Raw genomic sequence first — 72,089 nt, forward strand, 5'->3', positions numbered from 1 at the left:
GGTTATCCCAGTCCCCATCTGACCAGCAAGTATTGTCTTTTTATGACTCTGAATTGTGCTTTACATTTTTCTTCCCTTCTATCCTGGACTTTCTATTGTGGTCCCTTTCAGAGAGGTGGGCAGTGCTAGCCTGGAGCCGAGGAGACTGCCGCTTCTGTGTCCATTGGTCCAATTGCATTGTTTCCAGAGGTTTTCAGGATTTCTCTCCTCCAGACCAGAAGAGAGCGATCCTGCACCTTTAATGGCCATTGAGGAACTTTGAAAAGAGCGCTTGCTATTCGCCCAAGGAAGTTGGAGAGCAGTGTCTTTGTCAACCCTGTTATGCTCATTGACCACATTGTTCACAGTGACTGTTGTCCTGGCCCCCAGCCCCAGGGACTTTTTTCCTTAAGGTGTTTGGTTACAGTTAAGAAAGTTTTAGAACTTTACTGCTTGGATGCTCTGGATAGAGTCACAATAAAGCTGACTACCCAGGTACCACTAGCCCTTGCCAAACGAGTGCGCTCACGGGCACACACACACACACACACACACACACGTCATTTTGTAGGTATTCACCTGTTCTCCCTCCCTCTGACCTTTGTTCTTGCATATTTCTCCCCCTGTCCTCGCTTACCTTGGTCACACGGTGTTTACTATACCCATATTATCTTCAACTTTTGTCTTAAACTTTACCTGAATTAATGTTTACTAGGTGGAGTTGGCCAGATGACAGTGCATTAGGTTGCTTGCTTGTTTTATCTAGTTAGTGATCTCCCCACTCCCCAATTCTGTGTGCCTTTAAACAATTTGTGTTTCAAGAGGATTTTTCAAATATCTATTTTATGACGGTTTTATCATTACTATCTGTTGTAAGGTTACTGGGATCTCTCCATTCTATTTCATTCTAATCCCAATTTTACAAATTAAAGGAAAAGAGTCATTTTTCAAAAACATTTTAAAAATAATAAAATAAACAAAAAAAATTACCCTAGAGGGGTAATTAAGTTGTAAATAATCACCCAGCTATTAAATAGCAGATGCAACTTCAAGCTGAGAACCTGTGATTCCAAATCAATTCTTTTACCTGATAGTTCAGAAATATGGGTGATGGTTTTTTGTTTTTGTTTTTTTAGAATTTTGTGTAGGATTAGACCTAGAAAAAAATAAAACCAGAAGTCTGCACAAATTCTGATTATTCCCTATGTGTTTAGGGACTATATTTTACAAAGTACCAAGGCTATAAAATTTTCAAATATTTTGACTCATTTTCCTTCAACATAACATATTATATATCCTGAGTGTTTTTATAGTCAGAAGCTATCTACGTTTTCTGTCAATCATATCAATTAGAGACTCTAAGATAAAAGAAATGATTATTAATCATATCAAGAAGGAAGAATCGATCACAAGACTCAACATATAACCCCTTCCCTGGGGGACGGACAACAGAAAAGTGGGTGAAGTGAGACGTCAGACAGTGTAAGACATGACAAAATAATTATAATTTATAAATTATGAAGGGTTCATGAGGGAAGGGGGCAGGGAGGGAGGGGGAAAACGAGGAGCTGATGCCAAGGGCTCAAGTAGAAAGCAAATGTTTTGGGAATGATGGCAACAAATGTACAAATGTGCTTGACATACAATGGATGGATGTATGGATTGTGATAAGAGTTGTACAAGCCCCCAATATGATTTTAAAATGATTTTAAAAAAGAAAGAAATCATATCAAGAAGTTACAGCGTATAGCATCCATTCCAAGAAATTCTAATCAAGTTGCTATGCTACAACCACAGTTCCTAAAAGGAAATTGCCCACACGCAAAAGCACCTCCAACATTGGTCCACAATGAAAATTGCCCCAAATGTTTTGCATTGTTTAGGGGCAAGAGGAGCAAGTGGACATGTCTAAGTTCCTGTGTGATTCACCAGTTCTCTGACCAGAAAAAAGTACTTTCCAGTGTCAACTGATTGACTTTTCTTTTCGGCTTGTCAGGTTAAATTTATGTTAATTTGCAACTTTTCACTTCTTTTTTTTAAAGTCATTTTATTAGGGACTCATACAACTCATCACAATCCATACATACATCAATTGTGTAAAGCACATTTGTACATTCATTGCCCTCATAATTCTCAAAACATTTGCTCTCCACCTAAGCCCCTGGTATCAGCTCCTCATTTTTCCCCTTCCTTCCCGCTTCCCCCTCCCTCATGAACCCTTGATAATTTATAAATTATTATTTTGTCATATCTTACACTGTCCGACATCTCCCTTCACCCACATTTCTGTTGTCTGTCCTCCAGGGAGGAGGTCACATGTAGATGCTTGTAAGCAACATTTCACGTCTACCTTTTGGAAATTATTAATTATCAACCTTTTATATCTTCTGATAGATACATTTAAAACTATTCATTTCCTTAAAACATAGTTTTACCTATCACACCAAGTTTGATATTATATTTTCATTATTTATGTTAAAATATTTTCTTTTAAATTCTCTGATCCAGGTTTTTAAATATATATTTTTTTATTTTAAAATATTTTATCTCCTATGTGTATTGGATTTTAAAATTCAACACTTTTCACATATAAAATTCAGTTAGATCAGTTACCTTGATCATTTTGTTCAACCACGGTCAATACCCTTTGCCAAGTTTTCCATCCCCATAAATAAAAACTCAATGCTCTGAAGCAAACGATCCCCCATTTTCCTCCCTCCTATCCTTGGTAACCACCATTAACTCTATATGTAGTTACTTATTCTATTTACTTCATGTTAGTGAAATCATGTACCATTTTTCTCTCTTTCTTTTCATTTCTTATTTTTTAAGGTTTGAACAGAAAGAGTGAATTTATCAAAGGGAGATACTTTGGAAGAGAAGTCCAAAAGGCCCTAAGCTAGTCTAAAAAGCCAATTTGTCCTTTTTGTGACTTATTTCACTCAGTCTAATGTTTTCAAGATCCATTCATGTTTCAGAGTGTATCCGGATTTAATTTCTCTTTCGGGCAGAGTGATATTGCATTGTATGTAATGAGCATTTCCTCTCTAGACAGGTAATTTGAGTGGTTTCCACCTTTTGGCAATTGTGAATCATTCTGCAATGAAATGGCATGCAGTGCCGTGAATGTTTGTGTCTAGAAGTTGTGAGCTCAGAGCTCTTTATGTTTTCTAGGTACAAATCCACTGTTGGATACGGGATTTGCAAATATTTTCTTCCAGCCTATAATTTGTCTTTCATCCTTTTAATAGTTTTTTTTTGCAGAGAAATAGTTCAAATTTCGATGAGGTCTACTTTCTCTATTTTGCTTCTTGTGGATTGTACTGTTGATGCTACGTCTTATTTTGGAAATGCAAGCCACCCCTACTATTAGTCTATTAATATGGCCTTTGTTGCAATGAATAAATGAATGTTGACAATTCCATAATTTTATATTGTTAACAAAGTCCATATTTATTCAGATTTTCTTTCGTTTCTACCTGGTGACTTTTTGCTCCAAGAGCCCATCTCTGATCAAATCCACATTGTCTTTCATTCCCGTGTCTCCTTAGGCTGTGAGAGTTTCTCAATTTCTTTTTATAGTGATGGATTAACTGTTTTGAGTAGTTCTGGCCAGATATATATTATAGAATGCCTCTTTACTGGAATGTGTCTGCTGTTTTCCTAATGGTTAGACTGAGGTCATGGGTTTGGAGGCGAGAGATCATAGAGATAAAATGCCATTTCCTCACGAAGTTAAAGGCTAGCTATTGTCAACATGATTTATGACGGTTATTGACCTCCTGTGTTTGTCTGTGTTCTTCCAAAGAAACCGGTTTCTCCCCTGGAAAGCCACTTTTTGTCTCTGAAGCTCCACTTAATAAGTGTTTGTGCCCTGCAGCAACAGAGCCAAATTGACTTACTCCAAATTAGAGAAGAAAGAGAAGTTTATTAGAAGGTGACACCTGCAGGGACTGGGCCTCCCCAGGTGTTTTCAGTTAACTCAGGTTTGGGGCTAACCACAAGTGCAATTGTCCAGCATTTCCCAGCAGACCGAAGAACAGGGCTCTTCAAGTCTTAGGAGGTTTCCCTTGACTGACCAGATAGTAAGAGCTAGTTTTTTGCCAACTAACATACCACATCAGCTGAGGCAAATAAGAGGGCTTTTTCAGAGCGAGTGCTGTGGACATTCCATCCAACATGTTTGTCTCTGAGTAATACGGAAAGTTGTAAAAATTCCAGAGAGACTGAGGTGTGGCCAGGGAAAGGCTGGCACAAGCATGGATTAGGCTGTAAGTCAGGTGAAAGAACTCACTCTGTGCAGCCCTCCCTTACGAAGTAGGGGGCTGCGTTTCTCGTCTGCACTGGGTTGAGTGGAATCACAAAAACACAGCTATTCCAAGGGGACTCTGCGGCATTGATGGGACCAGCAGGAGGACTTGCACCATCAAGGGGCACAGGGAGATTCCGAGAAGAGAGAGGTGGACCAAGCCCAGCTGGTCTGATCTAGCTGTTTAAGGAAACCTACAGACCAACGTTCCTGCCAACATTGTCTCGACAGATAGCAATGTGGCTGGTCTCCTGAGCAGGCGGTCTGCCCAGGGTAGTGCGGGATGTGCCTTTATCCCTGGTTCACCCAAAAGTCCATGCAGGGAAGCCAAGGGGGGCGGGCACACGTGTAATTGATGATGTATGGAATTGTGTTGGTACAGGTGACAGGCTTCTACTGACATCACCATGAAGTCAGGTGTTTGGTGTTTTCTCCTGGCACAGTTCAATGCCTGGTTAGGTACTATGCTTCCCTCCCAGAGTCCTTTGCAAATGGTCCCTGTATGGCCTTTCCAGACCCCAGGTAATGGCCAGCACGCCACACGTGTCTCAGGTTAGCATTTGCTCCATTGCGTTGGCTGTGGCTGGTGTTTGAGGAAGTGGATTGGCAGGCCTTTCTTCTCAGGTGCCTTTGGATAAACTTCAACTTCCAACCTTCTGGTTCACAACCAAGCCTGTTAACTGTTTCCACCCCTCAGGGACTCCACAGTGTCCTCCACCTCCCCCATTTAAAAATGTCCATCCAGAAGCTCAAAAGGTGAGCATATTTTCAAATGTGGTCTTTGGTTGTGTAATTAGTTAAGCTATACCTCAAACTATAATTGGGCGGCTCTTCATCCAATGACCCTACTCCAGTAAGGAGAGAACGTGAAAACACACGGAGAAACCATGTCGAGACGAGGCGCTAGGAGGGATGCATGTAAAGGCCAGGGAAAGCCAAGGATAGTCAGTAATTACCAGCCACCATGAGGCAAGGAAGCATTTTCCCCTGGAGTCTTCGAACGGAGAGTGTCCTGCTGGCACCTTGATTTCAGACTTCTAGCCTCCAAGTCTGTAAGAGAATAAGCTTTGGTTGCCATAAGCTGCCTCTGGTGGTAACTTGTTTTGATAAACCTAGAAACCTAATACAACCTTCTGTAGGTAGAGTATCTACAAAATGTTTCCAGGGGGTGGAATTTTTCTGCATAGGAGACATCTCTCCCATTTATTAATTTACTCAATCATTTATTTACATTAGTATGTGTTTGATCCACGTGTTTTTTAACTCAAGATTTACATATAAACAAAATTCAACAAGTAATTTTTAAAACTTATTTTGAAATAATACATTAACAGGAAATTGCCAAGAAATGTACAAGATGTCCAACATGCCCTTTTTCTCAGCTCTCCCCCCGCCCCCATAGTAACACCTTATACAATTATGAAATGAAAGCTGGGAAAATAGCATGGGGACAATCCATACCATTCATTCAGGTTTCACCAATTACGCATGCAGTCATGTATGTGGATGAGCATGCATGTGTGGTGCCATATTTATGACATGTTTAGCCTTGTGTGGCCATCACCACACACAGCATTACTTCAATAGCCCCTTGGCTACCCCATTTTCACCTTACCTCTGTCCTACATCATCTCTAACCCCTGACAACCACTAATCTGTTTTCCATCTCGATACAGAAGTTGTTTCACAATGGGATCCTCTTCTGTCAAAAGTTTGTTTGGTTGTGGTGGTTGAGAATATACATAGCAAAATAGACACCAGTTCACAGCATGTTCCAATTAGGGACAATGATGACATTCTTAGTGTCCTGTAACCATTGGTGCTTCTTTTTTCTGGGTTATCCCTCCTCTGTTAACATAAACTCACTGCTCTCTAGGCTTAGTCTTTTGTGTTGCTCTTGTGAATTTGACCCCTTACAGATAGTCCTTAAAAGAGTCTAATGCTGAAGCCAGATATTCTTTATTAGTAAACTGTTGTTTACTTTTTTAGCAGATTTGAGGGGATTGTGTTGGCTTAAGGTTTAAAGATTATTTCAGGGCAATCATCCAGTTTCCATGTTCCAGGATAAAATGGATTTGTACTTTAAAGCCCATGATCCATTTTGAATTAATTTTTACATAAAGTATGAGGTAGTTCCTTTTTTTTACTCTGCAAATGTCCAATTGCTCCAGCACCATTTTAAAAATAAACAAACTGAGGGGAGATGAACAACAGAAATATGGGGGAAGGGAGACCGCGGATGGTATAAGATAGGAAAATAATAATAATTTATTAAGAGGTCATGAGGGTGGGAGGGGAGAGGAAGGGAAAAAAGAGGATCTGATACCAAGGGTTCAAGTAAAAATAAAACATTTTCAAAATGATGATGGCAACATATGTAGAAATGTGCTTGATACAATTGATGTCTGGATTTTTATAAGCGCTGTAAGAGCCCCAATAAAATGATCTATTAAAAAATTAAATAACAAACCAACAAACTATTCTTCCTTTCCCCCACTTGTATGCTGGTTTGTTGTGGTGGCTTGTGTAGTGCTATGATCCTGGAAGCAGCAGTGAGCACTGATGTCCAAGTATTTGTTTATGTTCTGCTTTCATTAAAAAAATTGATTATATTATAATTCGATCATAAAAATGTGAAGATCTGCCAAACTTTTCGACATTGATAGTATCATTTTATAATTCCACATCCTTGAATAGTTTTCCAAATTCTCCATATCTTCTCCAGTGCCTGCTGCTTTCAATTTTAAATCATAGCATAATGGGGGTGAAATGCTATTTCATTGTGGTTATACTTTGCACTTCCCTGATGACTCAAGAAGACTATACATATTGGAATTACTATGTGCAAAGAACATTGAGTATCAGGAACTCTCAGAGGACTGCAAATAAAAATCTTTCTTGGCTCAAGGAGAGCCAGAATGCTTCTTGGAAGGATGGTAAGATATCATCTCTTGCACTTTAGACATGTTATCAGGAGGAATCGCTCCCTGAACAAACGCATGCTTGGTAGGGTAGAAGGTCATTGGGGGAAAAAACACAATAAGACCCTCCATGAGATGGATTGACCTGATGAAAAGCAAAGATTGTGAGAGTGGACTCAGACCAGTAATGTTTCCTTCCTTGCACGTGAAGTCTATTATTTGTTATGCAATAGGTTTGATTATTTAAATCCTTTGTTGTATCTTGATTGAAACACTTTCTTATCGTTAAGTCTCACACATTCTTTATGGATTCTCAATATTAAACATTTATCTGATAAATGGTTTCCAAAATTTTTCACCCAATCTATCGGTTAGGTTCTTCACTGTCTTGATGAGATACTTTGGCTGACATTGAACTTTGATAATGTGCCATTAATCTATCATGTTTGTCGTTGTTCTTGCTTTCAGTGTCCTATTTAAGAATTCATTTTGAGAAAGAGGTCATAAAGCTTTCCCTCTGTCTTTTCTTCTGTGCTTACATTTAGGTTTTGTTGTTGTTGTTGTTGTTGTTTTAATATTTAGGTCTTTGCTCCATTTTGAATTGGTTTTTGTGTGTAGCCTGAGGTTCAAGTCCAGGTTCATACTCTCATTTGTGGAAACCCAGTGGTCTCAGCAACATTTACTCGCAGGATATTCTTTCCTCCACTGGGTGAATTTTGCACCTTCATAAAAATAAAAATCAATGAACCAAAGATTGATTCTCAATTCTATTCCATCAGCCTATATGTCTAAAATTATGGCAGTGCCAGACTGTTGTGTTCATTATAACTTTATAATATGTTTTGAGATAGGATGTGGGTGTCCTGTATAGTTCTTCCTTTCAAAGACTTATTAAAAGAACAAACTGTCATCAGGTTGATGCCAACTCATAGCGAATCTATAGGGCAGGGTGGACCTGCCCCATAACTGTAACTGTTTAAGGCTGGTGGTTTTGAACAGTCAACCTTTCGGATTGGAGCCCAACATGTAATCACTACATCACCAGGGCTCTGGGGAACTACTTTTAGTTCCAAATAAGTCTAAAGATTGGCTTTTTTATCTGCCAGTATTTCATGAAGAAATGGTCTTGTGATGGCTTTGCTCGGTTCTGGAATCAGAGTGAAGCTAGTGTCACAGAAAAAGTTAGAAAGGACTCCTTCCTTTTCTTTGGAAAAAAAAAGATTAATTTTATCACTGATTAAAGATAAACTTATTCCCTAGTGATCCCTTACAGTACTCTTTTCTTACAGTCTATTTTGTCTGATATTCTCCCATCCTATTTTGAATCCAAGATAACTAGGTTAAAACTACTCCTGTGAAGATTACTAGTGATCCCTCTATTCCTAAAGTGAATGGCAATTCTCAGGCTTAAACTGGATTTCCCATAATCAAAAAAGCTCAGTCACACAATAAGATAAAATTTCAATGAGCAGAGAAAAAGACTCAAACAACTCACTGTTTGCCTCCCTTGAACAAACATCACACGACTATTCAATATTGTATTCTTCTTTGTTCTTCTAAACATGGAATTCCTTCTGCTTTCAAATGTGTATTTGTCATTGATACAACTCTCTAATGACCTTTTTGAAGTTTGCTAACCGTGATGAGGTCTATCTTTTCCTTACTTGCTAAGTATCAAATATCTAATCTTCCTTAGTGGGTATCATGAGATCTTGCTTTCTGTACTTGCCATCAGGGAAATCTTGAGGTGGTTATTAATGTATTTAAAAGAAACTTACATTTGTAATGAAAAAAACTAGGCATTGCTCCATAGGTCCTGGCGGTGAGGATTTTGCTTACCTCCTACGGTATAGTACTCATAAATAAGGTCTAACTGCAAATTTGTTTTTATGTCTTCTCCCACCAAAGTTAGCGTGTTATTGGAATGACCTGGCATAACACACAGTTGCTGAGACCAAGAGGGTACGGCTTCAGGATGTCAAAGGCAAAGCCCTGACTGTCTTACTTCCTTCAGATGCCAAGAGGTGTTGAGTCTAAACTCCAAACTTGTGCTGTTTTCAGGAAATTTCTGTTTTCAGATAAGAACCATAAAGCAAGCCTGTTTACATGGCAGTTTGATAGATTGTTTTATAGGACCGTTCTAACTATGGAAATGCCCACCAAATAATTGGGTGGTAATTGGATAGTTTGCTAATGATGCAAATAAGGTGTATGGAACTCTAATAAATTGATTGGTCTCAGCAGGCCTAAAATAAGTCATTTCAAAAGCATAAAAGGGGGACCTGTCAACAGAAAGAGATGGGAGGCGAGCACATCCTTCGGATCACGTGCTGCTGCATTCGACACCTGCGCCCTAGACGAAGGAGCCAGAGAGCAGTCACATTGGCTAAGGCAAGAAACGGCAGGAAGCAGTGACCGAAAAATGGAGGCAACAGTGGCGGCCAAACCAGGAGGCTGGAAGGAGGTGGTGAAGCCGGCTTCCTGGCCCACAGAGCAAAAGAGAGCGGAGCACCTTTGGACAGGAGGCTTCCTGGAGCAGTGGAGTGCCACCAGACATCTACTGGCTTAGCCAAAGAGCTTTGTAACACCTGCTCCAGCAGAACCGAGACCAGCCCAAGAGGTGCAAGCGGCTGAGGACCAGAGAGCGGTACCTCGACTCTTTCCTGAGGCTGAAATATGACTGGTTGTTGTCAGGTTCCGTGGAGCCTGGTCCAATTCACAGCAACCATATATACAATAGAAAGAAACGCCATCCGGTCCTATGCCGTCCTTCAATTGTTATGATGCTTTAGCCCATTGTAGGCACTGTGTCAGTTCCATCTCATTGAAGCCTGTGCAGGTAGCCAACCCCCACACCTAATCACGGGCTCAGTGAGCGCAATTGTGCGGTTGAGATATATAAAGATTATAATAAAATCATAGAGAATGGGAGCAACAGGAGCAAGAGTAAAATAAAGAAGTCAGACACATTTCATGGTAGCATGCCCACCTCAGCTCCTCTTGGTGGTACAGGACCAGGAGAGAGAGCAATTTATTGTTAGCCAAGGCTTATATATCTTTTGGGGCCATGCAAGTACCCTAATTACAGGTAAAGACATACGTCATAGGCAAGGGTTGTACTATAGGTAATACAGTGATGGGAGGGGGACAATCTAGGGGTACACATGCTATACGAGGAGGAGGAGGGATTAAGGGTATACATGTGACAAGATGGGCGGATCCTACCTTCATGATGGTGGCCTAATCTTGATGGCCCTCGAGCTGGAGACTTTAATTAGTCTAAGCTTCAGGGGAAGCAATCCACCTTCCCTAACAGCAGGGAGTGAGACCTACCTATTGTGGGAGAAACAATGATGTCTGCTTGCTCTGGTTGGCTGGTGTCTGCAGGGAGATAACTTGACAATCATTTACCATGAGTTGCAAGCAGTGTCCTAGGTCTAACATTATATTTTGGGGGAGTCGAGCTGGGGAACAGTCTTTTCATATCCCACAGAAGCCCTCTCTTTACTTGGCTGTCCTTCTACCCTACCAAGCACAACATCCTTTCCCAGGGTCTAGGCTCTTCTGATACCCTGCCCACAGTACGTGAGAAGATCCGCCATCCTTGTCTCTAAGGACATTCTGCTTGTACTTGTCCAGGGGTTGGGTGGAGAGCAAACGTTTTGAGAATGATGAGGGCAATGAATGTACAAATGTGCTTTACACAATGGATGGATGTACGGCTTGTGATAAGAGTTGTAGGAGCCCCTAAAAAACGATTTTAAAAAAAATGTAGTTTAAAGTATATAAGGAAACTAAAATTACTAAGACATGGACTGGCTGTATAAGCAAATTACAAAAATTGGAAGGAAAAGCATCCATACCTTTCATTAGGAATTTTTTCCTGAAAGTCATTTTATTAATCTGTAATATATTTGGTCAATATTTAAACTGTTATTTTTTAAGCTTGCGAGAAAGAAAGGACTTTCTACTCTCAAGAAGAGTTCATTTCAGGCACGCACAGGGGCAATTCTACCCTGTCCTATAGGGTCCCTGTGAGAAGTCATCAACTCGATGGCAGTGAGTTATCTGCTTCAGCACTTTTTAGATGTTAAACAGACGCTGGCCAAACCACTGAAACTTAGGTGATTCTCATTCCTGGTAGTTTTAACCCATTCTACAGCTCCACAGAAGAAAGGCTTGGGGATCTCCTCTGTAAAGCTGAACCCCAAAACCAAAGAAACAAAACAAAAACTGTTAGGCAGAAAGTGCAGGGAAGGGAATGTCCATTAACACATGCCCAGAGAGCCAAGCACGAGAACAAAGGGCGGTGCACTGCACATGCTCAGAGGCCCAGGGTTTCCCGCCGGTGGGCATGGGTGGCCGTTAAACCTGGATTGACCCACCTGGGCCAGGTGAATTCAATTCAGCCAATGGGGTCGATCTGGGGTCGTCCACCACGCCTCCCCGTGGAATCCTTGAAAAGGCAGGAGCCGAGAGAGAACTTGGGAGAAAGATCTAACATAGAGTCGCAGGGAAAGAGATCTTTGCGTGACGCTGAGCAGTCCCTGTCAGGCTACATGGTCCGGAGGAGTCCTATGGGTGCTGCGTAAAACATGAAGCTTCTTCTAACTCTCATTAAACTCACTTGGATCACGAGCCAGGCTTTGGCATGAATTCTTTCTCGCACGGAGCCAAGGACAGAGGTGCAACTCTATCTCCAGAGAGATCTAAAAAACCATACTCATAACAACCCTAAGGACAGAGTAGAACTGCCCCCTTGGGATTCTGAGACTGTAAATCTTTATGCAACCTTGTCATTCTCCTTTGATCTGCAAGGATTACAGGCAAGAAAACTCTATGGCGTAATTCTACTTGGTAATACATTCGACACTATGATAATATAACCAACTCCGTAATTCAAATGCATCAGTTCTTCTCCGGTTTTCCTTATTCATTGTCCAGTTTCTACATGCATATGAAACTAACAAAAACGCCGAGGCTTGTGTAAGGCACACTTCAATCCTCGGAGTGACATCCTTGCTCTTCAACAGCATTTTAAAGAGGCCTTGGGCAGCACAGTTGCCAGGGCGGTTCGCCATGTGACCTGCTGACTGCTGCTTCCATGAATGCTGACTGCAGACCCAAGTGAAATGAAATCACTGACAACTTCAAGCTTTCCCCCACTTATCAAGAAGTGTTATTTATTGGTCCAGTTGTAAGGGTTTTCATTTTCTTTACACTGAGTGGAAACCCACACCAAAGGTTGTAATCTTTTTTCTTCATTAACTATTTATTGTTATTATTTTCAATCATTTTATTGGAGCCTCTTACAGCTCTTATAACATCCCATACATCAATCGTATCAAGCAGATTTGTACATATGTTGCCACCATCATTTTCTAAACATTTACTTTTTATTTGAGCCCCTGGAAGTTACAATCTTTGATCTTCATCACCTCCTGACTTTCAACAAGCAAGGTTGTGTCATCTGCATACTGCTGGTTGCTAACAAGCCTTCCTCCAACCTGGATCGGAAATTCTTCTTCATATAGTTCAGCTTCTGAGATTATTTGCTCAGCATACAGATTTCAGGCGAGGGACAAAATAAGCATGGTAAAACTGTGTAACCCTGACACATGCCTTTTCTGATTTTAAACGATGCCGTCTTCCCTTGCTCTGCTTGAAGGACTGACTCTTGGCCCATGTGCAAATAAAGAGGAGGCAGGTCAACAGGGAGCACTGTAACAGGGAGCTCCATAACACTTGTGAAGTCGACACACTGTGGGACAGTCAACCATTTGAGATCAATGACATGGCACAGGGCGAGGAAAGAAGGAAGACAAAGAGACAACCCAGGAAGAAAGTGTGAAACAAACAAACAAAAAGAAAGTGTGCAAATGATGTTACATTGTGGAGAATGCAACCAATACCACGAAACAAACATGCGCATGCATTGTTGAGTAGAAAATTGATTGGCTCTATAAATCCTTCACCCAATTTGTAATTTAAAATTTTTAAATGTAAGCTTACTGATACAAACAATCGCCAATAATTATCAATGCATCTTGATCATATGTTTGCTCAATTGCCAACTGAAGACATGGGTAGAATTCTTCAATTTCTCCATCACTAGTGTTTGTGTTTGGTGCATAGAGCCGAATGATAGTTGTATTGGTTAGATTTCTTTGATATAAACTTATCACAGACTGCCTGTACTTCAAGATTGATTTTGAAGTGTTCTTTTTGACAATGAAGGCAACCCCACTCCTCTTGACTGTGTCATCCCCGGCATGGTACACCATATGATTTTTCTGATTCACCATGGCCAATCCCAGCCCATTTCAGCCAATAGTCCCTAGGATATGAATCTTTAGGCATTCGATTTCATTTGTGAGGACTTTCAATTTTCCTGGACTCATACTTGGTACATTCAATTTTCTGATCATTAACAGATTTTTGCAGTGATTTATTTTTACATGCCTTGCGTCCCACCCACAGGGTGTGGGGGGAGGCCAGATGCTCACAGGTATCCTCCCTGAGGGCCTGTGAGTTGCCAGACTGCAGTGGGCCCCACTCCCTGCTGTTAAAGACAATGGACGCCTGCAGTCATCTATTTGGTTCCAGTAGGTGGGGTTTACACCCTACTGATAAGGGTTCCTATGGAGATCTAGGGAATAGGTCAAAGTTAAGCCCGCCATCTTAAACCTAGGATCTGCCCATCTTGTCACATATATAACCCCAATCCCTCCCCTTCCTATTGCATGTATATCCCTAGACCACCCCCCTCTCATTACTGTATTGCCTATAGGACAGCTCCTTCCAGTGACGTATGTCCTCACCTGTGATTAGGGGGCTTGCACATCCTCAGAGAATATAAAAGGCCTGGGCTAGCATTAGAGCTCTCTCTCTCTCCACGTGGACCATCAGGCGGGGCTGAGATGAGCATGCTACCATGAAATGTGTCTGACACCATTTATTTCAATACTGCACTTCTATCTCTCATGCTCTCTATAACTTTACTATGATCTTTACTTGTTATCACTGTACAATTGTGCCTACCGGACCTGTAATGATGTGTTAGGGGCTGGCTTCCCCTGACAACAGAGAAAGATGCTCAAGGCGCCACGCCCACTGGCTTCACCCTACTCACACCACCATGGTTGACTGCACCGCGAGAGATCAGCTGCTCCTCAGTCACATTTCTGGTGACCACCAACCCACGGGACCCATCCTCTGGCACCATCTTTGACAACGTCTTGCTTCCACTCATTAGGCTTCAGTATCTGGCGATGTTTCGGAGCCACAGGTAAGTTTTCAGCAGCTACCTGCTCGGAAGTGGGCAGTCGGGTCTTTCTTCATCGTCTGTTCTGCGTCTGGAAGCTCCACTGCAACCTGTTCACTCTGAGCGGCCCTGCTGCCATTTGAAAGACCTGTGACATCGCTGCCAGCATCACGGCCACACACAAGGCACCACAGCACGACAAACTGACAGCTCCAGAAAACATTAACATGACCAAGGCCAAAGTGGGTGAAGAGGATTCGTCATCTTCTGAGTCTGTGGGAAACCACAGAGCAGCTCTTGAAAGGTCTCCTCAACGAACAGGAAAACTTTACTACAGGAACCTGACTTACGGCAGTTCTTGGAAAATTCTGAGCTGCCTTGACAGGTAACACACAGGCTCTGAGTGGAGCAGGGCTATTGAGGTTGGTGAGCAAGGTGGTTGACGCTGTCAACAGAACAACTGTCGGACGTTTGGTTTGAACAAAAGCAGCAGCAGTTTCAGAATCTGGATGAGCAACGTGGGCTGCAGCTTTGGCCTGACAGAGGAAAGCTCTTTCGGGCAACCCAGCTTGCCCTTGCGAAACTGTTGCTACGCTGGGTGCTTCTGAGGATCTAGGTGCTTCTGAGGATCTAGGTGCTTCTGAGGATCTAGGTGCTTCTGAGGATCATACTACTGTTTTCTACAGCTTTGTTACAGCGTGCTGAGGTTGAGAAGAAGATAGCTCAGTTACATCATAAAGAAGATTTTGTTGACGTCTATGCTTTCAAAACCACGTAGTGACTACGTTTGCTTTATTGCTGCAGGGAAAGCTGTTGGACCAGCGGCCTCAGTGCTGGCAGAAACAGGAAGGTGCTCAGATGATGTGAACTGAGGACAACCACGACGGCTGCTTAATACGCTGGTTAGCACACAGCCAGGGAAGAATGAAATGGGAGAGTGGGAGACCAAAGGCCCCAAGGAGAGAGAGATTTTGAACAAGTCTCTGAAATGATGAAAAAGAAGTGGGAAGATCTGAAAAAGAATGTGCGGAAGCCTGTAAAATGGTTCTGATCACGTACCTAGGATCATTTGTACAAACGCAAGAGCTGTTTATGAAATATTGGGCAATGTTACCCAGAGGAGGCTTAGAGGTTCAAGCCTCTCCACTCACAAGATTTCAGGGAGGGACACAATCCAGACAAGAGTCAAAGGAAAGGTTTGAACAGAAATGAAATCCAAAGGGCCCTTAGCTAGTCTCAAAGGCCTAGAAAAATAGAAAGCCAGGCCTTATCTTCTCCTAAAGGCTGACCTCCCACCGTCAACTGGCTTTCTGGAGGTTTTATGCTATTGGCTGGTCCTCGGTAGTGCGTACCCTCCCTTTCTCCAAGTGTAGTAGTTACATCATTTCATGTCACCTTGATATATAATCGTGCAGTGGTGGTATCCAACCTGTCACTCAGGTCTCTGCCTGATGGTGACTCCTTGTGGGCGTGGCCTTCTCACAAGGAGGGTCCTGGGAGCCTCCCCCTCTCTACCTTCACGTTCCTAAGGACAGAACCCTGGAGATGTGTCCACCACCGTTGGAACCATAAGACTTTGCAGCCACCAACCTCTGATATTCCTTCATTCTGCATCATTGCTCATGACTGTGAGTCCAAAGAGGGACTTATGCATTAGTATCAGACTTATGGACTTGATTTGTCCTGGGCTTGGATGTTTTCCTGATCCATAAAGCTTCTTGATATAAAGCTCTTCCTTAGTGGTGTTAACAAACCCAGGGACAAGGGAGCAAGTGATCCAAAATCGGTGGTAAGGAGGGTGTAAGAGGTCTGGCAGGACTTGATCAAGGAATTACTGAAACCCAAATGAAGGCTGAGCATGATAGTGGGTCAAGAGGAAAGTAAAAGGAAATGGAGGAAAGAAGTAGGAGGCAAAGGGCATTTATAGAGGTCTAAATAAAGGCATGTACATATGTGAATATATTTATATATAATGATGGGGAAATAGATCAATGTGCATATATTTATAAGTTTAGTATTAAGGTAGTAGATGGACATTGGGTCTCCACTCAAGTACTCCCTCAATGCAAGGACACTTTGTTTTATTAAGCTGGCATTCCATGATGCCCACCCTCCCAACGTAACTGCTGAAGACAGTGGTGTGCTTAAGCCATAAGCAAATGTGGTGAAGAAAGCTGATGTTGCCGGGTTATCAAAAGATATAGTGTCTGGGGGGGGGGGCGGATATAGTATCTGGGGTCTTAAAAACTTGAAAATAAACAAGTGGCCATCTAGCTCAGGAGCAACAAAGTCCACATGGAGGAAGCACACCAGCCTGTGTGATCACGAGGTGTCAAAAGGGTTGGGTATCAGGCATGAAAGAACAAAAAATGTTATCATTGTGAATGAGGGTGTGTGTGGAGTGGGGACCCAAAACCCATCTGTAGACAGTTGGACATCCCCTTATGAAAGGGTTGTGGGGAGGAGACGAGCCAGTCAGGGTACAGTGTAGCAATGATGAAACATACAACTTTCCTCTAGTTCCTAAATGCTTCCTCTCCTCCACTATTATGATCCCAATTCTACCTTACAAATCCAGCTAGACCAAAGAATGTACATGGATACAGAGGAAATCCAAGACAGATAAACCCCTCAGGACCAATAATGAGAATAGCAATACCAGGAGGGTAAAGGGAAGGTCGGGTAGAAAGATGGAACTATCACAATGATCTACATAGAACCTCCTCCCTGGGGATGGACAACAGAAAAATGGGTAAAGGGAGATGTTGGACAGTGTAAGACATGACAAAATAATAAACATTTATGCATTATGAAGGGTTTATGAGGAACGGGAGCTGGGGAAGGAGGGGAAAAATGAGGAGCTGACAACAAGGACTCAAGTAGAAAGCAAATGTTTTGAGAATGATGATGGCAACAAATGTGCTTGACACAATGTATGTACGTATGGATTTTGATAAGAGTTGTATGAGCCCCTAATAAAATGGTTAAAAGAAAAACAAACTCTTCCTTACACATATGAGTGCCCCTGGATTTGATTCGCTAGTCAACCTGACCTAACACACCAGCTAAGTGTACCCTAACATGCCAGATTCCATGCTGTGTTCCTGTCTCAGACCCCAAACTCAGGAGCCTAGTCAGTCTACTCAGTGGAGTGGTAGGAACATTTCCTCTCCCTCCAATTTCATTATCTTCAGTATCTCCGAGCTTCTTCCTTTGATAAGGAAATGTGGTTTCTTCTGCCTTTCATTCCTTTGTGCTGGAGAAGTATGTTGTGGACCTGTGTCTCCACCTCTCTAGTCTTAAGGTTCCTGCCAGATTCCTCCATCAATACCGATTCATCTTCTGGCTAGCTAATAGAAGCATTTCTAGTCAAAGTCATTGCTTAGCAAGATGGTTTCTGTTAAGACGATATGGGATATTTGTTCCAGTTATGTTGAATTCCACAAAGAAATCATTTAAAACCATCTAAATCAATGGTTCTCAACCTTCCTAATGCCGTTACCCATTAATACAGTTCCTCAGGTTGTGCTGACACCCAACCATAAAATTATTTTCATTGCTACTTCATAATTGTAATTTTGCTACTGTTATGAATCGGGCGACCCCTGTGAAAGGGTGTTTGGACCCCCAAAGGGGTCAAGACCCACAGGTTGAGAACCACTAATCTAAATAAACTACTGTATTCTATGAAAAAAATATGAAATAAGATAAAGTATACTCTGGTGAGTAGGCTCTTAAGAACTCCTGAGTGGCCATCTGAAGTCCTGGATGGAGTGAGAGAAAAATGTGGAACAAATATCAAAATCATTAAAAAAAAACAAAAACGACCAGGCTTACTGGTCATATTGAGGCAGAGACAAAGCACTGCACCAGAGATAAAAAAGTCTGTGGAATGTGAAAAGCCCCAGGGTGTTTCAACACCCCCCCTCCCCCATTCTACTTCTGTAACCTACTTGCTAGCTGCTGGCCAGCTGCCCACCCCACCCCACCCCACCCCTGGCCCCCCAGTCCCATGTTATTGCTTGTTTCTGCATTGGTATGATCTTGCTTTTTTTAAAAAAAAATCATTTTATTGGGGGCTCATACAGCTCTTATCATAATCCATAGAGACATCCTTTGTGGAAAGCACATTTGTTGCATCATCATGTTCAAAGCATGTTCTTTCTCTTTGAGCCCTTAGCATATCAGCTCCTCAGTTTTTCCTCCTCCTCCTCCTCCCTCCCCACCTCAGGAACCCCTGATAATCTATAAATTCTTTTTTGAATTATTATTTTTTTCATGTCTGACATTGACCAATGTCTCCCTTCACCCACTTTTCTGTTGTCTGTCTCCCTGGGAGGGGGTTATATATAGATCATTGTGATTGGTTCCTCCTTTCTCCCCCGACCTTCCCTTTTCCCTCCTGGTATTGCTATTCTCATTATTGGTCCTGAGGGGTTTATCTGGCCTGGATTTCCTGTTTCTGGCTCTTATCTGTACCCATGTACATGCTCTGGTCTAGCTGGATTTGTAAGGTAGAATTGGGATCATGATAGTGGGAGGGGGGGGGAGCATTAAAGAACTAGAAGAAAGTTGTATGTTTCATCATTCCTACACTGCACCCTGACTGGCTTGTCTCTTCCTTGTGACCCTTCTGTGAGGGGATGTCCAACTGTCTACAGATGGGCTTTGGGTCTCCACCTCCGCACTGCCCCTCATTCACATTGATATAATTTTTTGCTCTGGGTCTGATCTTGCTTTCTGACTCACTTGACCAACTACAGACCACTCTCTGAATCCACTCCTATTCCTGAAAAAATGCTCTGGGAGAGGGAGGCCAGGGCTCAGTCTCTGGATAGCAATCCACTGAGCCACGTGGTGACACAGTGAAGTCCTTCCTTTTGTTATAACCTGCTTGGCATCGGCAAGACCTTCAGAGCAACTTGGGTAACATTTCTGGGAATTGGCTAGGAAGCTGGTCTCTGCACGCAAAGGATGAGCCATGGAACTGTGGCTGTCTCAGAAGCTGTGGGTGACACAATGGGCCCTTGTCTCGGTGGTAACTATGTTGAGCACGCCAGTGGGATTTCTCACTGTGTGGATCCTCTCCTCTGGGTGTAGGCCTGCCACGGACCTCATTCCTAGAGAGCCAAGCAGGTAAAGGAACAACTGATCCTGATAAGCATTCAGACCCACGGACAGTCAGACCTAGTCTTTGACTAGAAGGAGAGCCCGGGCAACTCTCAACCACCATCTGAGTATTTACAAGATGGCAAACCACGGTGCTCTTTCGCCAGTCAGCCAGTACAGGGAAGGGAGGGAGGTCCAGTGTATTGTGTGACTGTGAAGTGTGACTGTGTCTAGCAGACCAGGGTCCTAGGAGTCCTCAGATGCCAGGAGCAAGTGTTGAGTCTTGTACCAGGCAGGTGCCATATATCCTACAGCTCAGGGTATCAGCCCTCATCCCTAGCACCAGTGGGTTCCAGGTCCAAGTAAAAAAGAGCCTGACAACCGCCCAGAGAGGATCGGTGGGATCTAGATGAGATGCTGAGCATGCGCTGCCGTGAGACCTGCAGAGGGGAGACTTCCCTCCGAGGCAAGACAAGAACTTCAAGAAGGGATATATTTAGGATTAAGGAGTGGAACTCCAACCAGGAAAACTGAGAACGTTCTGTGAAATAGGCTGGCTGGCATGGGGTAGATTGGCCTTCTGAGGGCTCTCCAGACAGGTCCATCACGACCCTCCATTGGCACCTGGCTCCAAATGAGTTACCCTCCCCACCTTGGTTGAGAGAGCCATGAAATCGAATCCTTGTTTCTCGTGTCTGCAGCGCCCCCTCATCCCCACCCCCAATTCAAAGGAGCTAAGCTGCCAAAAACGCAGGCACTGCCTTGCCTTCGCCCCACTTTGGCTTTGCCTTTGCCTGCTGGTCCACCTCTTCTGCCTGAGCAAACGGATGGGGGAACTGCCTACCCCATGCATCCCAGCATCCCTCCCTGAGGCCCCAGCCCACTCCAGCAACCCCTGAGGCTTCACCAGCTACTAGCACCAGGCTAAGTACCCCAAACACCTGCTGATGAGGTCTGAGGCCCCCAGGTTCAGCCCTGACCTTATCCTTGCTCCCTTCAGCCAAGCAGAGGCCCCACCCGCCTCCAGGAAGTGACCCAAGGTCATGGAAATACCACATGAGAGCTCCTGTTCCTTTACAACAGGCTGGGAAACGTGAAGGATAAAATGGGCTTTTTTTTTGCTTCTGACGACTGAGTGATTTGAGAAATGTCAGCCCCCGCCAGGCTGCCGCCCTGGAACTCCAGCGGCCAAGCTGCCTGGAGCAAGCGCAGGCGGTCTGTCGGCTTCCCAGTGGAGGGCCGGCGCTGTCAAGTTCGAGGGGAAGCCGCTCGCTCCCGCAGAGACACCGCTGGTGACCGCGTGCCTCGCAGGCTTCCGCAGAAGACCCTGACCCCAGAGCAGCAGACCAGGGAACAGCAGGGGCCTGCGCCACCACTCAACTTTGAACCCCGACCCCAAGGAAAAGAAACCTTTCAGCACACGGGACTAGTTTCGAATTGACCTGGAAAGATCTCCCCCTTCAATCTGGGTCCTTCAGCTCGGATGAGAAAGGGCTGCCGGGCACAGAGCTGACGGCACGCGTGCCATCCTCGTGGACGGGGCCACTGCTGTCCCAGGTCAGAACCACACGGGCGGCTGCAGCAGGGGCGGAGGGAGGAAGCTCGAGGTCACATGAGAGCCTACCTCGTAGAAGGAATGAAAGATATTCCGATGGAAAAAATGAGTTATTTGAGAATGATGATGGCAACAGAGGTGCATATGTTTTTGACACCATGGATGTATGTATGGATTGTGATAAGAATTGTACGAGCCCCCAATAAAATGATTTTTTAAATGAGTTATTCAAAACTAGCGGTAGCAACCGAGGGCAAGGGTTGAGAGGCTGGAGGTGTTCAGAAGCCGCCTAGTAGAGGTAATGCAGAGATGGACGAATATCGATCCGGAGACACCTGCTGACAAGTTTTTCTAAATGCCCATTTTATTGATCCGTCTGCTGCAGACACTCGCGGCAGACTAGGGTCCAACAAGGGCATATGGAGGAGGGAATGAAAGACCACCCCAGAGCTAAAATTATAGGATTTGCTTTTTGCTGCCGATGTCAGCCCTAGGTCTCCACTGTGTGAGAGCTCTGCCCATCCCACGTTGACCCCGGTCCAGATAGCATGTGACACCTGGGGGAAGTCAGGCCATGTCCAGCGTGAGTGTCCCAGAGAATGTCCCCCTAGAGACACAGGGATGGGAGGGAAGCCTCTCTCCACCTGCTTCCAGTGTGAGACTCTGTAGTTGGGGTGGAATTTGGCCTGTCAATCGGGTCACAGCTTGATGACCTCATTTGCAGGCTCTAAGGAGGTAAATAGCTCACTGGAGGTAGGACACACACTCACTCCCTGGGAGACATTGCAGTTGACAAGACACATGAAGCTAGGCTAGTGTCACCAGCTGGAGGAGCCACATGGAGACCCCTGCCTATGCTGAGATGCTTACAATGCCACTGGATCCACACGACTTCCCACCCACTGGCCTGTGATCTTCCTGTATTCTGCATCATTGCATGTGATTCGTGAGTCTGAAGAGGAATTTATAGACTGGTATCAGACATATGGGCTAATATAGAACTTTTAAAAAAATATATAGGACTTATGAACTTGATGTGGACTGGGCTGGGATGGTTTCCCAATATTCAATTGCTCTTGTCTCTAAAGCTCTTCCTTATACACGTGTGCCTATGAATCTTAGTTGTGGAAGTTACATCATTTTCAATTTAAGGATTAAGAGAGTAGGGGTGGAGTCAATCAGATCATAGGCAATGAGGCCTCTGTGTGGGCATGGCCTTCTCCTGAGAATTCTGGGAACTCCTGATTTTCTTCCTGGGAGGTGGGAGACTCTCATGCTCACACCCTGGGAGACATAGCAGCTGACAAGACAGGTGGACCCACCCTGATGCTGTCCTGGAGAAGCCATGCAGGGACCCCTGCCAGCGCTGAGATGTTTCCAACGCCATTGGATCCAAAGACTTTCTACCCACTGCCCTGTGCTCTTCTACATTCGGCATCATTCCATGTGTTTCATGAGTCTGAAGAGGACTTTATAGATTGGTATTGGGCATATGGGATAATATCGGACTTATGGACTTGATCTGGACTGGGCTGGGACGTTTTCTCAATGTTCAATTGCTCTTATATATAAATCTTTCTTATACACACATGTGTGTCTCTATGAATTAGTTTCTCTAGTCTACCCAAACTAACAAACTAGTTTACCCGGACTAACACAGACTCTAAGACACGAAGCTCGTGAGTGGCCCAAGAGACTCTTGGTGGCAACAGAGATCCTGGTGACAGAAGGGGCCCCAACTCCCTAACTGCTCCTGGAAATGTTGTTGACATCCAACTGGAGTAGCCATGGATATATGTGGATGTTGCAGGGCAGTGCGTCTGCCTTTTGCTGACATCAGAGCTGCATGTTTGGTACTAGGATTTTTGGTGGTCTTTTAAGTCTCCCTACTTCCTCCATGTTGTTGACATTAATGGGCTGTGCTAAGAGGCTTCTTACCCCTGTACCTTTATTCTCCTATCACGTTTTACTAAATCCTGGGTCCCCTGCTTCACTTATTCAAATGAAAAGCTCAGATGACTTTCACAATGGTTCCTTTAGTTCTTGTAGGAATTAGAGCCTCTTCTTATTGTCTAAAAGATATACATGCTGAGGAGTGAAAAAGGCCAGGGAGTTAGACTGCTTGCGAGTGCATCTATCCCAAGTAAAGCCAATTCAAGCTCCAGAAGACATCGTACTAAATGGAACGGTACTTTCTAGTGTGACCCTACCTAAAGCTTAAGACTCCTCTTTAAAAAGCAAAAACCTGAGCAGAAAGCCCGAGCAGATTTAACTCCTGTAGCTGGACGATATGCCTGTCTCTTCCCTCCCTTCACAAGCAACTGCTTTGCTTTGAAGCTTGGAGTTTGTAAGTCAGAAAGGTAAGAAGGAATTCCCTATAAGAACAACTTAATCCTTTGTTAATGCTCAGATAAAAGTGAAAGAATTTTTACATTCAGTGATTGATTAGTGTGTAATGTAAAAATTAGGGGGGAAAAAGGAAAAGAAAAAAATTAGGAAAAGAATTTATATGGACACAGTAAGTCACAGAAAGTCAGTGTAAGCTGGAGCTATTCAGAGAAAAGAGTCTAGTTGAAGTATGATAAGCGAACTTGAACCCTATTTCAAGGATCTACATGTGACCTCCTCCCTGGGGGATGGACAACAGAAAAGTGGGGGGAGGGAGATGTAGGACAGAGCGAGATATGACAAAATAATTTATAAATTATCAAGGGTTCATGAGGGAGAGGGTGTGGGGAGGGAGGAGAAAAATGAGAAGCTGATGCCAGGGGCTTGGGTAGAGAGCAAATGTTTTGAGAATTATGAGGGCAATGAATGTATAAATGTGCTTGACACAATTGATATCTATCTATCTATATATGGATTGTGATACTTGTATGAGCCCCTAATAAAATGATTTTTTTAAAATGAGGAGCTGATACCAAGGGCTCGAGTAGTGTGCAAATGTTTTGAGAATGGTGGCAACAAATGTACAAATGTGCTTGATACATGGATGTATACATAGATTGTGATAAGAGTTGTATGAGCCCCCAATAAAATGATTGGGGTGGGGAAGAAACTTGAAAATATACAGTAAGCTGTTCTGAGAGAAGTTGAGAAAGGTGAAGTGAATGCGTTCGTTCTGAGGATAATAGTGTAAAAAATATGAAAGTCTGTGACAATTAATCCTAGCTGCCATAACTTATCCTTTCTAGATTCCAGAACAGGAATTCAGCCACCCACCCCTGCCCTGGCCTGTCTACATCAACCTTGCTCTGGGGACAGGACCCATTCAGGTTAAACACTACCTGAGTCCCATGCTCAAAGCTTCCCGGGAAGGCAGTCAAGGACCTTTGCCAACTCCTCTCCTCGTGTGAAAGCCAGGGATCCAAGAGGCCCTAAGGGCAGGATCTGCGTGTCATCAACCAAGCCATGATGAGCATCCACCTTTCAGTCCCAAACCCATACTCACTGCTAAGCTTGCTACCTGCTGCGGCTGCTGCCTGGACCTGAAAGATGCTAAGAAGGCTGCCCAAATCTTCAGGCAGCAACTGAAATGCCTCAGTATTCATAGCACACAGGTGTAGCTACCCACCACAAAAAAACCCCAATGTAACCATAATAGTTAGCTTAGAGATCGCCCCTTTAAAAATGTAACCAGACTGTATTAATTTGCCTGAGTACAGCCATTTTATATTGATCCCAGTGTGCCACCTCGTAACGACTGTCACTCCTTCTGTAGCTGCTATGTTTTATAATCGCTGGCCTGCTACCGGTTTTTGAAATTGCTGATGTTGCTTGTAAACCATTTTATTTTTATTTTTTTACCCCTTTTATTATAAGTTCTCATTTCCCATATATGTTGACGTTGCCTGCCCTTGTGCCTTGTTTATTCCACAGTATAAAAACTCTATTCGGGGTCAAGAGTGAATGAGGCCCTAACCGCCCCCTTGACCATTGGCAAATAAAGGCTTATTAACTTTAATTAAAGTCATGTGTGGGTTAATTGCTCCCGGCAGGGCACATTTGGAGGAGCCTCAGCAAGATTTCCCCAGGCAAAGGTGGGTCACCTCTTCATAGCCTGCCTGATGAGGCAGGAGAGGCACCTAGGAGAGGTGCGGCCCTGAAGAAGCTCCAGGGCCCCAGACAATCTTGGATGACCTTCCATAAGTCTAACTAACTGTTAAGTACATCAGGCCCTTGGTTCTAGAGGAGGAGTCCTTTCTGACGAGAAAACCTGACCATGATTCAGAGGTGAGATGTCACTTGCATCCTGTCCTGGTAGCCTCAATGGGAGGAGACTGTTTAAATGTGTGTGTGTCCCCCAAACCGACCACAGTCGCTTCATGGCCTCAGTTATGGAGTCTGGTGTGGTCTCACCTCGTTCCGTGGTGACACTGTTACCCATCGGTGATACCCTTTCCATGGAATGTGAACCAGAACCTGGGTTAATATGGTTTCATCTGAGTCAAAATGTACCTAAATTGTGAGGGTCATGGACAGGCGACCACCTGCTTGCTCTCCTTCCAGAGGCTCCCTAACTTTGTCAAGCACCACGAGCCCTCTGTCTTAAACACCGGAAGAAACATGCCATTCCACCACCCTACCATGGGTGTTCATAACAGCCCAAACCGGTTAGTGTAAACTAACCTGCCATTTTTACCTTGCATCTTTTAACTCAGAAAAGCCCATTGTCCAAATCTCCTGAAGACAACCAGCCTTTCTCCAAGCTGACATGGGCCCTGTTGACACACCCTATGATGTCGACACCCCCAATCCAGTGGTGGAACAAGGATTTGGGTATGTAGCTAGATACCCGTATGAACCCAATGGGGGTGAAAAATGGCACCAATAGACGGGGTGGGTTGGGTATTGAGATGACCCATCCCCTTTTATATCTGCTCTGGTGACCGCCATGGACTTAAAGGGTCTTCTAAGGTAGGAGCATATCTGTGCCCATCCTGGGACTGTGTTGATGTGGAAACCTGAGTAAAGGGTACACCACCACCCCCAAAAACAAACTCCAAAGAACCCTGAACTTATGTCAGTTTGGAAAGGCCCCTGAAAAAGGCCTTGTTATAATAGTTAATACAACCCACTATTTTTCAACACTACTGATCTCTTAGCTAACTATTGGTATCCTGGATTAACCTTTGGCCCCCCGCCTCTATGTCTCAGGTTAGGACCCCAGGATCATGTGTGTCATACAAAGAATACCACAGCCCCTGGGCCCGCTAGCCAGATCCCTTGTTTTCTTCACCTAACCCAGCGTAATAGTCACCTTCTTCTACCCAAGCCACCGCCCGCAGCGGTCACTAACTCCTGGCATTCCCAGAGCCAGCCCACAGGCCTTCGTAGTCCCCATCTTTCTCCCCATCCTGTTTCCACGTTAGATGCAGCACACTCCTGCCCTGCCAGTTCCCAGCCAGGACTAGCTACAGACTGCTGCGTGAGCCCACAATGCCCAGCCTCATGATGTAGCACTAGGAGTTCAACAGCCTATCCAAACAGATTCAGGCCCATGGGAAAACCCTGATGCCCCCGGACTTCCATTAGGAAAGAGATTTTTGGGGAAAAAATGATATTTGGAAATGTCATATGCCTTTTAAAAGTTGAAGCAGAAAGGCCCTGGCCGGATATACCATCTGCTTGCCTTTCAAATACAGCTGTAAGTAACAATGTATTTTACACTGCCCCGCCCTAATACCTGGTCGGACTGTAATAATGATAGGCTACAGAATTGAGTGCCCTGGGCTGATATACAAGGCAGCCATGCTTTAGTGCAGCGTAGGTATTGCTCCAGGTATATGTTAGAGGGTTGTCAGACCTCAATCTAGAGGGGTCAACACTCCACACCCCGGGCACACTCCGCACCCCCTGCAGACGCGCAGTGCCCCTCAGGGTCCCCTTTCTCCCTGGAACTGCAGCTGGAGGAACTGCTGCCATCGTTTAAAAAGTAGTACCCACAGACACCTGCTCACTCCAACAGTAAATGCAGAACAGCCTTCACCGTCCCACAGAAGTTGTGCTATCGAAGCGCCGAGGTCTAAATGTACTTTTCACGGCCCAGCGTGGCTTGTGTGCAGCCATTTGAGAAAGCTGCTGTTTCTATGCAAATAAATCTGGCATTATCAGAGATACCTTATCAGTTAAAAGAAAGCAAACCATAAAGTTAAGGCAAAAGGGAGGGCTAGAAGCTAATCAGTCACTTTTCAGCTGCAACCCTTGGCTTCTGTCTCTACTAACAGGAATAATTGGATCCCTTTTTAGAATGATGCTACTGCTTTTGTTTGGACCATGTGTATGTAATTACATTTTAAGTTTGTAAAATCCCAAATCAGCTCAATAAAGCGATTATTGTTAAACAGTCTAGTGAGCCAAGTAGAAATCGTTTTCTGTTTTTTTTCAACGATTTACTGAAAGATTTTAGAAGCAACAAACAGGAGTGGGAATGTAGTAACCCACTACAATTAACCCAATGTAACCATAATGTAGACAGAGCCCTTTGAACAATGTAACCAGACTGTGTTCATTTGCCCGCGTGTAGCCATTTTGTATTGTAACTACTGTAATTCCTTTTGTAACTGCTGTTTTCTGTAATTGCTGACCTGTTGCCATTTATTATTGAAATTGCTGATGTTTGTAACCCTCATTTTATTTTTTATAGTCTCATTTTCCCATATATCATGATCCCACCTGCCCTTGTGCCTTGATTATTTCACAGTATAAAAACTCCCCTCTTTAAGCATTCGGGGTCAAGGGTGAATTAGGCTCTAGCCACCCCTTGACCTCTGGTCAATAATGGCTTATTAACTTTAATTAAAGTTACATGTGGGTTAATTGATCTCATCAGGGCACAACACAAGCTAGCGAGAAACCTAAGGGAGGGAGAAAAACCTACTAAAGACCTGAAGGCACGTAAGAGAATTTTTAAGAGCTGTGGGCGTCTGCAGGCTGTGACTCCGCAACTTTGCAAGCACTGCCTGACTCCTATAAGACGCTACAAAGAGGGAGGAACAGGAAGCACTGCCCTGGGAAGGAAGGCAACCAAACGCCACGCAAAAGGCCGAAGCCACACGGGGTTACTCCGCCAGAGAACTGCGCTGCATGCAGCTGTATGGGCAGCAGAGCTCGGGCAAAGCTGACTGCATGAACTGCACTATAAAAACGGACTTAGTAAATATGCCAAGAGGCCCCCCAGCACGCCTCTTGGTTTTGCTGGAGAAAAAAAAAAAGTGTACTCTTCAGGAAAACCCTGGGTATTCACTTTTTGAGATTGTGTTTTCCAGACTGTTCCCTGCTCCCTCGCTTCCTCCTGGGAAACCCAAGAGAGAGCGAGTGGAAGTGGAGGTTACTTCACAACTCCAAGCATCAGGGGAAGTAGCAAACCAGGTGTTCAAGTGGATGACTGAGCGAGGCTGTCAGCCGATTCTATCTGGTACATTCCTTCAGTCTGGGAGAGCAAGTGTGGGTAAAAGATTGGAACTTAACCCCTTCCTAAAACCCAGATGGCAGGGACCACTCACTGTTATTTTAGCTGCTCCCACTGCGGTACGTGTAGCAGGAATCCCTGCCTGGATCCATCACAGCCGGCTCAAAAAGTCACTCCATCTCCTGACCGGGCTGGCTCACCCTTCAGAAATGCTCTGGTCAGCTAACCACTACAATGGCACGCTGGCTCTGGCCACACCCTGGAAGCGGGCTAGTTAGTGAAGGGCCGAAGCCTGAGACTCCTCCTTCTAGCAAGGCCAAGGGCCCATCTGGTGGCAGCAGAAAGAGGAGGTGGTGAGTGTGACATGTGCATGCAGGTTGTTCAACAGCTATGAGTCCTGTGAAGACACTCATGTGGGAAAATGTATCTAGGACTCCACTCAGCTTTCCATAGGCACCACCTTGAAAGGAATTTAAAATGCTTGTTATGTCCCAACTGAACCCCCTACTCTCATTTCTTTTGGAGTTAGCATTGGGGAAGTCACTTTATTTTCTAACACACCTGGTCCCATGGTAGCTCAAACTAAGGTTAAAGACAGTATGAATGTACCTAGCAATCGACAGCAGTGAATAAACCCAGGAATTATCATATCCATCCAAGGACAAGTCCAAAATCATTGCCAAAGAGGCACTCAAGGTGTTCCATTCATCTTATGAAGAAATCACCTCTCCCCTTCCTGATATGCTATAGCCTGTTGAAAACCTTTCTCTCGGGTTCTTCACCAGGACCCTAAATGTTACATCATGCTTTGTCTGGCGGGGGCGGTAACAGGAGACCGGCAGCCTTGGGCAGCGCAGAAAATGAAGCCAGATGGTTGGGAGAAAGAAGTGAAAGTTCCTGAAGGTGAACAAGCGGCCATCTAGCTCGGAAGCAACAAAGCCCACATGGAGGAGCACACCAGTCTGTGCGATCATGAGGTGCTGAAGGGATCAGTTATCAGACATCAAAGAACAAAAAATCATATCATTTTGTGCTCACCTCACTGATACGACCACTGAAGACAAATGGGTGCATAAGCAAATGTGGCGAAGAAAGCTGATGGTGTTCAGCTATCGAAAGATATAGCGTCTGGAGTATTAAAGGCTTGAAGGTAAACACGCAGCCATCTAGCTCAGAAGCAACAAAGCCCACATGGAGAAGCACACCAGCCTGTGTGACCACGAGGTGTCCAAGGGATCAGATATCAGGCATCATCAGAACAAAAAGATCATATGATTGTGAATGAGGGGGAGTGTGGAGTGGAGACCCAAAGCCCATCTGTAGGCAATTGGGCATCCCCTTATGGTAGGGTCGGGAGGAGGAGACGAGCCAGTCAGGATGAAGTGTAGCAACGATGAAACATACAACTTTCCTCTAGTTCCTAAATGCTATCTCCTCACCCACTATCATGATCCCAATTCTACCTTACAAATCTGGCTAGGCCAGAGGATGTACACTGGTTCAGATAGGAAGTAGAAACACAGGGAATCCAGGACGGATGATCCCTTCAGGACCAGTGGTGTGAGTGGTGATACCGGGAGGATGGAGGGAGGTTGGGGTGGAAAGGGGGAACCAATTACAGCGATCTACATATAACCTCCTCCCTGGGGGACGGACAACAGAATAGTGGGTGAAGGGAGACGTTGGACTGTGCAAGATATGACAAAATAATTTAGAAATTATCAAGGATTCATGAGGGATGGGGGAGCATGGAGAGAAGGGGGGAAATGAGAAGCTGATACCAAGGGCTCAAGTAAAAAGTCTGATGAATGATGAGGACAACAAATGTACAAATGTGTTTGGCACAATATATGTATGTATGGATTGTGATAAGAGTTGTACAAGTCCCCAATAAAATGATTTAAAAACAAAAAAGCAATGAAAGTCCCAACCCCCGAGACTCCTCCTGTACAAATATGCACTGAATCAGTCCCTTGGCTATGGCGAACCTGTATCATTAGCCACCGCTGCATGGAATGGTGGAGAGCCAACATTCCCATCTCAGTGGGTCAGTCCAACTGTTTAAGGCAAAAGGTATATAATGAGACCTTAAGGACCAGTAAATGGTGGGGAGATGCCTTATCTGGAAAGAAAAAAAAAGAGCCTTTCAGCCCTTCCCTGACTTAAATAGTAGTTGGAATAAAATAGGAAAAATAGGAGACTGCCTTGCCCCTGCAGGTTTGTTTGTTCTGGATATGTAGAAATAGAGCCTATTCCCCTGGGAGGGTGGAGGGTGGGTGGGGTGGAAAGGGGGACCGATTACCCAGATCTACATATGGCCTCCTCCCTGGGGGACGGACAACAGGAAAGTGGGTGAAGGGAGGCATCGGACAATGTAAGATACAACAAAATAATAATTTATAAAGTATCAAGGTTTCATGAGGGAGGGGGAGTGGGGGGAGGGAGGGGATAAAAATGAGGAGCTGATGCCAGGGGCTTAAGTGGAGGGCAAATGTTTTGAGAATGATGAGGGCAATGCATGTACAAATATGCTTTACACAACTGGTATACATATGGATTGTGATAAGAGTTTTATGAGCCCCTAATAAAATGATTAAAAAACAAAACAAAAAAGAAATAGAGCCTGTTCCCGACTACCTGACTGGTGGGCCGGGAGTTACCTCTTGGGACCCATCTGGTCCTCTTTCTTCTGGTTGTCTCTCAAGCAGAGTGAAGCCGGGAGGTATCCAGTGTCTCCCAGCAATCCTCGCAGTCAATGAACTGTGCAGACTGGGGAGTGGAAAGATCATGAATAGCCTCCTGAAAGAACTGCACAATGATAATGGCAAGCCACCTGGGCTGAGGATGGGTTGTAGGGATACCGAACTCCCATCTATGGGCTGCCAAACCACATACTTTGGCTCCAAGCAGTAGTTGAAATCATCACAAATGAGAGACATCCAGAGCCCTAATAATACTAGCCCAGCAGACCAAAACTAGAAAAGCAATTTGTCAGAACAGGCTGGCCTGAGATTACATACTGGTGCAAGAAGGTGGAGCATCTGGAAAGTTTAACCTGGCTAATGACGGCCTCTAATTGATGCCAGTGGGCAAGTACTAAAGCAGATGACTGATGAGATGCAGAAATTAGCTCCTGGAACAGGTGGAATTCTGACTCCCTGGGGGTGGTTCTCAGCATTTGGAGGATTCAAAATTCTCACAGGAGGACCCTTGGTAATTTCGGGGGATGTTTATAATCATCCGCCTATCTCCTCCCAGTTGTAATCAGGGCCCTCACCACTGTCGTTGAAACAGGGTGGTGCAACAGACAACAGCACTTCATGACCTGTGCCTACACCAGTACAAGTCCCCGAGTGAGAGCCTGGAGCACATGGACAAGGAAGAAGGTGAGGCGGAAGAGCCCTAAAAAGAGCCTCAAAATGGGGGGAATGAGGCAGAGACAAAGTACTGCTCCTCTGGAGAGAAAGTCTCACCATCCTTGCCTCTATGGAACATTCTGGCTGTATTTCTCCCAATAGGTGTTTGTGCTTTGGGCAGTCCATGGTGCTCTCCATATCCTTCGCCAACATCATAGTTCAAGGACACAGGTTTCTCTTTGGTCTTCCTTATTCAATGTCCAAGTTTCACATGCATATGAAGCAACTGGAAAGACTGTGACTTGGGGCAGGGGCATCTTAGTCCTCAAAGTGACACCCTTGCTTGCTTCCTAACACTCTCAAGAGGGCTTGTGCGGCAGATGTACCCATTGCCAATGCGTCCTTTGATTTTGACTGCTGCTTCCAGCATCATTGATTGTGGATCCAAGCCAGACGGATTACTTCAATCTTTTCTCCATTTATGATGATGCTATCTATTGGCCCAGTTGTGAGGATTTTTTTAATGACTTTATTATATACCATAGTAGTGACTATAACAGATTCCCCCCCCCCACTTGAGTGGCAAAGAGGCAAAGGATAACATTTCTCTCTGATTCCTAATGAGAACCTCAACATCACCTGTCTCTTGGAGTATTTAGTGTCTCACGTCTGTGGGACGACTGTGGTTCATAAGAAAGAACATTTTGCTAAGTTCTTCTGTCACAGCTCCTTGCTCAAGGGGCTCATCTTTCACTTCTAATTCTGTTTTCAGCACATGATCATGTGTTTCTTCACTATGAGGTAGAGGATCTGACCAAGGGATAGGTTTGGTATTCATTTGGAATGTACACAGAAGGGTGGTAGCACACTATTATCCTGCCATCTGATGTCAGAGCGTTACCTTGCGATTACAGTCATTTGGGGGAGAGTGTGTGGACTGATGACAAACACTGTATGAAACTCCATTTGGAATGGGAAATAAATGTTTCAGGACAGTTCTGCTTGACAGTGTCCATTTTCCTGCTGCTGCTGCTGCTGCCATGGTGGGTCAAGCCCCACGTATCAGATGGTCTGGGCAAAAGACACTTTTACAAATCTGCTTCTGGGCACATATATTTTCATTCTTGACAGAGCCTCATGGCGAAACCCCCACCATCCTGTCTCATCCCACGTCTCAGAGATGCCAGCTGCCAATGTGTTTTCTTTAGATTGAATTATAATCCATACTGAAGGCTGCAATCTTTGATCTTTATCAACAAATGCTTCTAGGCTTCCTTACTGTCAGCAAGCAAGGTTATATCAGCGACATATGGCAGGTTGCTAATAAGCCTTCTTTCAATCCTGGCACCTCATTCTTCCTCATATAATCCAGCTTCTCTGCTGAGTTTCTCAGTATACAGATTGAGTAAGTATGGTGAGAGGATACGACCCTGAAGCACACCCTTCCTGATTTTAAACCATACAGCATGCCCTTGTTCTGTTTGCACAGCTGCCTCTTGATCCATATACTAGTTCTTCATGAGCACCAGTGTGCATTCTGGAAGGGTTAGGAAGACAGTGGAACAAGTGATATTACACAGTAGGGATTGCAATCAATGACTTAAAACAAAATGTGGATGAGTCGGGTTTGTGTGTATGTATGTGTGTGTATGTGAGTTGTTGGATGGAAAACTTATTCATCCTATAAACCTTCAGTTAACAATTTTTTAAAAGTCACTATGTGGAAAATGAATTTTAATTTGAAGGGAGCAAAAGTAGAACAACTGAGAGGATAGCCATAATTGTGGATAAGATGATGTACTTACTGAAGCTCTTTCAGAATAACGGTTTTACACTTTAATCTCCCTGATACCTACTGAGGTTTGAAAGTAGAAGGGATATGTTGAGAATAAGGCAGGCATTATGGAGCCCCGGTGACACAGTGAGTTAAGCACTGGGCTGCTATCCACTTGCTCCATGGAAGATGAGACTGTCTGCTCCCACAGTGATTTGACCTAAGAAACACATCTACTCTATACTATAGGGTGACAAATTTGGAATCGATTCCACAGGTTTTTTTCTGGTATTTTTTGGTTTGTTTTTAATTGAAATAATGCCTGGGCCTCAGAAAAGCTCAAAAAACTCATTGCCATTGAAGTGACAGCAACTCAGTGACCCGATAGATAGGACAGCGTTTCTGGGACATAGGAAGTCCCATCATTCTCCTGCAGAGTAGCTAGTGATTTCAAACTGCTAACCTTGCACTTAGAATTCTGCCCAACACTTAAACATTATGCCAATAGGTTCCAGATAGAAAAAAAGGTAAGCAAGTCTTTTCAAGTGAAAAATGAAAAAGCGAGTGTCAGAGAACTACATAATAAAGAACAGATGAAACACTGGCAGGGGATTTGAGGTTATTTGTTTACTTGTGTATAAATGGGAGTTAAGATATCAACTGGAACAAGTAGTAGGGTCCTAGCCTTCCAGGAGTTGTGTGCTACATTTGTGTGGGCTTGAATTTTGCATCTGACTGGAAGCTATTGAAGGATTTAAAATAGGATCCTGACATACAAGAGGGTACCAAAAATGATTTTTTTTTCAAATCTACATATTTAAATTTTCCTTTTACAAAACAACCTTATCACCTTCAAAGTACTCTCCATTACACTTCATATATTTGTCAAATCTGTTGATTCCATTCTTGGAAACAGTTTTCAAACATATTTGGATAGCTGACAGCACCTCCCTCATTTTTTCTTCACCTTTTCTATGTCTTCAAATCTCTGTCCTTTCATGTCCTTCTGCATTCACAGAAACAAAAAGAAGTTGCATGGAGCAAGGTCAGGTGAATAAGGGAGGCATGCTTTTTTTTGGGGGGGGGGAGAAACTGGCACACTGAGATGGCTGTATGAGCAGGTATTGTCGTGATGGCAAAACCAGTCCCCCAGTCTTTCACAAATGAGACCTTTTTTGTAACAGGCTGTTACACTATCTTTTCAGAACCTCTAAATAGAAAGCCTGATTAAGTCTGACATGGAGAACAAACTCCAAATGCATTCATTACAAGTCACCATTTCCATCCGTTCGGGATGTCCAGAACAAGGTTTGTCATTAATTGACATTGCACCTTTTTTGAAAACAACTCATACACTCGGGTTTTTCCCAAAGTACTGTCCAACATCGCAACAGTTTTGCAATTTTTCCCAAGCAGGGAACAAAATTTCACAGCCACATGCTGTTCTCATAAATCAGCCACCACAGAAAAATGAGGTTCGGATGAAATGGCTTTTATGAAAAAATTCGCTGTGACTGAGAGGGCCTTCCCAGGTGATGCCACTGTGTGCACTAACTCACAGGGAGATGTGTACTATGTACAAAAGCTCCCCTCCTCTGCCCAGCATAATTCCCATTAATTTTGGGTACCTCCTATGTCACAGGATCACCCTGACGTATAGATGAATTCAGGGAAGACTGTAGGAGAAAGAGGAAAACTTCAGAGAAAAGCAGAATTGCTAATTCTTACCTGAGCTGTAGAAAGTATGTGGGCAGAAAGCACTGTAATTTATTAAATAGGAAAGCAATGAGCTTAGCTTTCCATTTAATCCATGTAATAAAATGGGTATTTTTATTTTAGTAAGCAATGAGATGAGACTATGAAATGCGTTTGTTGATGTAAAATAAAAATAGAGAGTCTGGATGTCATATCTATTTTCAGAATTTTTATTCAAAACAAAAAACCACAGTAACAGTAATTGAAAATCATTTAGAAATATTCACAACCTGTTCACCAAGAAAACTTCCATGCTGGATTAATGCCAACCCACTGTTTTTGAGGGGCCAGAAGTAGACGTGCAGTTAGTGAGAAGTCACCTCTTTAAACAGAGCCCCACTCCAATGATGTGGGTTTTAATCCAAACAAATGCTCAATGACCAGAGGGAATGATGAGAACTCAAAACCATGACAGGCAGGAGAAGTTTGGCTAATGGGTTTACAATGTGTAAACATGCAGGAGGAGAAAGATCAAGAAACATATAAAAATGGGAAGAACGTGTCATCAGAGTCTAGGCCCCTCATTAGAAAAATACTGGGGAATTAGATGACTGTGGAGGCATTGATGACCTCACGTCAAGGTCTCCATCACATCCTATCTGAAATGCTCCAGGGCTAGAAACAAGTCTACCATTGGTCTCTTTATCCCCACTGCTTCTTCCCAGGGCTCTCAAGAGGCATTGGTTCCTGATGCCACACTCTCTTTGGCATACTTTCTCCAGAGTGAGGATGGACTCAAAGTTTAGCAAGTTCTCTTCCAACTCTTTAAGCAAAGGATACCAGATGAGATGGAATTCTAAGATCTAGAAAAGGCAAATTCCACCCAGCAGAGGCAGTATGAGCTATATACACAGAGATGTGTTTATTACATTCTACCCAAAAGAAAGTGGTAGGAACATAGAGGAAACCAGATACCAATAAATTACTTCCACCCAGAGCAAAGTGACAGTGCACATACATTCATACTCTCAAGTGTGGGCTATACTGCACATATATTCAGACTCTCTCAAGTGTGGGCTATTAGGCGGAAGTTCCAAGTGATAACACGGACACAGACAGCATGCAATGACGACCCTAAATCAACAACACATTTAAAACTAGATTCATAATCATACAAGAAAAATCCCCTACCAGCGCTGTTACAAATTCAAGTTAGGTTACAAATTCTCCTGCAATTTTTTTTAAAGGTATAGATTAGAGGGAAGAAAAAAAATCAATCCTTAAAATCTTAAAAAAAAAAACAACAACAAAATGTAGGAATATACTATTAAGAATCAACATTTTAAGTTTTCTTACTTGGAGTACTCTACCAGATGGGTGGTAGCAGTATTTGAAAATGAGTCCAGTACAAGGGGTAGGAATAGTTTGGTTGTGAAGGGAGAGAGGACTTCTAGAAATAATCTACCTGTTCCTAGAATCCACATGAAAGAACTTATCAACTGCCATCAAGTACAATGCCCATCTCATAACAATGTTAGATTTAATACACATAAACAAAGTATAATCTTAAAACAAAAAATAAAGTTCTAAAGGATACCACTAGTTTTCCCTACAGGCATATGTATTTTCTGAGAAATGAAGCTTAAGCTTAAGAATTTCCATCTGAGTGACAGAAACTATTAAAGGAAACATGCAAAACTTTAGGCAACACATCATATCTCCTTCACCTGTGTGTTCCTGCTTCTACCCTAAATTCAAACCTTCTTCCCTATAACCTCTTTAAACTCCTCCCTCTTCCTCAATTTTCTTGTTTTCCATTATTTTGGTAAAATTACTTTACATTAAAAAAAATAAATATCTGCTATGCAATAGAACCAGAAGATAAAAATAAATAAAACTCAAGTTAATTTGATCTGCACAGTTGTATCTAAGTGAGGAAGGCTATTATTTCATTCCCCTCTGCCGTCCACACTTGAAATATATCTGCTCCCTGCTACGTCTGAGGATGACGGACGGCCCCTTTGCTCTTCCCCTACTTGCCCTCAAGTGAGGCAGTATTAGAACCTAAGAAGAGAAGAGTTGGCAAGGTTGTCCTATGCCAAGTGGCCAGTTCCTCCCGAAATGAAGGTAGGTTCACTTGTTCTCTCCTAAGCAGAAGAGCATGTCCACGAAATGAAATGTTTACAAAGCCACTGAAGTTACGACTAATCTCAATATTGGCTTTTCTCTGAGTGCTCATGAAGTGTATGGATGAGAATGGAGTAGAGTAGCAACATTCAGAAACAGTCCTGAGAAACATCCTGATGAAGTCTCTCCCTCGTTCCGGGAGAGGTGGGTTTTTTATTCCATGTTGGGAGGGAGGTGAGGAGGAGGCATGACGTATGCATTGACGGTGGTCTCCTTCATAGGCTACATGCTGTTCATCTCCACAACGGGGTTCGTCTCAGTGTATCTATTGGCCCCTGGTCCTTCAAAGACACGGGAAATCTCTTCAAAAGTCCTGCCACGTGTCTCAGGAACTTTGAAGAAGGTGAAGATCAAGAAGATAACAAGGAAGGCAGTAAAAATGATGAAAACATAAGCCCCTAGAGCATTCTATTAAAAGGAGACAAAAAAAAAGATGGTCAATATTAAAATGTGGTCATTGACAAACTCCATTTTCTTCACATACAGTTTTCCAATAGACTTCAAGCCACGACCCTTCCATATTTAGAGGGAAAAAAAAGTTTCTTTAGAGAGATTTATGTATGCTTTCATTGCTTACTATAGAATTCTTTGTAAATTTTCTTTGTGGTTTTTCCTATTTATTAAAGTCCAAAACCAAACTCACTGCCATCGATTCAATTCTGACTCATAATGACTCTATTGGACAGAGTTGAACTGCCCCCTAGGCATATCTGAACCAGTAACTTTTTGTGTGTGGGCGTATAAAGCCTTATCTTTCTCTCTTGGAGCTTCTGGTGGTTTCAATCTGCCGACCTTGCAGTTACCAGCCCAAAGCATAAATCAATAGGCCACCAGGGCTACTAATTATTAAACTTAGTTGTTTCCAAATAGTAAGAGTTATTTTAAGACTTTGATTATTTATAAAATCTTGAATCACGAAAGACTTAAAAAATAGGAAATGTATTCTAATTATCCATTGCTGAGAACCTTTATTTAACAAGTTAGCTCCAAGTAATTTTTATAACAAAATCTTCCTGATTCTTTAATGTCCTATGAAGCCACGATCAAGCATCCAAGTGTTTTCAATCCTTCGAGGCGTTAGCGCCACCGTGCTGTTTCTTAGAACTATAATGGGGTCATTTCACCTTGGCGGTCTTTCCGAAGCTTCTGGTTTTTCCCTCCCACTTCAATCTTTTCTGTTCCCATTTCTCCTTTTTATATCTCATTTAAATATAAATGAGATACTTAATCCTCCATGGTATTGGGGACCATTACTAATACATGTTATCTTGAGCGGCTGGTTTTCAGAGAAGTAGGGAAGACTTTGCTCTAATTTACTCACTGCAGCCGAGGGGAAGAGCAGTCCCACCAAAAAGTTTGAAGTCCAGTTGGAACAACCCGCTACTGCCATTGCAGCTGGTCGGGGGCCCTGGTTAAAGAGTTCAGCCACGATGAACCAGGGGATGGGGCCTGGTCCAATTTCAAAGAAGGCCACAAAAACCAAGATGGCGCCAATGCAGACAAAGCTCATCCAGTGATATTGATCCTATGAGGAAGGATAAGAGGAGTGTTATCATTAATATTAAAGAGTGTGTGACCCAGAATCCAGCATGCTAGATTTAAGTACTACCTGCTATTGGTTTCCTACCATCTATATTTATTATCACGCTGTTCTCTCACAGGGAAAAGCAATAGCGCTGATGCAAGTTCTTTCTGTCTTATAGTATAATGGACAGTTAATAGACTTGAAATCAACAGTTTTGAGTTTTTCAAATCCTCCCTAATTTCACGTCATTGTGTATGAAACCATTCCATCATTTGTAAAATAGGAATAATAAGTACCTCCAGCTTATTTTAAAAGTTAAAATATATAACATATCTTATAAAATTATATGATATATGGATTATAACAACTTAGTTGCCCATCTTTGGAGATCTTTAAAATTCTGGGCATCTTTCTCTTCCAAATTTGACCTTATCGACTGATGATCTCCAACTTTAATTATCTATCATTTGTCAGAGTCAACTGCAATCCCCTTCCTTTCCTTTCCCCCAATCAAAGAGCACTTACCTTTAGCAATAGTGATACAGTCATAAAAAGGGAACAAACAGCCATCCCTCCAAGGCCAACCATATGGAGAGTCCTCCTTCCTACCTTTTCCACCAGAAACAGCTAAAAGAATAAGAATGTAACATGAAACTGGTTATCCTTTTGTTAACCTTCTGATGAAGATACTGAGCCTACCTTACTTACTAAGAGGATATTTGCTCTAGCTCTATCTACCCCTTTCCAGTCTCAAGTTCAAAGCATCCTATACAATCATTTCTGTGTCTTTCCTTCCTATCTATCCCGTATTCATTCGCCTGTCGAGTGAAAACTAATTCTAACCATCATTCAGGGTATTTCTTTTCCTAAAGAGGAATTAAACAACAAAAATTTAGCTGAATGATGGTAAAAGAACCCCTTCAACCACCTTGAACATCTGTAACGAGAATTCCTCCGTATTCCCCAGTGTGTTAAAACATCTCACTTACTGAAACCACAGTGAAGATAGTATTAACCACACCAGCACCAATGGTGGCATAGATTGGGTCCTTAACACCTGCATCTTGGAAGATTCCAGTTGAGTAATAGAAGACCTAAATGAAAACAGAAGGAAATGCATCTCTGAATTAGCAGATCAGTTAGAAAGCAAAAGCCTCAGAAACCAAACGCACAACAAGACGTTAACGTGTCAGGAAATAAGGAGGAATCCTTTCCAGGTTTTCTCTGTTCAATCACAATATCCTCTTTGGGGAAACATTTTGCATCTTATTGATATTCTCTTTCCAGATTCATAATGTGTTTTATTCCCATTGCTTTATTTAAACTGTATAGATATATACATACACGCACATACACAGGTCAACCAGGCATGCCAGAATCTGTGCTGTCACTGCCAGGCCTGCGCATAGCATGTAAACTTCCACTCTGTCACTGCCTACTGCGCTTCTGGTCCAGGCCTGGTTGCATGCTCGGCCTGGACTCAGCCTGTCCGTCATGTGCACACTTGTAATCCAGTTAGGCAGAGTCCGTTCCCTTCCCTTCCGGCCTCCCCTGCTCCTTGAAGTACTCACTCGCAGGGCCATGCCCTCACTAAGTAAGGTCCCCCACTTGCATCACCCTAATCACAGCTTTGACACTCTCAAAGACTTTATTCCAAGGGGAATCCATCAAAATTACATCAGAGGTTTTCTTGTTTGTTTGCGTTACCCAAGTTCTCCTCCCAGGTGCTGACGCATAAGGCTCCACCCTCAAGTGCCAACTGTAGGTCCTCCTGGCAAGTTAAGCAGGAGAAAAGTCTAAGGTCTAAAGTACTGTTGAAATCATCAAGTGTTTTTTTTTCAAGATGCTTTATTACAAAATGATTTAATCATGTTGATAAAAAAAATTACCCAAAAACCCTTGGGACATAAATTGGTATTTACAGATGAGGAGCAGAGCATTCTTCATATTGAAATGTTTTCCCTAGAAGTCAATAGATGGTTTGGGAATAACCTCTCAGGAAACTGATGCTTGCAGATACTATCAGGGCTGCTTGCCAAATATTCATTTCCATTTTTGTTCCCCAATTCCATCACAGACACTTTTCTAGTTGTAAAATAAATGTAAATGTAATGGTGAGGTAGCCAGTACTCATTTATCCACATCAGCATTAAGAAACCTGGATGACTTTCGGAGTGGAGCCAACAACTAAAATGTGGTGCTATCACCTCCATGTTTTAAGAGAACAATCCCAGGGCACCTTTGACATAAACACTCACAGCATTGATTCCGGAGAGCTGCTGGGACAGCTGGATCATGATGGAAATGATGATGGGCTGTCGGTAGTTGGGAGCTCTGAAGAGCTCCAGCACATTGACTTTTCTCTCTTGCAACATTCTAGCACACTCATCTTTCATCTCCCGGATTTCCTGGGTCACATCCTGGGTGCCCCACAACTGTTGGAGGACTGATGACAAGAGCAAAGAGGAAAAGATAAAGCTAATGTGCCGTCCCAAATCCATCTTTCCTGTGAGGCATCTGGGAAGAGACCACACAGGAAAGGCAAGAAAGGGCCCTCGGTACGGCTGATGAGAAATAAAAAAGCACCCAGTGCTCTTAGGCCATGGCACTAAAATTCTTAGAGGGAAGATGTGAAGATACGCACCCTTCTTGGCATTTTCCTCTTCCTTTCTGTTAATGAGCAAAAACCTAGGGCTTTCAGGGCAAAACAGAAGGGCTATGCTTTGTAGGATCGCTGGAATGATGGTGAAGCCCAACAGCACAGGCCACAGTTCTTCAGACCCCAAGATAACTTCCAGGCCAAAAATCTAAAAAAGCAGACAAGTCCCATGACATCATGAGTTTATAAAAGCAAAACAAATCCCCCCGTTCTTTTACCAGTGGAAAAGGTGGGTTCTTGATCTTCTCTTTTGGTTCTGCTCCTGACTGCTTTTCAAACTACTGCCTCAATGATAATGATTGCAATCATGGAAACTAGATTATGGATGAATATGTGCCAGAACAGTCTTCTGACTTTACCAATGTTAATTCATTTAATAAGCCAAGAAACTCCCATTAAGAACGAGAACTTCTAGGGTACCTGTGCCACTAGAATCCCGATGACAATGCCCAGCTGGTTGAGAGTGCCAAAAGCACCCCGTAAGGCAGTAGGAGACACCTCTCCAATGTACATCGGCACAAAACCTGTGCAGAGTCCGCAGAAGACACCAATAATCAAGCGACCCAGGATCAGCATTTCAATAGATTCGGCCATTTTACAGAACCCCATGAGGCATCCGCCAGCAATAGCCAAGATGTTCACAATGAGCATTGAATTTCGCCTGCAAGTCAACCACAGACAGGTGATGTTAGTACAGTTAGTTCCAAACCTTTCCCCTTCTTTCTTTATTCTACTCTTCTTCAGATTTATACAGCTTTTCTTCTTTTGAAGCTATTCTTTTCTATTGTTTATTACCAGAGCATTTATAGTTAGAACACCCAGGATCTGTAGTTTTCACACCTGTAGGTGTAAAACACTGGCACGGAGACTTTATCCGTGCGTGCAGCTAGAAATCTATGGGGTTCAACAGGCACCCCAAGCCAAGTAAACCACCAGCAGCATCAGCTAAGAATGTTAGAAAGCAGAACCCTTCAACCTTACGCCCCAGTTACTGAGTAGGTAGATCTGTCTCTGGAGGTGGGTCCCAGCAATCCTCTTTTTTAGAAAGCCCTCCAGGTGATTCTGATGGAAGCTAAAGTGTGAGAGCCTTCATTCTCATGTACAGGAATTCTGGGACTAGTCCTCAGGCGTATTACTACATTCCACAGCATAGAGATGCTGAGTATCACTGACACACTGGTGTAGATGATTTCAAACCATAATACCAGAAAATCTGACCCAAATCTGTGATTATAAAATCAATAGCAACAAAAATTCCAGTGCATGCTGATGAAACCACTTGATCTGAAGCACCACATTAATTGGGTAATGACCGCAGCTCTGCCCAGACAGAGCGCACTAGAAGTCTTAGAGGTATAGCAATACTTGTAAGGTGGGCTTACCAAAAAAGGTGTTATTACTAGCTACAGGGATCTTTTTATAAAAAATAGTGGATTTCTGCTGAAACACAGCAAAAAATATTTATAGATCTTCATTTGGGTGTCATTGTGACAGGGTCATGCAGTGTTGGTTTGGGCTTCCTACACCCCTCTAGTGATGCCCACTTTGGTTACCCATTGGAATTACCTGGGGAGCTTCCAAAAAGACTGATACAAGGTTCTCATCCCCAGAGATGCTGATTTAATGGGTCTGGCCTGACATTGGGAGGCAATAAGGGTACAGCCAAAGTGTAGAAACAATGAAGAGAAAGATTACTTCCCATAGTCCTTTGTTTCCTCAGTCCTTTGCTAGTAAATGAACAACAGGAAAATGGAAAATAAAGGGGAAAAGCCATCTTGATTTGGGGAGGCTCCCAATTACAATGTTAACAGACAGAGTAGCCTCAAAAGCTAGAAAACAAAAATGAAGCATTATTAAATAAAATAGGTTGGTTGCTGGATTATTTACAACTTGAATTCCATTTGCCTTCCTGTGCATCTAATTAACAAACCAAATTACTCTTTGAGTCATTACTGAGGGCATTCTACCTTGTGACCTATTTTATTAAGCTAGTTTAGAATGGAGAGATTAAATTTTCTTTCAGGGGAGAAGGGGAATCATTTCAGTTATTTGGTCATAATCCACACTTGCTACAGACCAAAGATTATGAAATAGTTTCTATAGCCCCTGCTGTGCTAAATAATGAAATAAATCACTTGAGTGGAATTTCGGAATTACTTAGAAAAACAAATAGCTACCGGGAACCCATAACTGACCTTCGTAGCTGGGTCGCAAAGGCCTATCTCCTCACAGGCTAAGTGAAAGCTACGAACGGTTGGAGAGTTCCAAGGCGAGGGCAGTCATGAGCAGTGTCACTTGGACCCGGCCCCCTTCATCCAAACACATCATCACCTCCCTGTGCTAATTCTTAGTACATGTGCTCACTGGAACCACAACAGCACAGTCCTTCACCCAGTTTCTAGCCAATACCTGCCAAAGCGGTTGACAAAGAGTCCAACGGAGAAAGAGCCCATCATCCCACCGATGGTGAAGATAGCCACAGATAAGGACCAGAGGGTGGTGAGCAGCCCCACTGTGGGAGCTTCTTCGGACTTCTCTTCCAAAGTGTAATTGAGAAAGTCCTTTATGATCTGCAAAGTAAAACAGTTGGCAGGAGGACAGACTATTACAGTTGAATGAGAACAAGAGTCAAATGTTGTCAAGCTTCTCCTCCCTTACAGAACAGCATTTAAATTAATTTATAGGCAGAGAATCAAGAGTATGAATTGCTGAGGAGGAAAAGGAAACGTAAAATACTAAAGTTAATGATTGTTTTTGTTGCCTTCCAGTCAATTCCAAGTCTTGGAGACCCCACGTGTGCAAAGTAGCAGTGCTCTGTAAGGTCTTCAAGCTTGCCCTCCAAGGCATCCCAGGCAGGCTTGACCTCAGCCACAGTAGAGCATTTCACCCAGTGGGGCTCCACCTTCCTAATGCCACGACCCTTGCATACCGTTCTTCATGTTGTGGTGACCCCAACCACAAAATTATTTTCACTGCTACTTCATAACAGTCATTTTGCTACTGTTATGAATCGTCGTGTAAATATCTGATAGGCAGGATATATTTTCATTGTTACAAAATGAACATAATGAAAGCATAGTGATTAATCACAAAAACAGTATGTAATTCTATATTGTGACATATTTCTAATGACAAATCAATGAAAATTTGTCTTGAGGCATGGTGTAACATGGGTAACCATCTTCAAGCCAGGTACTCGTGCATGTGGGCAGACCCGTCTGGAGACGGGATAGAGGAGCGGTGTCTCAGTTCCTAAGGCCATGGGAAATATGTGTTTTCCAGTGGCCTTAGGTGCCCCCTGTGAAAGGGTCGTTTGACCCCCAGGTTGAGAACTGCTGATTTAGTCAATGTGTCACCCAGGAACCTGGAGTTAATGTTACTAGCTCCAAAAAGAGTATTTTAAAATTTCGTCCTGAAAATCCCAGTAGGTGGCAGTACTGATGCGGAGTGACTACCTCAGTCCTAAGAGGTAAAAGCCACCCACTGCCAGCCAGTAGATTCCCATTCCTAGTGCTACTCCTAGAGGTGGTACGGGCTCGGAAACTCGCAAGGGTAAGCTCTTCCCTGTCCTCTAGAGCCACCAAGAAGTCGGTGTGGACGCACTGGCAGTGAGAGAGAAAGAGTACAGGGCAGGGTAGAAGCAGGACGGCTTTCCAGATCACTTTGGAAACAGACTGCCACATACGTTTCTTGAGGAGCAACTGGTGAGTTTGAACCAACTTTCTGTTTAATAAAAAAATCCTCACTGCTAGAATCCAACTCCTTTCAAACCTATAGGGCAGTATAGAACAGCTCCTAACAGCTCCTGGGAATTACAAAGAGTGGACCTCTTTACAGGAGTAGAAAACCTCCTTTTTCTCCGGGAACAGTGGCTGGTGGTGTCAACCTACTGACCTTACCATTGGCAACCTCAACAAGCAGTAATCCCCTGCACTACCAGGGCGCCTTGACCTTCAGCACTCAGCCTCACCAGGACTCCTCCTAAGAGGCACCCCTGTCTTCTTCATAACTAGCCTTCCTTCTTGTAACTGCTAGCTGCCCTCGCTTTGATTCTGATTCAAACCCACCCACGGGGAGAGAGCAGCACTTTTCTTGGCTGCGTTCTTCACAAAAGCAGATCAGAAGAAGGTTTTTCCTCACTCTGAGCCACTAAGTTTGTTCAAATTGCCTCAGTTAGCAGACCCGGGCTTAATGGTTGTACTACCAGACTCCTGAATTATCCTTTATAGGGGTAATTATCATCGTGCTAATTCATTATCATCCAGAATGAAAGAAGAGATACACCTCAGGTTAGGTAACAAAGGAGATTTTGCTTTGGTTATAAATGATTCAACAATATATTCTTCTCCCTCTTCATCTTAGGCCAACTAGATCTCAAGTCTGTCTTCAAGTGTGAACTCTTGAAACTCTACTTAAAAGAAGAATAACTTCCCTGCCCCCAAACTCTTAACCAGCACTCACCGCTTCAGGGGCATTGATGACTCCAGTGTTGTAGCCAAACTGGAAAGAGCCCATCGTTGCAACCGCGATGGTGAAGACCAGAGAGGCCGTGACCTGGAGGGGGCGGAGAGTTGATACAGTCCTTAACAATTCTTGATGATAGCTTCTTTTTTTAAGGGGCTATATATAGTACATGTGTGAACAGGTTATACTGGGGCAGAGGAAACACAGCCATAAGAAGTCCTAAGAACTGATGACTGTGAAAATGGGTAGATCTAGTGTAATCTCAACTACGTCGCAGATTCCACAAAAGTCCAATGAGATAGTAAAGAGATATAGAGATACTGAGCTACTCTTTATTTATTTTTATTTTTATTTTTTTTACTCTTTATTTTTAAAAAATCATTTTTAGGGGTTCATACAGCTCTTATCACAATCCATCCATCCATCCATTGTGTCAAGCACATTTGTACATTTATTGTATTGGACTACTCTTTAATCAAGTTTGTTATGGCTCTGAACCATGTGATTTACTATATCCTTGGGTGTCTTTGAAATTCTTCCGCTTCATATATAGGAAACTGCACTGCCATCTCCCACCCAGCAGAGGGGGAACTTGTACATGTTCTCCACCCTACACACAGAGACATTTGGGCGGGGGTGGGGTGGGGGGAATTCGTGGGTGACGGGTTGTGCAGACCAACTCAGTCATCTTAACTTGCCTGGAATACAAGTGGGTGCTATTCTAGATTTCTATGTCTGGGCAGCCTCATTTTTTGCCTCAAGCCATTAAAATCTTTTTCTCATCTGGTTAGGTAGGCAGAGTACAAGCCTGGACGTCAGTTCTGAGATTTGACTGCGCGCGCGTGCGTGCGTGTGTGTGTGTGTGTGTGTGTGTGTGTTTGCGGGGGGGGGGGGTGATCCCCAGCTATCTCAGTCCCAAATGAACGGCAACACCCAGGGCTTCTGCCAATGAAGAGCTTCCGTCTGGTTTAAGCCTTTCCCCTTTAATAGAAACCTGTTCTCCCCTACCCCATCATTCCTCCCTCAAGGTCCTTTTCTTGTTTCCCATTTTTCATCTCTCTTTTTTTTTTCATTCCCAAGTCAGTGTCTCCTAGTGAAGATGTCATCATTTCTACAATTACTGCACACACAACTGCAATATAACAAGTACATCAATCTATTTTGCATTCATAATCATAAACTGTTAATAGGAAGGTCACTCCGATTTTCACTCATTAGTACCCAAGGAACACTAGACGTATAGAACAGATGGCAGGTCACTGACATACACCTCCACTGGAATCCCAGGTCCCTTTTCAAGGTCTTATGGTGCCAAAGAAATCCTCATTTATATAAAAAAAAGAAATCCTCATTTATGACTGAGCTCCCCATCATAGGCAACACAAGCAAGCACGCAGCATCCGAGCCATGAACATGCAACCACCTCATCCTCAGCAACATCCGTGTAAGATAAACCTGGGGCTTTGCCCTCCGGCGGGAAGGTGAAAACGGAGTGGACCTAATGTTTAGAGGAAAACGGGGGGGGGGCGGGGGGGGCGGGGGTGACGGTAGGGGTGGGGGGATGGGGGGACAGGGTAGCATTGCAGGCTGGAGGAGAAACGAAAATGCCTTAAGATGATTAAAAAAAATAAGAATGCCACAGTCATCATTGAGGCTTTCTCAGTGCCCCGCAAACAGACAAAAATCACTAGGAATTACATGATTCTTACCTTCTCTGACCCCATGGCCCTAATTTAATTCGTTTTTGAATCCTCAGTAAAGATCTGCGAGTTAAGATTCCAGAAAGACCTCTTCCAGTCAACCAAAGCTTTAAAACGTCCTTTCTTCGGCAGCAAGTTTTCCTGAGGTCCTCAGTAATGCGCCTTCAAATCCTCACGGGTAAAATGTCCAAGCTGATTTGTGCCAGTGACCTATTTATAATATCTGCAAGGGGTGGAGCTAGGAAGTCGGACTCCCCGGCCCCCCAGCCCCACCCTAATCTCGTGACACTGAATTTTGTCACCTCAAATGTTGGGTACTCCTCCTGGGGCAGGCAATAACCACATCCTGCTAGCCTACCCCTCCTTTCTTCTAATAGCAGAGACTGCCTCTTTGTTTCACTGACAAAATGCTACCAGAAAAGCCTAGAGGTAGAGCAAAGACATTTATTTTGGCTCACACGCCTGCTCAAATTTTAATTAATTTACATAGAGATCTGAATGCATGCTATTTATCTGAGGAAAATAAGATACCAAACAAACAACAAACGTTCCCACTTACAGCTACCCCTATGGGTTTCCAAAACCAATTTTTAAAATCATTTTATTAGAGACTCATACAACTCTTATCACAATCCATACATATACATACATGAATTATATAAAGCACATCTGTATATTCTTTGCCCTAATCATTTTCAAAGTATTTGCTCTCCACTTAAGCCCTTTGCATCAAGTCCTCTTTTCTCCCCTCCCACCCCACTCCTCCCTCCCTCATGAGCCCTTGATAATTTATAAATTATTATTTTGTCATATCTTGCCCTATTTTTCACAGGAGTGGAAAGCCTCATCTACCCTCTTCTATCTATCTTCCTGCTCTGATTCACAACCAGATCGGTGGCAGGGAGTTTGGTTTGGTTGGTTGCTAGCTTCTCATTGCAGAATGACTTTATAGCGTTAAAGGGGAGGAAGGGCAATCTACACGTTTTTTTCTTTTAGATTTTGGCCTGTTTGGGGGTCTACGTGTCCTCTGATTAGAACAATCTTCACTCCCCAAAACTCCAAACTCACTAGCATCACATCAATGTGAAATCATAGTGACCTTATAGGTCAGGGCAGAACTGCCCTTGTGGGTTTCCGAGACGGGAACTCTTTATGGGAGTAGATAGTGTTATTTTCCCCAGGGGAGTGGCAGGTGGTGTCCAGCCACTGGCTTTGGGATTAGCGGCCCAACACATACAGGAAACCTGAATTTCTGAGTCTGATCTCAACACTCCTGAGCCGCTCGGAAGAGAAGAATCAATTGTCCATCGGATACAATGCAAACATCTTCCTGTGGCATCCACCACACCACCCTGCCTGAAGTCTACCCATTCTGCAACATTTTGCCTAATCTCAAGTTTGTAGTGTCCAGAGATACAATCGTGATCAAATTCAAATAAATATTTGATAAACATGGGAATTCTTGGAGAAATTGGAGGATTCATTGGTGAATAAGACAAAAGATGTCGATTCTCAGAGTTCACAGGTGTCCCTTATTTCTTCTACTTAAAAAAGGAACAAAACTAATTGATTCTCACACAATTGAAAAAGGAGTACTCTCTTGGTCAAGGACAATGAATCTCTCAAAAGAAGGGCATAGAATGCATATCCCATTACTAGGTTGTACTAGAAAATTGGGAAGGTTAAGTAGAAAAGACACGGGAGAGATGAGGAATATTGAGGGTGAGAAAGAAGGGGCTGGGGGGGGGGGGGGTGGCGGAGCAAACAAACCAAACTAATTTGGCTTCTAGTTAGAGGTGGATAAGGGAGAGATAACAGCCAAGCCACAGAACAATAGTCAGATTCCTAATAGCCATTCATTGGTAGCCTAGCAACTCCGATAGAACAAGGGGATAAAGGAAGAAGTAGGGTAAAAGGATAATATTTTCTTTTTATTTATTTAGATAATATTTTCTAAATGATGAGCTGAAGGAAATGCATCTTACTTTAGGATTTTGTTGAAGACCTAGAATTCATACTCCTAGACCAGAAACTACACAGATTATGCTGTCTACTCCAGAAATATGAGATCCTCTAGAAAAAAAATTAGCTGAGAATCCAGGACGAGGGAAACGTGACAGTCAAGAAACTTTCCTAGAGGTTAGGTTACCTGGCCCTACCCCCATCTCATCCTAGTTTTTCAGGAAACTCTGCTACAACCCCTTAGTTACCACAGCAACTGAATTTAGCTCTCTCCCAAAGCAAAAAAGGAGAGCAGTACTGTCCAACAGAAATATAATGAAAGCCACATATGTAACAGTAAAATTTTCTAGTAACCACAAGAAAAATCTTTAACAATAAAGATTAATTTTAGAGGGATGGGGGTGTAGAAAGGGGGAACCTATCTCAGAGATCTACATGTAACCTCCTCTCTGGGGGATGGGCAACAGGAAAGTGGGTGAGGGGAGAGGCCGGGCAGTGTAAGATAGGAAAGAGTAATCATTTATAAGTTATTAAGGGTTTGTGAGGAAGGGGGGAGCGGGAAGAGAGGGGGAGGGAAAAAAGGAAAATGAGCTGATTCCAGGAACCCAAGTGGAAGGCGAATTTTGAGATTGATGAGGGCAATGAATGTACAAGGGTGCTTTACTCAATTGATATATATATATATATATGGATTGTGATAAGAGTTGTATGAGCCCCAGTAAAATGATTTATTAATAAAAAAAAATTAATTTTAGCAATTTTTTCTTAACCTAATAGATCCAAAATACCACCAGTTCAGCATGCAATCAGTATAAAAATTATTTAACATTCTTTTTTTCTCATACCAATTCTTAGAAATCTAGTATATGGGTTACCATTACTAAATATATCCATTTCAGACTTAGTGAAGTGTACAAAAAAAACAACAAATTTGTGTTGTTTCACTAAAAAATGTTTTACCATATCTTCCACTTTAAAACCCATAATCAGGGGCTGTAAATTTTTAAGTACTTTGAGAGAAAGGGCAAGTTACATCAACACTGGAAATGGCATGTGGATGCCATACACAAAGAAGCTAGTCACTGTTTTCAAGATGGCCAAGGGAGTTCACTTTTTTGCTTGCATTTATTATATTCTTTTGTTATAGTGTGTTTAGATTTCAATTTTTCTTAATCCAACTTAGTCTGAAATGGGGATATGGGCAGAATTCACTTAAATCTAAAAATATTGTAAGAAGCTCTCAAGATGAATAAAGGAAAAATTTGAAAAATGTTGATTTTCCTGCTTAAAACTGGGTTTCCACCAGTCTTTGTTGCAAATGATTCCTTAGGGTCTAACCCTACTTTACAGATCTTTAGTACTTTCTAAAAGCCTTCCCTCCACACATCTTTGGTTCAGAATCGAATCTATCCCCTACCTGTGGTGGATGAGTCACCCTCCAACAAAACTGAAATTATATTAATCATCTACCCAAAAACCTGGGGTGGCTACTGAATAAAGTCTATAATAGCATTATCCAATAAAAATATAATGTGGGCCACATATGTAAATAAAAGTACTTTCCAGTAGTCTCATTAACTTTTTTTCAAATGAAATTGGTTAATTTTAATATTGTATTTTATTTAACTTAGAGTTAATATATTACAAAATCTGAAAAATCTAGAATGATAACCCCAAGACAAAAGAGTAACATCATATATTCTTTTAAAAGATGACAAGAATAAAATGTCATTTTGCTGAATCATGAGTAAATCATATTTATCCATTATTTTACTCATCAATAGTATAGAAACAAGTAAATGTCACCAGCTATAAGGTATTTCCTGACTCATTGAGAATATTGAAAGAATGATGAAGGCAGATTTAATGCACAAAATTCAATTGAATGTAATTTTAAATTGATCCTTAAAGTTTTATTTTCTAGAATCCCAACCAAGCCTTCAGGCTGTGGTTCTTTCTCAAAAGGGGAGGGATAGGCTATTGAGAGGCAGGGAGGAAGGATGGGGTAGGGGCAGACAGAGAACCACAGCAATGGAGGGTTTAACAGGATAGTGTTGATTTCATTTCTTTTAAAAATGTTTTATTAAATACTTTTATTGGGGGTTCTTACAGTTCTTATCATAATCCATACATTCATCCATTGTGTCAAGCACATTTATACATGTTGGTATCATCATTTCCAAAGCATTTTCTTTCTACTTGAGCCCTTTATATCAGCTCATTTTCCCCTTCTCTCCTCCACCCTCCTTCCCTCATGAACCCTTGATGAATTATAAATGATTATTTTCATATCTGACATCATCCACTGTCTCCCTTCACCCACATTTCTGTTGTTCATCCCACTGATTTCATTTCTTGAAGTGGACTGTGTAAACATATACAGTATGTTTCTTTAAAAAGCAAAGCAAAACAAAACTATAGTGCTCCAGATTCCTTATCCATCAAATCTAAACAGACAGTGCCCCTCACCCAAAAAGGGAGAAAAAGTAAAACTGAAATGGCTGAAATGAACTTAGTGACAAGCAAGTTCATCTCAAACAAACAAACAAACAAACAAAAATTTTAAAAGGGACTGTGACAGGCAAAATTGAAATTTTAGGGGTACTACTTTTTTAAAAAGTTTTATTGGCATATACTTCATATGTACAATTTAATCATCCAGTCATATTAAGAAAGAGTCATGCAGTCATCGCTACAATCAATTTCAGAACAGGTTCTACTCTTACTCATTATTGTCAGCACCTAGGTAATTATTTTATTTTTTCCAATTCCACAGCTTCTAAGTCAGTGTCACTGATTGAGGTAGTTAGTTTATTGTGCCAACCTGGCCGATAAACACATTTGGGGTTAATTGAAGGGCAGAGGGATAAATACCTCAGTGAGCCTCGCCTTTCTAGTTCTCAGGTCTCTTGCTTTCTGATGGTTGGACCAGGGTACAGCTACCTTAGCCAGTTCCCTGCTTCAGTGGGTAAATCTCACTTCCTGCAAAACATCCCTGAGGAAAAGCCACATGGACCTATCCTGATGCAGCCCTGGGTGCTGGAGCAGCCGTGTGGAGACCCCTGTCAGCGCTGAGGTGCTTACACGTTCACTGACTCAGCTTTCCTCCTGCAGTCGGCATCATAGTGTGTGTTTTGTGAGATGGAGGAGGACTTTGGGGATTGGTGTCAGACATATGGGTTAATGTTGGACTTGGCTTGGGCAGCACTGGGTTGGGATGTTTTCTTGATGTGCACTTACCCTTTCTATAAGACTCTCTCTTCTACACGAGTTTCTGTGGGTTTGTTTCTCTAAAGCACTAACACGAATATGCTGATGATGCTCTTCCTGCTGTGCACACACTATTGATATCCTTTTCCAAATTATCTCCCACTAGTGACATAAACTCAATGGCCCTTAGGAAACAGGGTTTCTACTTTTCAAAAAGATTTCAAACTATTTCCATCTCTATAATTTTCCAACACACATGTACTAAATAAACACTGCTACACTGGGACTCCCTAGGTGGTACAAACAGTCAACATACTCAACTGATAACCAAAAGCTTTGAGGTTTGAGTCTGTACAGAGGCACCTCAGAAGAACGCCATGAACATCTTCTAAAACATCAGCCATTATACATCAAGTAGAAAGCAAATGCTTTGAGAATTATGAATTCTCAAATGTACGAATGTGTTAGACACAAGGGATGTATGCATGGATTGTGATAAGAGTTGTACAAGCCCTCAATAAAATGACTTTTTTAAAAGTCAGCTATTAAAAAAACTGTGGAGCACTGTCCTGCTCTGACACACATGGTGTCTCCTTAAGTTGGGGTCAACTTGATAGCAACTAGTTTGGCTTTTGGATATTAAGCTGAGATATTCAAGAATAAGGACTATACCTTGTTTTATTAATAAAAATGTTGGTTTTTTATTATAAATCATTTTGGGGGAGCTCTTACATTTCTTATAATAATCCATACATCAATTGTATCAAGCATATTTTATATATGTTGCCATCATCATTTTCAAAACATTTTCTTTCTACTTGAACCCTTGATATCAGTGCCTCTCTTTTCCCTCCTTCCTCTACCCTCGTGACCTCTTGATAAATTATAAATTATTATTATTTTAATGTCTTACACCAACCACCGTCTCCCTTCACCCATGTTTCTGTTCATCTTGTTGGGGGTGGGGGTGGAGGCTGTTAAACACTGATCACTGAGATTGTTTTCCCCTTTCTCCCCCTTCCCTCTACCCTCATGGTATCTCTCCTTCCATGACTGTTCCTGAGGGGATCATCTGTCCTGAATTCCATATGTCTAGAGCTCTTATCTGTACCAGTGTACATGCTCTGGTTTAGCCAGATTTGCAAGGTAGAATTGGGGCCATGATAGTGGCGGGGGGAGGAAGCATTAAAGAACTGGAGGAATACTGAGTGTTCCTTTGGTGCTATACTGCACCCTGGCTTGCTTATCCCTTTCTTGTGACCCTTCCATGAAGGGATGTCCAATTGTCTACAGATGAGCTTTGGATCTCCTCTACAACCCCCCTTGATCACATCGATAATGATTGTTTGTTTTGGGTGTTCTGATGCCTGTTACCTGATCCTGTGGAGACCTCATGATCACACAGGCTGGTGTGCTCCTTCCATGTTGACTTTGTTGCTTCCCTTCTAGAATGCCATTTATTTCACGTCAAGCCTTTAAAGACTCCAGACGCTACATCTTTTGACAGCCGGGCACCATCCCCTTCCTTCACCACATTTGTTTATGCCCCCATTCTGACTTCTGCGATTGTGTCGGGAAGGTGAGCATCACAGAATGGCAGGTTATGAGAACAAAGTGTTCTTGAGTTGAGGACTTGAGTAGAGGCCCAATGTCTGCCTGCTACCTTGATACTTAAAATATAAATATATGTACACAGATATATCCTATCGTTATTTAGTTTTAATGAGAAAAGAGCTTGCCTACTCTAACACAAGTGATGTTGATCAGATTTAAACCTACTCAGCCTGGCTCTAAAATGCATGCTCATCGAGTGGGAGTATACCCACAAATATATTGGCTTCACAAAGGAGATTTGTGTATTTACCTTTGCTGCAAATTTACCGGGGAATGGGAGGAAGCATATAGGAAACAAATTACTAATGCTTCTTAGACATAATAAACCATCTTGAGAAAATGAGTCCCTGAACCTGGGGATTATTCTCAAAATCATAGTCTCAAGGGATACCACGGTTGTGATAGTTAGATATGTTTATGTCAACTTGAAGATATCTGTCTAAAAGTGTAGGGGTGGTATTCAACCTGTCACAGCCTAATAATGCCTCTTCGTGGGCGTGGCCTTCTCATAAGGAGGCCTGGGAACCTCCCTCTCTATCTGCCTTCATCTTCTGCTTGCTGGCCACTCAGAGAACTGCCAGAGGCCTCACATGCTTCCATAGCCTTGGGCCACACCCGCTGCATGAAACTTCCCTACATTCTGCATCACTGTATGTACGTGACTACGGGAGTCTGAAGAGGGATGTATAGAGTAGTATTGCACTGGACTGGGATGTTTTCTTGAGATAGCATTATCTTTTTTTATATAAGCTCTTCCTTACATACTAGTGTCACTAGATTTTTTCTCTAGTCAACCCAGCCTAACACAATGGTCACTTAGTATTATAGAGTAAACAAAGTCAATGTTCTATATTCTACTTTGATGAGTAGTAACTGGAGTCTTAAAAACTTGTGAGCAGTCATCTAATGTTCAAATATTGGCTTCTCCCGATCTAAGGAAAGAAGTGTGGTGAAAATCTAAAGAAAATCTAAAGACACAGTGGTTCTCACCCTTCCTAATGCTGTGACCCTTTAATATAGTTCTTCATTTGTGGTGACCCCCAACCAAAAATTATTTTAGTTGCTACTTCATAACTGTAAATTTGCAACTGCTATGAATCGTAGTGTAAATATCTGATATGCACGATGTATTTTAATTATTATACATTGAACATAAAGCATAGTGATTAATCACAAGAACAATATATAATTATATATTGTGAAATATTTATTTATAATGACAAATCAATAAAATGTTGTCTTGAAGCATGGTGTAGCATGGGTAACAGTTTTCACGCTGGGGCCTGGTACTACTATGTGGGCATATCTACATGTGGGCGGACCTGCCTGGAGACGGATAGAGGAGCGGTGTCTCGGTTCTTAAGACCTTGGGAAATATGTGTTTTCCGATGGTCTTAGGTGACCCCTGTGAAAGGGTCATTCGATCCCCAAAGGGATTTTGACCCAAAGGTTGAACCTTTAGTCCCGACAAACATACCCCTGACCAGAAGAACTAGATAGTGCCTGGCTCCCATAACCAACTCCTCTGAAAAGGATCCCATTAGAAGGTCCTGGACAGAATGAGAGAAAAATGTAGAACAAAACTCAGTATCATAAAAGACACCAGGCTTACTGGTCAGATGGAGATTGACAGGGCCCCTGAGAATATGGTCTCTCTTTCTTTCTGGTTTCGAAATGAATTTATCCTTCTGTTAGAATAATCAACCATTTAAGAAAAAAAAGGCAACATTTACCCACAGACTAAGTTCAGAGGGCTGGGGAGGAAAAAGGAATGGAAACAGGAGACACCAGGAGGGTGGCATTAGTGGTAGTATATTGAGGGTATTGCAGAGGGTGAGTTGATAAAAAATGTATATGAATTGTTGAATGGGAAACTGATCTCAGTAAACATTCAACCAATTGAAAAAAATCAAAGACAGTCTTCAGTATAGATTGCACCACAATATAAGGAACACAAAAATCCTCACAACTGGATCACTAAGCAACATTATGATAATCAGAGAAAAGATTGACATTGACATTTAACTTGGATCCAACATCCACCCTCAGTGAAGCAGCAGACAAGAAATCAAACAACAACAACAACAACAACAAAATCAAGCAAAAAAGGAATCAAATAATGAATTGCATTGGGAAAATCTGCTTCCAAAGATCTCCTTAATGTGTTAAGAGCAAAGATGTCACTTTGAGGAATAAGGTGAACCTTACCCAAGCCAAGGTATTTTAAATTTTCTCCTAAGCATGGGAAGACAAAAGAAGAATTTACGCATTTGCATTATGGTGTTGGTGAAAATTTTGTAATATATCATGGACTGCTAGAGGAACACACAAATCTATGTTAGAAGAAGTACATTCAGGACGGCAAGACTTCATCTCACACGCTTTGGGTGTGTTATCAAGAGGAACCAATCCCTGGAGAAGTCGATCAGGCCTGGTAGAATGGAGGGTCAATGAAAATGAAGAAGACCATCAATGAGATGGATTGACACAGTGACTGCATCAATGACTGAAACATGGCAATTGTGAGGTAGGCTCAGGACCAGGCAGTGTTATATTCTGTTATACTCAAGGTCGCTATGAGTTGGATGCACCTAGCAACAACAACAAAGCTGAGGGCCAAGAAAGTCAAGGCTCACACTCAATGTGATGGACTGAAACAATTGGCACAATAACAGACTCAGGCATATTAATGCTCATGAAGGCAGCACAGGGTCAGGAAAGGTTTCCATCTGTTATACATGGCACAATTTATGGTCATTACCAATACTAATAGCTCTAGTAGCATAGATTATCAGTTGGCTATTGACCTTAAAGCCAACAGTTTGAACAAAAGCTTTCTACTGCCATAAAGTTCTACCGTCTTGGAAACTCATAGGGGCAGTTCTACTCTGTTCTATGGGGTTGCTATGAGTTGGTATTGACTCGATGGCAGTTTGGTTTTTGAGGGGTTTTTTAACCAGCAAAAGAAAAGTGGCTATATCTCTAAGAAAATATACTTTGTTGGAGACAGGAGATTAAACTTTGATGTGATTTATCATTAAGATAATCAATTAACTTACCCAAGCAATCTTAAAAATGCAGTTATGCCCTACTCCTCCCCTACTCATCTCTGTATCTCTCCTCCAACATAATTTCTTAGGCAATCTTAATACTTGGGACAGCCTTATACAGTAAACATTGCTTTCAGAGATTTAAAGAACTTCATTTCTGGGCATGATATGAACATTCATTCTCACTGGTAAATCAGAAAGCCAATTAGAAATTTATAATCTGTCTCTTGTCATTGCACTGGCACATTCAACTGGCACATTCAAGTTCTACTCACAGGGGTCCTCAAACTTTGTAAGCAGGGGGCCAGTTCACTGTCCCTGAGACCCGTTGGAGGGCCGGACTATAGTTTTGTGTTTGTTTGTTTTTTTAACTATGAACAAATTCCTATGCACACTGCACATATCTTATTTTGAAGTAAAAAAACAAACGAGGCAAAAACACCCAGCAGGCCAGATCAATGTCCTCGGTGGGCCACATGTGGCCCGCAGGCCATAGGTTTGAGGACCCCTGTCTGTATCTACGTAGTCAAGTAGGCTTATTCCACATCACCTCTCTAGTGAAATCCAATTATGGATCTTTACTGACCAATTAATCAATTGTTAAGAATGTTCGGGGGAAAAAAACAGTTAATTTTCTTTTTATCACTTATTGACATACCCCTAAGCTTTATGGGTTATCTAAATGCATATCCTTATTTAATAACTATTTTCTTGGAAACTTCATTTCATGCTTCTAAGTCTGTTGTCCAATTCCAAATAACTATTTTTTTTGTTAATGGGTATTTTTGTTGTGTTTAGAACAAAATTAAAAAAATTATAACATGTTAAGAAACAAAGATTTGATGAAAAATACAACTTTCCTCTAGTTCCTAAATGCTTCCTCCCACCACCCCCTCCATCCCTCACTATCATGATCCTAATTCTACCTTGCAAGTCTGGCTAGACCAGAGGATGTACACTGGTACAGATAGGAACTGGAAACACGGGGAATCCAGGGCAGATGATCCCTTCAGGACCAGTGGTGTGAGTGGCGATACTGGGAGGGTAGAGGGAGAGTGGGTTGGAAAGAGGGAACCGATTACAAGGATCTACATGTGACCTCCTCCCTGGGGGATGGAGAACAGAAAAAGTGGGTGAAGGGAGATGTCGGACAGGGCAAGATATGACAAAATAATAATTTATAAACTATCCAGGGCTCATGAGGAAGGGAGGAGCGGGAGGGAGAGGAAAAAATGAGGAGCTAATGCCAGGGGCTTAAGTGGAGAGCAAATGTTTTGAGAATGATGAGGGCAATGAATGTACTCATGTCCTTTACACAACCGATGTATGTATGGATTGTGATAAGAGTTGTATGAGCCCCTAATAAAACAATTAAAAAACAACTAAGTTTTATCTAAAAAAGAAAACACCATACTTTACTATAATATTCATTTTCTGGTCATCTATTTTTTCCCTGTAAATTTTATTAATTTTGTTGTTGAAACATATACAATAAATGATACACCAATTCCACAGTTGCTACCATTTAGTAGCATTAGTTACAGCCTTCAAGTTGTACGACCATTCTCAGCCTCCTTTGCTGAGTTGTTTCTCTATTTCTCCATCATTAACATATATAAGGTACTCTTGAATAGTTGACATAGATTAAATTGATGCTACCACACTAAACCAGAACATATAATTATTGCTGATAATCAATCATAATGTCAGAATGTGCTATAACCAATAGCTACAAAAATAAGTTGGTTATTACAATTACAGAGGAAGATCTGTGGAAAAAACAAAGGAGCTGGGCAATAAGGAGGGGAAGTGAATGTCACTTTTAAATTATGTCACAATTCAAACTAAAAGACCCCCCCCCACCTTATGCAATAATTACCACAATTCAGTCCCAAACTGTGCTCAGCACCACAGGTCAACTGAATTTCAAAAGAAAAGCAGCGCAAAGAAAAGTCTTTGTGTTGCTGTTAATAGAGTCTGTGGGATTCAGAACTTATCTTCAGGGGACGACAACAGAAAAGTGGGTGAAGGGAGACATCGGTCAGTGTAAAACATGAAAAAAAGATGTATAAATTATCAAGGGTTCATGAGGGAGGGTGGGGAAGGGGAGAAATGTGCTGATACCAAAGGCTCAAGTAGAAAGAAAATGTTTTGAGAATGATGATGGAAACATGTATGTACAAATGTGCTTGACACAATGGATGAATGTATGGATTGTGATAAGAGCTGTACAAGCCCCCCAAAAATGATTTTAAAAAAAGAAGAACTTATCTTCACCCAAAGAATTTAGTGTTTGTCCTTGGTTCCTAAGTAATAACCTCTAAAATCTTAACTTTCCCCTCAATGATTGACTTGTCTTTGATGAGTACTCTGAACACACATAGGACTTTGTGACTAATATTGGATAATGACTGATTAAACCAAGAAGATCCATTGTGTGGCAGGATATCAACTTTGTGATATCATCTGACTTCAGGAGGGAAGGGCTAGAGGGAGTCGAATTACCTGAGAGCTCCCATAAAAGTTCTTGAAAAAATAAGGCCTATAAAAAATAATTTTAAAAAATTTAAGATAAATAAATAATAAGGCCTAAACATTGAAGTTCCATGGGCTTGTTGGTTGTTGAATGACATTGATACACATGGGAGAGCAGCATACCCCTTTTGGGACATGGACACTCGAGTTGGGAACAGTCCCAGACGTCACCCTGCACATCTCTTCATTTGAACCCTTTTTAATCTAAGGTCTTAAGTAGGATTTGATCTTTCTATCCAACTTTCCCCCGTGTTTTCATAACGTCTCTAATTAGAGACAGAAGTGACATTCTGTTTCTTGCACAGCCTCACAGCTTCTCTGAAAGGAGTATCCATTAATGAAAAAGCAGAAGCCCATCTTCTGAAACCTCCCTTACTGAACATATCTAGGGTGGGGCCAGCTCAAATATCCTCTTTATTCATTGTATATCCTGTTTATCACACCCAGCAGGATGAAAAAGATATGAGACAATCTGAGACTTGGCATTATTACTTTATCTCTTTCCTTTTATTGGCCATCAACTCAAGGAAGAAGAGGTATGAGAAGGAATTATTAGTTTAGTGTTGCGACCCAGCAGAGGCCTGGGAGCCAAAGGAGCCGAGTGAGCGCTCCAGCTCTGGAATTTGGACTGGAGATGATACAGCTGAGCAAGCTAGTGAGTGTCCCTATATTTCTATTTCGGTATGTAAAGCTCAGATCATACTCCCCATCTGATGTAATTATTGGGAGAATTCAATGAAATGGTACAGGTGGAAAAAATAAAGCCCTAAGAAAGTATTCATCCAGTCATTCCGTCTTTAATTTTTCTTGCATGTGGGCTGTGCGGCAGGTACAGTTCTCACTCATCCAGTCAGTGCTGACTCCTAGCGGCCCTGTGGGACAGGGCAGAACTGTTCCCGTGCATTTCTGAGACGCTGAACTGTTTATGGGAGTAAAAAGTCCAGTCTTTCTTCTGAGGCGCTGTTGGTGGTTTCCAACTGCCGCCCACGCAGATCACAGCCCAACATGTAACCAGTGCTGGCAATACAATTGCTGCTGAAAATAAATTCCTACCCTCATGGAGCTTAACGTTTGCTGTAAACATAGGTATGAAACAAGCAAACAAATACAACGCCACGTAACAAGGGAACTTTTTGGAGAACATTATAAGATAAACATTGTGTCCACTCAATTCTGACTCATAACAATCCTGTAGGAGAGAGTAGAACTCAAAAAACTCACTGCCATCAAGTCAATTCTGATTCGTGATAACTCCATAAGACCTAAGAGAACACCCCCACTCCGCCCCCCCGCCAAGGACCTTGCAGTTAGCAGCCCAACTCATAAACCACTATGCTGCCCCGCCCGGACTATTCACTGTAAGAACAGGAAAGATAAAAGAGCTGTAGGGAGGACTTTCAAGATGGGGACATCAAGGTCAGACTCTCAGTGGAGATAACATTCAGCAGCACCCCTCGATGATACAGGAAGTGAGGCAGCAGAGATCTATGAAAATGGCTTTTTAAACAGAAGGCATTTAAAACAGTAAGACTCAAATTTTGTCACCAAAGTATGATTTGGCAGGAGTGGAGTAAACCAGGGGCAAAGTGGGTTGAGAAATGATGTTGGAGAGATAGCTAGAAGTCTGGTCATGCAGGGCGCCTTGTAAGCAGTGGTGTGAATTCTATACTTGAAATGTAGAAAGCCAAGAAGTTAAAAAACCTTTGGAAGATGCCAAGCAAAGGACTGACATGAGTTGACTTATATATTAAAAGTACATTTGCTACAAAGATTTTTGCTTTTAGAAAGCAAAATGGGTTTCTTGAGTTCTTGTTGTTAGCGGCTGTTGAATCCATCTCTGACAAGGGTGACCCCATGCACAAGAGGATTTATTGAGCAAGATTCACAGTTTGAAACCACCAGCTACTTCTCCATAGGAAAACAGGGCTTCTACTCCCCTTAAAGCAGCAGTTCTCAACCTGTGGGTCGCGACCCCTTTGGGGTTTGAATGACCCTTTCTCAGGGGTTGCCTGATTCATAACAGTAGCAAAATGACAGTTATGAAGTAGCAACAAACATAATTTTATGGTTGGGGGGCCACCACAACATGAGGAACCCTATTAAAGGGTCGTGGCATTAGGAAGGCTGAGAACTTAAAAAGAGTTACAGTCTCAGAAACTCAGAGGGATAGTTTTACCCAGCCTTATAAGGTCCTATGAGTCGGCATAAACTCGATGGCAGTGAGTAAGGTTTTATGCTTTATGCACAAGGTAATTGGACCATTGTGATCTACTAGGATTTTCTATGGTTTATTTTTCTGAACTAGATTACTAGGGCTTTGATCCTAGACTATCATAGTCTGAAAGCTCTGTTGGAAACTATTCAGTCTCATGACAGCCGCATGAGACATGCATTGGCTGGGGATTTAACCAAGAGGCCCTCATGCAGGGCTCGAATTCTACCATGGAACTGCTACTGCTCTCCCCTCCCCCAGGTGACTCTAGCAATGCCCTACAAACGCCCTTCCTCCTCTGTGTGGATATTAGCCCGACACTGTCCCGAGGAGGATATGCTGTCTTGCTGTTGTAAAGGAAGGCAAATGTGTGCTGTCTGAAGTGCTCTTGCTGACTCACATGGCCCCTTTCAGAAAGCCCAAAGCACACGTTATTCCATGGCCGCTTGTACAAAGCAAGGACATCTTCCAGTTCATTATTTCATGAGTAAAGGAGTGTGTGTGTGTATGTGTGTGTAATTTTATTGGGGGCTCCTACAACTCTTATCCATCCATTGTGTCGAGTATATTTGTTGACATTATCATTTTCATAACATTTTCTTTCTATTTGAGCCCTTGTTATCAGCTCATTTTTTTTCTCCCCTGCCTCCCTACCCCTCCTTCCAAGGTATATATTATTTAAGTAAGGTTTTACCCTTTGGTGATCCTCCAGCACTGCAGAAGCTAACTCCTCAAAGAAAATTCATCAAGTTCTGTAATGGGGGAAGAAGGCTGTACAGAAGCTCCAACTCATGACACAGCCAGTTGTCATCATCAGGTTGATTCTGACCCCAGGTAACAACACTGTGTGTGTGAAGGTAGATGTGCGCTCACCTAGGGCTGTCAAGGGTGGTGCTCTTACAGAAATAGATTCCACATCTCTCTTCAGAGGTGTCTTCCGGGGTTGGGGTGGGGGTGGGGGGGTGTTGCACCAGCAACCTTTGGTAAACAGCTCAGAAGAGTAACCGTTTGCACTGCCTATAGAAATTCTAGGGTAGTATTTGTTAAATAAGCATGGGGCTCGAAGATGGACTACAAGGATACACAACCCCCTCAAAATGATTGCAAAATGTGTTGTGGGGTAATTTTCTGAGGACAGGGAATCACAGTCTCTTATTATGGTCTCCAAGGGCTAACAGGACACAGAAAACAGCCACTGAAGTGGTAGGAAGAGGGAGGGAAAGAATCTGACCTCTCTGGGGTTATCAGAGGAACTCTATTGTGTCAACTGTAGGCATTGTCTCCTTTCTCACTGGTTTTCCAGCAGAATGGTCTAATCTCCTGGAATCACAAAGGATAAACTCTTCAAACCAGAGGCTCAAATTCCTTCCTAACAGGGGGTGGGGATGGGGTAGGGGTGGGCCTCTGAGGCCTCAATGAAGTGGTAGGACCAGAAACAAGACTCTGTAGCTGGAAGGTGAACTACCCAGCCTCAGCTACAGCTTGAGAAGAGTAAATTTCATTGTCGCTACTCATCCAAGTAATTACAGTTAATATTTTACAATTAGTCTTCAGAATTTCAAAGAGGAAGCACGATGAGGCAATAGTGAGAAGCCTCTCTTGAGCTAAAGCAAGTCATGCATTCTCCTTACCAAACCTTCTACACTTAAATGCATTCAACGAATATGATCAAGAACCTATTACGTTCATTGTACTTGTGATAATAACATGGATACCGATTCAACTATCACTCAAAACTCACTGCCACTGAGTCGATCTCGACTCCTAGCAAGACTCACAGGACAGGGTAAAAGTGGCCCGGGGAGTTTCTGAGACTGTAACTATTTCTGGGAGTAGAAAACCTCAATGGTAGCCAATCGGACACCCCTTACTGAAGGGTTGTGGGGAGGAGATGAGCCAGTCAGGGTGCAGGGTAGCAACAATGAAACATGTAACTTCCCTTAGTTCTTAAATACTTCCTCTCCCCCCACCCCCTCACTATCATGATCCCAATTCTACCTTACAAATCTGGCTAGACCAGAGGATGTACATTGGTACAGATAGCAACTGGAAACACAGGGAATCCAGGACAGATGACTCCTTCAGGACCAGTGGTGAGAGTGGAGATGCCTGGAGGGTGGAGATAATGTGGGGTAGAAAGGGGGAACTGATTATAAGAATCTACATATAGCCTCCTCCCTGGGGGAGGGACAGCAGAGAAGAAGGGGGGGAGGGGGAAGACATCAGATAGTGTAATATATGACAAAATAATAATAATTTATGAATGATGAAGGGTTCTTGAGGTAGGGGGGAGTGGGGAGGGAGGGGGAAAATGAGCAGCAGCTATTAAGGGCTCAAGTAGAAGGCAAATGTTTTGAGACTGATGATGGCAACAAATGCACATATGTTCTTGACACAATGGATAGATGTATGGATTGTGATAAGAATTGTACGAGTCCCCAATAAAATGATTTAAAAAAATGAAAACCTCATCTTGCTCCCCACCTAGGATTGGCTGGTGGTTTTGAACTGCCAACCTGTGGTTAGCTGCCCAGTGTGTAACCACTACTATGCCAGGGCTTCTCAACTATGCTTCATATAAGTGCCAAGGAATATTTCTATGTTGCAAAAACATCCTGGAATCACAAAAAGCTTAATCAGTGCAGCTTTCTCACAACTTATACAGGCTGTTTGTCTTAGTCTCAGTATCTAGTTGAATCAGACAGTCACAGAAATGTTTGGATGAGGCGGGCTCGGAAACCAAAGAATCTGTTCTGGTGTGTGTCTAAGGAGGAGGTTAGCTCCATGTGCCTGCCTGAGGATGCTGCGTAAGCCAGTGTAGAAGTGCATCCGATTTCATCATTTGCATCTCCAAAGGGGTCAATCAGGGCAGACCAAAATGCTCCAGTCCTTTTATTCCTAAACGGCTTCTCTCCTGCTCTGGGGTTTATTTTCCCTTTGATGCCATGCAGGGATACTAGCAATACCGGCATCTATCACTCTCCTTTTCAATCGCCCTCTTTGCTCTCTCCTTTCTAGTTGGCATGCATCTGCACAACCTCATTCATGAGTGAGAGAAACAGTGAGTGCTTTTTGCATGGCTGGGTGCACATTTATTTACGGATACACCTATTTTGAAAATGTATTGACAAAGAAAAGAAAATATATTCAACACATTTTACTTTGATGGCAAAATCCTATAATTGTTTAAGTGTTCCAATGTGGGGAAGTCTCATCGATTATAATCTTAATTCATACTCTTTAAGTAGTAGTTTTCAGACACTTTCTTGTTCAGTTTGATTCTAATTACTTATCAGTGACTGTTTTAAGCAAAGTGGAAGCAGAGCCAGTAAATGTATGCTTACAAAGTTTATAGACTGGAGAGGAAAACAATGATGATTACATCCTGTGGTCTTTTTTATGGTCAAAGATAAAGTACTGCAGGTTGTGGATTAAGCCTGTTTGCTCACTTCCCATTCTTTTTAAGGATTGAAATACAGACGTTGAGAGAAGTTCTCTAGGTACATATGTAAAAGTCACCATCAAGTCAACATCAGAAACATTCTTCTCTGTAGCAGGAATAACAGGTACTGGATAAATTAAAGCGACTTTTATTCATGTTACTTCATTAACAAATCAGGACAATCATTTATATTACACATCATTATCCCCATGAGAAATCTATGAGGTATTTGCTACAAGTAATTTGCTCAAGGACCCACAGTCTGGGGCCGAATTAGTTGTTTGACTGTAATGTGTTGTATTCCTATAGATTGAGAAATACTTATACAACGTAAAACTCACTGTCCTTGAGTGCACGCCAACTCACAGGGACTCCATAGGACAGTGTGGAACTACCTCTGTGGGTTCTGAGACTATAGGAAGTCCCCCTTCCCCCCCCCGCCCCCCCCGCCCCCATCCCGCCCAGGGGCTGGTGGTTTGGAACTGCTGACCTTTTCAGATAGCAACCCAATCCATGATCATAAGATGCCAGTGAAGAAAAAGTATCTAGGACAGCATTTCCATATTCATTCACTCCCACAAATGAAACATGTTCTTGCCCTCTTCTTTTAAAAAATATATAAAACAAACTCGGGGCTTTAAAGCAGTTCAAACCGGTTCACTCATGACAGAAAGCAAAACTGGAACCAGACCTGAGTTTTTTTTTATTTGAATGATTTGGAGCCCTGACTGGTTTGGAATGGGAAGCAGTATCTGCAGAAGCCCGGGAAGGGGAGGGGAAAGGAGGAGGAAGAGGTGTAGGAAGCCCTTTAGGGGTCTGCTGGATTGCTGCCAGGCCAGTGGAGCCTGGCTCTCATGCGAAGCAGCCAGGTCAGTCAGTCACATCTTTGAGCTCGGGGAAGGGTTGTTTCTGACTCAGCTCATCAATCCATGTGGTTGCCACAGAGTACACATGCTGCCCTAAGCTTCTAACAGAGCTTCCACCTATAGTTTTCCAGTCCAGGTTCACCCATATTTTTTAACATTTGGAACATTCAAATGTTTTGTTTGCCTTGATTGAACAGGCTGAATCAATTCAATGTCCTGAACAAAAGACCCATTTAAATAATTTCTACATAATTCTAAATAATTTCCGAGTTTAAAATGTGATCAATAGGTTTGTGAAAAATCTTTGGTTAACAGTGGGAGCCCTAAATTTATTGTGTCTCTTCATAGATTCAACTTCCAGTGATTTCTTTCTGCCCATTAACCAGTAATTGAAAAAGCTTTGCCTCCAGGCAGTGTGTTTGAAAGTAGGTTGTCACATCCATCTGCTCTAGCAGGGACTACCAGGGGCAGGCAGTCACCTTCAGGAACTTGTCTGGGCTGGGTGTGCCCTTGATGGAAACCAGTGTCCTAGTGTCAATAGTCATGAATCATACCCTGAACAAGGCTGTCCAGGGCTCCAGAGCTGTTCTAATCTACAACAGAGTATAGGTCCCAATCTTGGTATCTCTCAGTCCCCCTCACTCCCTTGTTCCACGTTTCATAGCTCTAATAAAGTGATCTGCCACCAATCATGACTTGTGACTAATTTTTTTGTTTTCCATGCTTTATAAATTAGCCACATGGCTGCGAATCCTTTGGACATCACTATGGTCTGAAGCTGATGGCCATCCTCGTCTGGATGATTCATTTTTGCCTTTGTCTTGTCTTTGCATTGCTTAAGTTATAATAAATTAATCTCTACAAATATATTTGAATTTGAGGTCCTTTATTCCCTAGAACAATGTATAAGTCAGTGGCATTAATTAAGCTCATCAGGCTGTGCATCCGTCACCACTAGTATTTTCTGAATTTTCCCTTCACAATTAATAGAAGCTCAGTGCCTCCTAAGCAAAGACTCCATGGTTAATAAGCAGCTTGTTATAAACAGGAAGCATGACTTGGGCACAAAAAGTCTGGAGGCTGAGGATAAGTGGCTATAAAGAGTTCTGAATAATAATAAAAGAGATATCCACCCCCACTGATTCAATATAGATCCTTGTTTTCAGACTAAACAAAGCCCACTGCCATGCTCTGATGGTGTGGTAGGTTAAGGTTTGGGCTGTTACCACGTGAAGCTTTCTACCCCCATTGACAGTCTCTATGCAACTCTTTCTTTTTTTTAAATACATTTAAACCATGGGATTGTACAATATGTGAATTGTATGTTAATAAAATTGTTAAAACTAAAAAGAAAAGCATTTACAATCTCTGAACATTTCTAGGGTCACTTCCAGGGGAACTGACTTGATGTCAATGAGTGTGCATTTCTGGTTAATAGAGACTCTATAGGACAACATAGAACTGAACCGTTCTGTTGTTGAGTCTGTACATTTTTGCAGGAGCAGAAAGCCTCATCCTTCTCCTGAGGAGAACTAGGTGGAATTGAGCTAACATATAGCCCACTACCTACCAGGCCAGAGTGAAAATCTTCAGAGAAGGGATAAGATAAGAATGGCAAGACAGAAGGATGGGAAAATGGGGATGCTCTTGCTATTTATTAGTATTGCCTCTTCAAATAAGCAACACCAAAGAAAAAAGGGGGAGAATTCCTCCAGCTTCGTGTTCAGTTAAACCAACCAAAAAACTCCCTGCCATCAAGTCAATTCTGGAACGGTCAGTAGGAGCTTAACAGGTAGTGCCTGTGACTTAGGGGACAGGAAAAGAAGCAGCAGCAAGGACGAGAACGATGTGCAGAAACGAGATACAAATCATAAGGAAATAGAAGAAAGAATGTAAAGGCTTATGTCTAAGAGGAAATACTCAGAGCCTCTGAGAAATTGCTTTCCATGAACATCAGGTATCACTGCCAAGTACCCAAACTAAAACACAACTCCCTGACATCGAATCAATTCCAACTCCTGGCAACACTTTAGGTCAGGATAGACTCGCCTTTCTGGGTTTCTAAGACCATAACTCTTTATAGGTGTGCAACGCCTCATCTTTCTCCCCCTCAGTTAACAAGGGGGTGCCTATAAACTTTGGCAATTGGGACAAAGCCAGTCCAATGACAAACAAAATGTTCATGAATTATGAATGATTTTTAATACTTGGAAATGTTCAATGTGGTAATATTTTGTGACTTGTGAAAATCATATGAAGTTTAATTTACCATGTTCATCAACAAAGTTTCATAGGAACATAGCCATCTTCCTTTACATGTTTTCAACAGTTGTTTTCACAGTACTTTGTGACCGAGCTCAATAGTAATGACAAAGAGCGTGTGGCTTACAAAGCCTAAAATGATTATTAGGTGAATTTTTGCCTTTAAGTTGCAGACTCCTGAGATACTAGATGAATCAGCATAGTATATTGTGAAATCACAGGGATTTAATAGATTCAATTAAGGGGAAGGGATGGAATGTAATTGAGTAGCAGAGAGAGAGGGTAGAGAGAGAAAGAATGGAAGAAATTTGGATGAGATGTAAATATCATTGGCAGCAAAAACAAAAACAAAACCCTCAGGACTCTTTTAGGGAATACAAAAAAGTAAGCCTATCAAGAGGAAGATATAAAAGGGTTAAGTCTAGAAAAAAGAAGTTTGTTCTGCACATTTCTCTCACCCCATATAATAGGGGTGGGGTGAAAGTTTACTAATGTTGAGAATGCCTTTAGGATTGATTTAATAAGGGTACTCCTTAAGTTCTCCATGAGGTCCTTAGGTGGTACAAAAGGATAATACACTCAGCTACTAGTCAAAAGGTTGGAAGTTTGATCCCACCCCAAGGCACCTCCAAAGAAAGGCCTTGCACTATGTAATAGAAAAATCGTCATTGAAAACCCCATGAAGCTCAGTTCTACTCTGATACACATCACATTAGCATGAGTCATAAGTGACTTGATAGAAACTATTCTTGTAGGTTCCCTTAGGGCTGACCAGAAACCCTGGTGGCCTGCTGGTTATGCACTGAGCTACTAATGCAAGGTAAGCATTACCAATTACTCCTCAGAGAAAGATGAGCCTTTCTACTCCCATTAAGAGTTATAGTCTCAGAAACCCACACGGACAATTTTATCCTGTGCTATAGAGTCACTAAGAGTCAGAATCACCCTAATGGCAGTGAATGAGTTTGTCTGTTTGTTCCTTGAGAAAAGGACTGACTAGGAAGTCTGGTAGCATAATGGTTACACGTTGGGCTGTTAACTATAAGGTCAGTGGTTCAAAACCATGACTGCTCTTTGGGGAAAAGATGAGGTTTTCTATTTTCATAAAGAGTTACAGTTTCAGAAATCCATAGGGGCAGTTCTACCACGTCCCATAGAGTTGTTAGGCGTTTGAATCAACTCGATGGCAGTGAGGGAAGGCCTGACCTTATTACTCCTCACACCTTACGTATTTAATTTGTATGCTCAGCAATAATCAGAGAAACAACCTCTAATATGCAGATGCCACACCTTGCTTGCTTAAAGTGTGGTGGACTTAAGTACTTGCTGATGAAGTTCAAGAACTGTAGCCTTCAGTATGGATTGCAACTTAATGAAAAGAAAACCAAAATCCTCACATGATGTAAGTAACATCATAATACATGAAGGAAGAAAAGACTGAGGTTGTGAAGGATTTCATCTTGCTTGGATCCACAATCAATGCTCATGGAAGCAGCAGTCGAGAGGTCAAATGATGAATTGCTGCTCAAGGCATCTTTAAAGTGCTGAAAAGCAAGGACTAGGTGAGCCTGTCGGAAGCCATGTTATTTTTAATTGCCTCATATGCAAGTGAAAATTGTACATTGAATAAGGAAGACCAAAGAAGATTCGATGTATTTGAATTATGGTGCTGGCGAAGAATATGGAAAGTCCCATGGACTGCCAAAAGAACAAAAAGATCCATCTTGGAAGAAGTACAGACAGAATGCTCCTTAGAGGCAAGGATGGCAAGGCTGTGTTTCATGTACTTGGGACATGCTGTCAGGAGAGACCGCCTGACATGTTTCGTAAAGGAGAGGCGCAGTGAACAAAAGGAAGACCCTTGATTAAAATGGATTGACACCATGATTGCAACAGTGGAGTCAAAACCCAAGAACAATTGTGAGCACGGCACAGTGTTTCCTGTTCTTGTACGTGGAGTTGCTTGCTATGAGTCACAACTGACTCCATGGCACCTAACAACAACAACAAGGGTTGACAAAGTCACCTGGTTCTTTATACTGATCTAGAAACAAACCAAAATCCCTAGTGACTACTTTGCCATAGCATTGTCCTCCACATGACTGGATTTGTCTAGCTTCCCTGTTTTACTGTACTCTATTGTTTTTTTCTGTGATCCTCAAAAAGGTGGCAGAGGCAAAGCAACAAAGCCCACATGGAAGAAGCACACCAGTCTGTGTGATCACGAGGTGTCAAGAGGGATCAGGTATCAGGCATCATCAGAACAAAAAATCCTATCATAGTGAATGAGCCGGGGAGTATGGAGTGGAGACCCAAAGGCCATTTGTAGGCCACTGGACATCCCCTTACAGAAGGGTCTCAGAGAGAAGATGAGCCAGTCAGGGTGTGATGTAGCAACGATGAAACATACAACTTTCCTCTAGTTCCTAAATGTGTTGTTCCCTCTCCACCCCCACCCCCCACCACTACCATGATCCGAATTCTACCTTGCAAGTCTGGCTAGACCAGAGGATGTACACTGTTACAGATAGGAACTGGAAACACAGGGAATCCAGGGAGGACGATCCCTTCAGGACCAGTGGTGTGAGTGGCGATACTGGGAGGGTGGCGGAAAGGTGGGTTGGAAGGGGGGAACCGATTACAAGGATCTACATGTGACCTCTTCCCTGGGGGATGGACATAAGAAAAATGGGTGAAGGCAGACGTCGGACAGGGAAAGATATGACAAAATAATAATTTATAAATTATCAAGGGTTCATGAGGGAGGGGGGAGCAGGGAAGTAGGGGGGGGGATGAGGAGCTGATGCCAGGGGCTTAAGTGGAGAGCAAATGTTTTGAGAATGATGAGGGCAATGAATGTACAAATGTGCTTTACACAATTGATGTATGTAGGGATTGTGATAAGAATTGTATGAGCCCCCAATAAAACGATTAAAAAAAAAAGGTGGCAGAGGCACTTCACTTTATATGGAGTACAAATATGGAAGTAGGAATGTTTCGACCCTAAAATCCTCCCTTTTGTGGACCT

General features: G+C 42.6%; 1 protein-coding gene across 1 annotated transcript; it reads right to left on the reverse strand.

Annotated features, from left to right (window-relative positions):
- Window positions 1-35,735: 35,735 nt before the first annotated feature.
- SLC2A3 (solute carrier family 2 member 3) lies at window positions 35,736-47,932 on the reverse strand. Its single transcript, XM_075553116.1, has 10 exons — window positions 47,918-47,932; window positions 46,206-46,298; window positions 44,154-44,314; window positions 42,165-42,405; window positions 41,730-41,892; window positions 41,344-41,531; window positions 40,075-40,179; window positions 39,611-39,712; window positions 38,882-39,085; window positions 35,736-37,968 (listed from the first exon to the last, which is right to left on the reverse strand). The coding sequence occupies exons 1-10, from the start codon at window positions 47,930-47,932 to the stop codon at window positions 37,783-37,785; spliced, it is 1,458 nt and encodes a 485-aa protein (XP_075409231.1). The 3' UTR covers window positions 35,736-37,782.
- Between the last annotated feature and the right edge of the window lie 24,157 nt (window positions 47,933-72,089).

Source organism: Tenrec ecaudatus, chromosome 6, assembly GCF_050624435.1.
Source record: "Tenrec ecaudatus isolate mTenEca1 chromosome 6, mTenEca1.hap1, whole genome shotgun sequence".
NCBI classification, from domain to species: Eukaryota; Metazoa; Chordata; class Mammalia; order Afrosoricida; family Tenrecidae; genus Tenrec; species Tenrec ecaudatus.

Bases quoted from the DNA above. Each gene is read 5' to 3' on its own strand.
- SLC2A3 (XM_075553116.1), bottom strand. The intron at 40,180-41,343 runs GTGAGTGTTTAT...GTTTTCATTTAG, and splicing joins AGCTCTCCGGAATCAATGCT to GTCTTCTATTACTCAACTGG. The intron at 39,713-40,074 runs GTAAGTGAGATG...TTATTCTTTTAG, and splicing joins CTATCTTCACTGTGGTTTCA to CTGTTTCTGGTGGAAAAGGT.